Source organism: Vanellus vanellus, assembly GCF_965231255.1.
Source record: "Vanellus vanellus genome assembly, chromosome: 3".
Taxonomy (NCBI): Eukaryota; Metazoa; Chordata; class Aves; order Charadriiformes; family Charadriidae; genus Vanellus; species Vanellus vanellus.
The window spans coordinates 92047003-92119091 of NC_138907.1; the positions used below are offsets into that span (position 1 = coordinate 92047003).

The 72089-nt window shown below is 41.5% G+C and overlaps 1 protein-coding gene across 1 annotated transcript; it reads left to right on the forward strand.

Moving 5' to 3' along the window:
* The first annotated feature begins 15008 nt into the window (after positions 1–15008).
* ELOVL4 (ELOVL fatty acid elongase 4) lies at positions 15009–46019 on the forward strand. Its single transcript, XM_082481643.1, has 6 exons — positions 15009–15286; positions 32542–32729; positions 35960–36040; positions 42662–42833; positions 44991–45118; positions 45631–46019. Exons 1-6 carry the CDS (start codon positions 15187–15189, stop codon positions 45904–45906), a joined length of 945 nt encoding a protein of 314 aa, XP_082337769.1. The 5' UTR covers positions 15009–15186; the 3' UTR covers positions 45907–46019.
* The last annotated feature ends 26070 nt before the right edge of the window (positions 46020–72089 follow it).

Here is a 72089-nt window from a genome sequence, read left to right on the forward strand (position 1 = left end):
AAACTAGAACAGGTTGCTTAGAGCCCCGTCCAACCTGACCTTGAATGTTTCCAGGGATGGGGCATCTACCACCTCTCTGGGCAACCTGCTCCAGTGTTTCACCACCCTCATTGTAAAAAATTTCTTCCTTATGGTTATTATGACACTGTGCTGTTAGTATACAGACACAACACAGAAGAATCACCTGGAGACTCCCAAGTCCTGCAGGCATAAGCTCAGGTTTCTTCACTGAACGCACAGCAAGCCCTAACCACAGAAATCGAATACACAGCAAGAATCTATTTAAACTTAACATCAAAGCTGAGCTCATGTTTGGAAAAAGGAAAGGAGTAGGAAGAGGTGAAGGAGGTGGAATCACCTCAGGTACCTATTTAAACAGCAGTAAGATCAGTGAATCATTATCATAGGTCATTATACCTATACAGGAATATTTTCTTGGCAGTCTCTACCCATAACATGGACCAGATGCCATTTTCCCTAGCCTACCCTCCCATAGCCAAAGCATTTTTCATGCAAGCATGTCAGAGTGTTTTGAAACGGCCAATATCTAGCTTACCTATAAGATATTTTTATCCAAGCCTATGTTGCAAGGCTTTTATGGTAAGGGCTGTGTCCTTGCTGTAGGTGTGATTTCTAGCATACAAGTTCCAGAGTTTCTCGTTGCTTTGGCATTACAGATAAACACTTATTATTTGAAACTAATAGGATATTTTTTAAAACTCCTATAATCCATAGTTGTTATACACTGGATGTGTTCCACTCATGGATAAAATTCCCTTCGTACATGCACTAGACATACAAAATACTCACTATTCTGACATTAATATTGTCATGAAAGAAAAAAAACACCTATACATTCATAGGGAATCTGAACCCAAGTGGCAATAAAAGTTACTCTATATGCTGTATATGGTTTAGTGTTTGATTCTCTAAATAAAGCAGTCTTGCAAACACTCCTGTGATAACCACAAGGGATATTCTGGCTGTATTGTTACTACTCTTATTATTAATCACAGTCTTGCAATTCCTATACAGTAGCATATTTGTGATTATTTTCACACCTGTACATTCACAAATATTCCTTTACATTATGTCTTATCTGCATCATTCGCGAATGTGAGCAAATTTGACATTATTATCATTAACAGATCATAAATCCTGTATGGTGTAACATGAGATAGCATATATTGGAAGTATAGCTCAGGACACGTCACATTGTAACCTCTGTTCTAGGATACTTTTGCATATATCAGAAAAAAAAGACAAAATACAGCTAGGAATAGATTTCATTTTTAGTTGTCATACAAAACCTTTTCTGTCATTTCTGACACATTAAATGCAATACACACGGAACAGAGTACCATTTGCATCCCACCTAGCCACTTCACAAGTCACTACTGGAAGTAATATTATAATTAATTGGACACAGATCTTTAATTTTATTAGTAATATTTTTTAAAAAAACATAGGAATGGAAAACTCACTGTCCAAGAGTGTTAAAGTAGTCGGTCAAATAACTCTCTAAACTATTAAAGTTGATTTTTCTCTGATCTTGAAACACTCATGAATTTCAAGTGCATTACAGAAAACATGTCCAAGTGTTAAATTGGTTGATTTCACATACTTGTAACTCATTAACATCACATGGATTCAGGACTCAATTAAAAAGGCAGAAGTAGGATGCCATGAGAAAGAAAATAAAATGTGTAGGCAATTAATGTCCATCAACCTGGTATTATGAAATACAGATTTTTGCTATTTGAAGGTCAAAAGTCTGACTGTACTAGTAGTGCTGGTACTACTATATAAGATAAAGCTTCTGTAGGCACCTGAATTTCATGAGTTTCTGAAAAAAGAAAAAAAAGACATGCAAAATTTGCTTTTTTTTAAATTATATGGATTAACAAGTAGTTAAGTGACAGAACCGAAAGGGTAACTGCAAGTGGAACCATTAGCTGTAAGTAGTAAGACCATTTCTGAGACACTGTGGAAAGATCTAACATTAACATTTCTAAAAAAATACTGAAAACTTGCAAAAACTCTGGTGAATGGTATAACATTTGGAATATATGCCTAACAATAACAGTCAAAATAAAACTAATTTGGCTTGCAATCCAATAAAAAATTAAGAGGTTACTAAAGAAAACATATGAATACCTACATAGAATCATAGAATCATGAAACCATAGAATGGTTTAGGTTGGAAGGGACCTTAAAGATCATCGAGTTCCAACCCCCCTGCCACGGACAGGGACACCTCCCACTAGACCAGGTTGCTCAAAACCTTGTCCAACCTGGTCTTGAACACGTCCAAGGATGATGCATCCACAACTTCTCTGGACAGCCTGTTCCAGTGCCTCACCACCCTCGTTGTGAAAATGTTTTTCCTAATATCTGTTCTAAATCTACCCTCTTCCAGTTTAAAGCCATTACCCTTCGTCCTATCACTACGTGCCCTAGTAAAAAGGCCCCCTTCAGATACTGGAAAGCTGCTATAAGGTGTCCCTGGAGTCTTCTCTTCTCCAGGCTGAACAACCCCAACTCTCTCAGCCTGTCCTCATAAGAGAGGTGTTCCAGCCCTCTGATCATATTTGCGGCCCTCCTCTGGACCTGCTCCAACAGGTCCATGTTGGGGGCTCCAGAGCTGGACGCAATATTCCAGGTGGGGTCTCACGAGAGTGGAGTAGAGGGGCAGAATCACCTCCCTCAACCTGCTGGCCACACTTTTTCTGATGCAGCCCAGGATATGGTTCACCTTCTGGGCTGCAAGTGCACATTGCTGGCTCATGTTGAGTTTCTCATCAACCAACAACCCCGAGTCCTTCTCCTCTGGGCTGCTCTCAATCCACTCTCCACCCAGCCTGCATTTGTGTATGGGATTGCCCTGGCCCACATGCAGGACCTTGCAATTGGCCTTGTTGAACTTCATGAGGTTCACACAGGCCCACTTCTCAAGCCTGTCCAGGTCTCTCTGGATGGCATCCCTTCCCTCCAATGTGTTGACTGTTCCACACAGCTTGGTGGTGTTGGCAAACTTGCTGAGGGTGCACTCAATCCCAACATCCATGTCACCAACAAATATGTCAAACAGCACCAGTCCCAGTACCATCCCCTGAGGAACACCACGTGTCACTGCTCGCCACTTGGACAGCCGTTGACCACAAGTCTCTGAGTACAACCATCCACCAAGTTCCTTATCCAGCAAGTGGTCCATTGGTCAAATCCATGTCTCTCCAATTCAGAGACCGGGATGTCGTGTGGAACGGTGTCAAATGCTTTGCACAAGTCCAGGTAGATGATGTCAGTTCCTCTTCCCTTATCCACCAATGCTGTAATACCGTTGTAGAAGGCCACCAAATTTGTCAGGCACAATTTGCCTTCGGTGAAACCATGTTGGCTGCCACCAATCACCTCCTTATTTTCCATGAGCCTTAGCAGAGTTTCCAGGAGGATCTGCCTCATGATCTTGCTGGGCACAGAGGTGAGACTGACCGGCCTGTAGTTCCCCGGGTCTTCTTTTTTACCCTTTTTAAGAGTGAAAAACAGAGAAGAGATTACTGACAGTAGACTGATCTATACAATAGGGCAGAGAAAGTGTAGCAGGTAGTTTAAAGCTGCAGTGGGACATTCAGACAAGAAAAAATGATGGTAAGCAACACCTCAGAAGTACTTCAAAATAGACGAGAAATGGAAACCCTTGTATGCCACAGAGATAAAATATACAACTTTCCTTTTGCTTTGCTGCAGGAAGTTAAATGGAGGTTATTTGATAGGCAGCCAGTCTGGGCTGAAAAGAGAGCGGAGGTGGTGACAGCAACCAAGATGAATGTTACAGCTGCTTCTTGACACAATAACCAGCAGGTCTGAGGACCACGTCCTCTGTGCTGCAGCCATTGACCAGTTCTGGGCTGGCACTGGGTTATGCATGGACCTGCACGTCGGCAGAATTATCTGGTGTGCTCCTTTACCCCTGCATCAGCAAAAGAGAGGGGCATTGTTATTTACGTACCAATATTGTCTTGCATAAAACTGTAAAAAAATTTAGAAGTATGATTTCCTTTCTGTAGCTAAATAGCCTCTGTGGAGTACACCCCTGGAGCTAACCCTGTGCCTACAGATACCCTTTCAAGAGCATGCTGCTATAATGGATGCTACTATATACAGTATGTACATCTATTAACTTTTGGCTGTATGATAGACATTTTCATGTTCAGAGTTAACTGTTCATTATTACTTTATTTTTCCTTACCCAGTGTCTGATGTATGTTGTTATATTACATTAAAGCAACTTCTTTTTTTCTTTAATACATTTTAACAACTGATCTTTTTAAAGGATTGTGGGAAATACAGGTAAACTGAGTCTTCCATAGTTTCTCTGACATACTAAAAAAATTATTTGCATAGCAAAGAAATTATTTTTCTTCCCCAGAAAGTTATGCTACCGTGTAGCTACAGTCTTAACATATTCCATGCTTTTTTAAATTCCCCTTTTAATGTTTCAGACAGGGTTCTTTGGTGCTGAAAGAAGGCTGATGATTCTTCTATTGTTTAAGGATGCCCATAAAACTAATTTCAAAGATAGATCAATTAGTCACAGATTGCTAACAGCTAGGAAAATCTATTGGAGAATTACCGTTCACTGGCTTCTCCTGTTGTTATTTTCTATTCTGCTGTTGATTTCTACCAGGCACAGCCTACCTTTGCTTGGACATTTTTACATTCCTACAATAAGTACAATGTTTACTCTTGTTCCAGGAGCTAGAGATTCTAGTCCCTTTCATTAGTTGTCAACTTAAATGAGATGTACAGACATCTTATTCTCAACGGAATAGAATAGCATAGCATAGCATAGCATAGCATAGCATAGCATAGCATAGAATATGTTTCAGTTGGATTGTTCAGTTGGAACAAAGATCATCTAGTCCAACTGCCAGATTCCTGTCCAGCGTGAACAGCCCTGTGGTTGTGATCATTTCAGCTGCTGCCACATGGAGTGTGGAAACTTAGAAAATGAAAGTGAAACCAATGAGGCATAGACAAAAAGAATAAAACTGCTACATAGTAGCAAGAGTGTGCTTACATTTACTTCATAGTAATATCATCATGCATTACCTAGCACTTCCTTGGACTATGTTCTTAAGAGCAAGTTTTAAAGTTTTAACAACGTATACAGAAAGTTGTACAAGTCTATGCAAGGGATGATGCGAGAAAGGGTACCAACCTCAGCTCACCACCACTCTACTCGGATTGGAGTGCTGAAGTTTACTAAAAGTGATAAAAATTAACATCTGGAGTTAAGGGAGGAAGATTTCACTTCTGGAGTTGAAGTTGAATCTCAGAATTTAGGTTGGAAGGGATCTCAAGATCATTTTGTCCAGTCCTCTGCTCAAACCTTGGACAGCATTGAAGTCAGAGAAGATTGGTCAGGCCCTTTGGTTGGGTTCTGAACATCTTTTTTTCCGGCTGCAACTTCTGCCCATTGCCTCTAATCCCTCCTCTGTGCACCTCTGAGGAGCATCTGGCTCTCTGTCCTCTCTGCACTTTCCCAGAAGGTAGCTGTAGACCAGCAATAAGTTCTTCCCGAAGCCATCTCTTCTCTGGGCTGAGCAAACCCAGCAGCCTCAGTCTTTCCTTCTATATCACATGCTCTAGCACTTGACCACCTTGGGGGTCCTCCAATGGGCTCAGTATGTTCAAGTCTTTCTTGTACTAAGGCACCCAAAACTGTACACATCATTGCAGATGCTGTCCCATAAGTGCCAAACAGAGGGAAGAAGCACCTCCCTTGTCCTGCTGGCTACACTCTTGCTACTGCAGCCCAGTATGTGGTTGACCACCTTTGCTGCAAAGTCACACTGCTGACTCATGTTCCGCTTGTTGTCTAGAAGGACCCCCAGGTCTTTTTCTGCGAAGTTGCTTTCTGGCTCAGTCCCCACCCTGCAATACTGTATGGTGTTATTCCATCCCGCATGCAGGACTGCATTTTCCCTTGTTGAATATCACAAAATGTCAGCCCGTTTCTCCAGCTTGTCAATGTACCTCCAGTGGCAGCTGTGAATGGAGATGTTAAAGACTACCAGTCCCAATATAAATGCCCAAGGAATACCACTTATAAATAGCCACCACTTCACTTTCAGCCTGTTGCTCCAGCTGTTCTTTACTAGCTTTGTAATTCACCCAGATAGACCATATATCTCTATTTTAGCTCCAAAGATGCTGCAAGAGACTAAGTCAAAAGGTTGCCAAAGTGAAGGTAACTGACATCTACTGCTCTGCCTTCATCTTCAAATCCAGTCATTACATTGAAGAAGGCAATTAGATTGGTCAAGCACAATTTGCACTTGGGAAATCTATGCTGTTTTTTCACAGTCACTTTCTTCTCCTTTGTGTGCCTGGACATGGCTTACAGACAATTTGCTCGATAACCTTCACAAGGACTGAAGTAAAGCCAATTGGCTCCAGCTCTTAGCAGCCCTGCCAAGAAGGACTTGAGGGTACTGGGGGATGAAAAGCTGGACATGAGCTGACAATGTCCGCTTGCAGCCCAGAAGGCAAACCATATCCTGGGCTGCATCAAAAGCAGCGTGGCCAGAGGGTCGAGGGAGGTGATTCTGCCCCTCTGCTCCGCTCTCAAGAGACCCCACATGGAGTACTGCATCCAGCTCAGGAGCCCTCAGCACAGGAAAGACATGGAGTGGGTCTAGAGGAGGGCCACTATAATAATGGGAGGCTTAGATGATCCGAGGGCTGGAGGACCTCTCCTATGAAGACAGGCTGAGAGAGTTGGGGTTGTTCAGCCTGGAGAAGAGAAGGCTCTGGGGAGACCTTATTGTGGCATTTCAGTACTTAAAGGAGGCTTATAAAAAAGATGGGGACAAACATTTTAGCAGGGCCTGTTGTAATAGGACAAGGGGTAATGGCTTTAAAGTAAAAGAGGGTAAATTCAGACTAGATAGAAGGAAGAAATTTTTTACAATGAGGGTAGTGAAACAGGTTTCCCAGAGAGGTGGCAGATGCCCCATCCCTGGAAACATTCAAGGCCAAGTTGGACGGGGCTCTGAGCAACCTGATCTAGCTGAAGATGTCCCTGCTTGTTGCAGGGGGCATGGACTAGATGGCATTTAAAGGTCCCTTCCAACCCAAACTGTTCTATGATTCTCTGATTCACGTCCTTCACCAGTTTTTACTCTGGCTAAATTTTGGCTTTTCTAATTCAATCTCTGCATGCTTGGTCATTCCTTCCTTATTCGTCCCGAGAAGTCCATTCCTGCTTCTATCTCCTGTAGGCTTCCTTTTTCCATCTAAGCCCAGTCAGGAGTTCCCCGTTCAGCTAATATGGCCCCCTCACACCTGCATCGTGTCTTGCAGACAGAAGTGGATGTTTCTCGTGCTTTGAGGAGATTGTCCCTGAATATCAACCTGCTCTTCTGGGCTCCATTGTCTTTCAAAGCAGCAGCCCCTGGGAACTAACCCACCAGGAATCTTTCTGAAGTCCCCTCTATTGAAGTTCAGAGTCATTATTGCTACTTGCCTCTTTTGCTTTCCATCTTCAAATCCTGGGGCTTACTAGTAGTAGATCAAACAAGCCCAGTTCTTTTGTTATTAGAATCAGCTAGGAAGCTATAAAAACAAATTTTATTATTCAACAAGTTTATTTAAAAAAATTAAGATTTTTTCATGTTGGCATGTATTAAACAAATTGATCTTCAGAATATGTCAATATAATTATAACCATTTTATTGTGCTCTTTTAGTGTAGCATCTTTGACTTCCCTCACATTTTCAGTTGCCAGTTTCTCAATAAAAAGGCAAGTATTATATTTTTAGTGGTGCTTCTGCCTGTAAATGACATGAAATAGGTGACCATAATACTGAAGTCCAGAGAGTCCTGTTTGTTTGTACAAGCTGAGTCCAACTGTTGCTTCATGAATTCTTGAGGTAATTCAGATACAGAACTATTCTTCTGTGTCGATGAGCACCTCCATTCCTATGATTTTGGGGCAGGTATTGCAGTATCTGGTTGGTCTTTGTCATTTGAGCATACTTTAATATTGCCTCTAACAGACAGACTCTTTTCCAGTATCAGGCTTCTCAGGTTTTGATTTTAAGCATCGTGCTCCATTACATAAATAAGACCTAAATTTTGCGACAAGACCTTAGGCAAAATAAAGGTTTGTAAGTAGATGCGGGGTTGATGAAATGTGCACAGCAGATAAAATGCACATATTTTGTGCACCTGCTCATATGCAATAGCTGCCTTTTAAAAAGCACAACAGTTTAGGGTCCCACCTTCCTTTCCGAAAGTCCGTTTAGGCGGCCATGTAGATTTGCGGCTCTTACCTTGGGGATAGGTGACTTCATTACCACCAGAGCTTTATAATCCTGGCAAAGTCTTCCTGAGTATTTTCTGCCTCTTGCACTAAGAATGGATGGCTCACAGGCTAACACCGAGCCCAGCGCCACAACACCTTGCAACGGGCAGCGCAAACCCCATTGGGAAGCATGGTGCGCCTGCCCAGCAGCCCTCCCTGGGATTTTCCCTGCCTATCCCCAGGCTGGAGAGATGGACAAATGGCAGCTTGGGCTGAGTGTGGACAGGAGCTTGTAGAAGACAGTTGCAAGGTCCTTTACAAGGTAACAGCTATTTTTCTGATTTCAACAACTAAATATTCTTATGTTGTATTATCTTTTTCTGCTCTCGTTTTGTTCTCTTAAAACACCACTGTGTTATACACACACACACAGCTACTAAAAAAGTTTCATTTGAGAACCCTGCCAACTAAAAAGCTTTAGAGCAGCCACTGCACGAACATGTATAAGAAAACTCTTAAACATTTTGTGCGAAGTCTGGAATTTCACTATACAGCGGAGGAAATGGTCTGTCTTATATATGTCCATCTTGCCTACAACTACCAAGTGGTTCTTCAGGTGCTTTCAAAGTGGGGTCCTGGGGCTCAAGACCTAACTGATCATGCCTGAATATGGTGCTGGAAAGATCAGAGAACCAAGGGCTTATACCAGTGAGTGGACAAAACTTAGCTAACTTAAAGGAGATCCCAACATTTTTGCTTTATTCCATTCCAAAGAGCTGGAACTGGCATTGCTTTTCTCTAGGCTTGATTTCACCATACATAAAATTAAGTTAGTAATACCCACTTATCTCAGCAGGCTGTTATATGGCTAACCTGCTGTTTCTAAAATGCAGCAAATGCTCCCACACAATCTTCTGGGGCTAGGACCACAGGAGCCTCTATGGTGGGCAGGCATTTGGGCTGTCCATCAAGAGTGTACAGATGTACAGAATATCCCCCTGGCAGAGCGAAAGGAGGAGTGTGCGCCAGGTCGCACCGGTCCAGAGGCCCAGGGGCTGACACACCCTTTATGTCATTCCTTTACCATGGTTTTGTCCTCCACACACCACTCACGTAGAGGGTATGCCCAGCACCATCCTTACCACCTGTACTCACACAGTTACAGCCGGAGACGGCACACAGCTTACATAATCAACACCCCTCCACCTAACTATATTGCTCTAAGTGGCTTCTGCAGGGGACTGTGCCCTATATTTCAGGCCATTACCAGTGCAGAAGCAAAGGTGCAAAATCATCCCTACCAACAGCTACATGCCTTCAGGAGGCTGACACACCCAGCGAAGTGGGTGCAGTAGCAGTGACACACACCTATGGAAAAGGCTGGATTTGGTAGTTAGCGAGGTGCTGCAGATCTGACTATACATGTTGCTGTCGTTTCAACATAGTGCCCTCAAAACATCAGCTGATAGTTTGGCATAGCCGTTCTCCAGTGTGTACACATATGAAGCCCTCATTGCACAAGCGTGCTTGCCACACCTCACAAATGATAGATGCTGCGACAGATATCGCCGCAGTTAAAAATCTGAGCTGTGTAAAAGTATGAGAAACCATAGAAGAAAGTATCAGTAGGGCAGAACGAGATATTACACATACAGGTTTTTATCATCCTTCTGTCCATGAAACAGAGATTTTTAAAGGAAACCAAAATACAGCTAAAGCCATGAACGTGTATCTGCTGAGTATACAACACAACTCATACGCTATCTTATCTACACATTGCTTCTTGGTTAGGGTGAAGTCTCCCACAGAGGAATTAATTATAAATAAATCCCTCAGAATGGGGCTGGGAAGTACTGGACTAATGGCTCTTCTGGACCCATACAGAACAGCAGCAGTTTTAAGCTGGATGCAGCAGAGCACTGCAGGTCAACACTTCCAGTCACTGTCCAGATTTGCAGTAAATGGGATTAGAGCTACAGTTTAAAAGCTGTAAACATAATGGAGACAAAACACAGTTATATTTACTTAGGAATAAAACCTGATGTGGCTTGGAGAAAACTATCCCCACTTCCCTGGTCTTGTTCTCAGGAACAATTTTGGGGGTAGAAAGATAGAGAAGAAATGTCAATATATATATACGCACTCCTGTGGAAAACAAAAGTTGTATTTACTTCACCAGGACTTCTCTCTGTTGGATCTGACCCTTGAGCATTTAATCCAGGTTATTAAACATATTATAATTCTGATATTTCAGATAGAGCCACAGCAAAAATGGCCGATGTTCAAAACATGAAGTTGATACAGACCAGAAATCGAATTGAGCGCTGGTGCTGGCAGATGCAAGTGAGGTGGAACCTAGTGGGATCTTACATCAAAGGTGAGTTTTGGCCAACGCCTGCACTGAGTATTAACATCTCTGGATACTTTCTGATGCATCGTTCCAATTTATTTGGTTTGGAAAAAGGTTTTTTGATGCAGTTAAGTGTATGATAGGACAGATGGCATCTAGCAGACGGTTTAGAAGACAAAAGAGCTGGATATGTTTCAGATCCAAAGAGTCCCTGTGCAAAAGCTGTGTAATCCCTGAGTGCCTGAGTTACCCCACCTCAAATTATGGAGTTAACAACATGTTACGTAATAAACAAAAAAAATTAATTAGTGCTGAAAGATACATTGTTGGTTTTAATGTTATTATTTTTTAAAAATGATGGTTGTTTTAAAATGGCCTCTTTTAAGAATGTATAGTATAAAGCTCCCTTAAACCATCCTCTGTATTAAAGCAGAGAGCAGTTTTACTATTTCATATGCATACACTTAAGGCTGTACTTGTTAGTTCAAAGACCAGACAAGCTTTTTCACCACAGCTAGCAGTCTTTATAAGGCATATCAGCTAGAAAGCTTCAGTGCAAGGAGTGTATAAAGTTGACAGGCTCTGCAAGAAAATCCCATGCACTGGAAATTGATGTGCTAATTTATTTCATCATTTTCCCTCTTAAAACCCTGATGGAATCAAATGAAAAAAAAATATGATAGTTTAATAGTTAATTAAAACATGTTTTTAAAGTTAAGGTGTTTTGAACAATTTAAATTTGGTCAAGCTTAATGCGTATAATACTTTGTATGCCTTCTTTACTGGTAAGTGAGTAGGTTATCCCTTACCACATGGTGTAACATTTAGATCTTCTGTCAGATGCATTGATTCAAGCACTTTTATGGTTTCCCACCAGGAAAGTTCCTGGTTGTTGTGATTCTCTTTGTAGCAGGGCAAAGCTGTTTTACTGATGTTTTTGTCTTTTGGTGAGCTGCCTGGAGGGATTACTGGTGGCAACATACAAAGTTCTGACTGCTTTCTTCCTACTACACTTCAAAAACATTATCCAATATATCTGTATTTCACTTTCCCCTTACAACAATCACATTGCTAACCTGAAGCAAAACTGGAGTGGGAATACTTTCAAGTAGTGCAGAAGTATCTGCTCAAACATTACAGTAGAATATGCTTCACTGAAATTCATGAATAAATGCTTTTTCACATGCATTACTAAATACACAGATCATCTGGACTTTGTAACATTTCTGTGTCTATTTATTTGTGTCATAAAGTAGCAGAAAATAGCTTGAAATAGTTCTGAAATGAGGTCTCATTGGGTTTTTTTTTACAAAAAGGCCTGGAAGGAATACAAACAGTTTGTATCTTGAATGGGAACTGGGAGGAGACCTTCCTTGGAGCTGGTTGTCCCACAACTTCCTGTTACCTTCTGCACCTTTCCTGAAGCACACAGGCTTGCCTGCTGCCAGCGCTGGCACCCTGGAGCACTGGGCAAATGGCTGGAGCACACCTGGAAATTTGTGTGTTCCTCTGGGGTCAGCTGCCACAGGCTTGCCTTTTCCGAGCGGAAATTTGCCCATCTGAGATGTCCAGCTTTTAGGAACATGTAGATTACCAAGTAGAAGATGACAACACTGGCTAATTATTGATATTTAAAAAAATTGCCTTTTTCTGACTACTATGCTGCAGATTTCCTTGGAGGCTGCTTCAGTACTAGGGTGTTGGATGCCTTCCTCCTCCTGCTCTCTTTAAGAAGAAGGCATTGCTCTCAGCTTTCTTAGAACCAGTGCATCCTGCTGGGTGCACGAACGTAGGAAACTAGCTGGAATGTGTTTGGAAGTCCTCAGACACAGACCTAATTTTAAAAGCTTGTCAACGTACTTGCAGACTGTAAGTTAAACTAATGAGAATAGTTTGTAATAAACTTCATCACGTATTTAAAGCCAAAGTCAAAGCACAAAATAAGTTACTGTGGTTAGATTGTTCATCTTCTCCCAGTTCTCCAAGCTCTGCAGCTCTGTTGCAGCTCTTCTGAAGGCTTAATTGCTCTGTAAAATTATCTATGTCCAATCATATTGCCAATATAAAGGAATTAATTGCAATCAGGAAAAGTTATCTAATCTGAAATAGATGAAACAATAAACTGGATCATATAAATATTTTATAAACAGTAATTATTGGTGTCACTTGTGCAAAAAACACTTCCACAGAATGAATAAATAATCATTTTAATAAAGAAGTAAACATATCTAGGCTATAATATAAATAATTATTATGATGAATATGTATTAATATTGCTAATGTATCTTGTTCTTTTTTGTTCTTTGGTAGACTGTGGATCTTTACTCCTTGTGGTGGTAGCACTCTGGTTAGTCCACATCTTGCCTGACATCAGGGATGGCAGGGGAGCGCAATCCTTTATCATGTTGATTAATTCAGTAGCCCAATCTGTTTCAAACATGTGGCCAAGGCAAATGGCCATATACCAATCTGAGGATTATGACTCATTCTTCTGGTTTCCTTTGGATTTAAATGATAATGTTTAAAAAAGTTCTGAAACCATGCTTTAGACAAACCACGACATCAACCACACATCGGGTTTCTAACTGCCCAACAATACACTGCAGTGGTTTCACCTGAAGGAGGCACAGAAACCACAGCTAACACTACACTGTTTGCCTGCAACTTGGGAAGCAGGTTCATGTTCACCATGCTCTACCCAGTGACAGATCCATTTCAGAGCTCTCACCGGACCTCCTGCCATGATCACTGCCATCAAAATAAAATGTAATTCAAGTCAATGCAATTAATGCAGAGTTTTGATTGATGCTTCTCACGTGAGAGAAGTAGTAGCTGTCCATACATCAGCATGTGGCAACCTTGCTTCGGCTCCGACTTTTAGGCAGCATTGGGATAAGCTGGACTTCCATGTCCACCTAGACCTGCAGGGGTTGACATAGCTCCTCTTCCTTTTCCCAGTGCAGGTGAACCCCACTCCCAAACACCTGCTGGTTTCCAAGCTCCAGGCGCAGCGGCTCTGCTCGCAGTCGAGTAACTAGCGATGGCCAGTGCGCTTCTCCCATCACAGCAGCAGGGTTGGGATCACAGCAGCCAGGGCGGTCCAGGATCTCAGCGGAGGGTGATTCAACAAGGAGGAGGAGTGCGAGCTGTGCTCACCAAGACCAAGTGACAACGAGTGACACAGGTGCTGGTGCACTGGGGGAGGGAGAGGTAGATACCATCTGATCTGCTGTCTGCCAGGAGGAAGCCCTGCAACTCGGGTGGAGCAGCTCCCCTCCTGTACCTCGGTGGGGAAACTGAACCCAAAGGTGTCATGCAGCCATCCACACTGTGCGGACCGTGGGAGAGGGAGGGTGAGAGACAAGCTGGCAGGAAGAGATAAGAGGCGATGGGTGTGAGGAGCAGCTGGTGCACCCACAGCGGCCAGAGGGTTTGTTGGGGTTGAAACGTAGGGTGCAGAAGGGACGAACCAGGACTGCACCCATGGCCTTGCTGGCCTTTGCCACGGCGGCTCCTTCTCCTGCAGCTCCCAGCAACAGTCCAGGCGGGCAAACCTCTCAGTGCCATGACACGACCGTAAAGGCTTTGGTCCAGGAGATGGAGGGGAGGGCGCGAAAGGCTCCTGGAGGAGGCTGGGCGAGTTGCTGGTCAGGGAAATGCCAAGCCCTGCTGGTGAGGCAGGAATATAGGGAGATCCCGTTGCAATTGCTGGTTTTATCAGTGCTGGGAGGGGAAGGGATTTTAGCGGCGGCTTGTCGGGGCAGCCGAAACCTCAGTACCAAGAGCCTGAGGTAAAGCGAGTGCTGCTTCTGCAGGTGCCTCGGCCTGCCTGCCAAGGGGGGTGAGACGGGAAGGAGAGAAGAAGAAAAATCCAAACTACTAAACAGAGAAAAGGAAGAGAGGAAATAAAAGTTGACTGAAATATTTATTCCCCCCGTTGGGCAAAACCATTTGAAAATGAAAGGCAAATTATGATAATAAGCACCTCTTTTCCACCCCGGGAGCCCACGGAGGGAGGATGGGGGGGAGGTCCCCCAAGGGAGCGCCGGGGGCCGCCCAAGCCGCCCTGCACCTGCTCCCGCCCCCGCCGCGCTCCCCTCAGCCGGCGGCCGCTCGGGCTCCCGCAGTGCGCCTGCGCGGCCGGGCCGAGCCGGGCCACCGCACACCCCGCGGGCAACGGCCGGCGGGCAGCGGGCCGGCGGTCACGTGACGTGAGCGCATCGCACCGCACCGCACCGCACCGGGCGCTGCGGACAGGGCTGCGGGAGCCGCCGCCGCGCTGCCCCCCCTCCCCTTCCCTTCCTCCCGGCCCGCCTCCGCCTCCTCGCCCTCCTCCCTGCCCGCGGGGCACGGGAGCCGGTGACGGGAGCGAGGCGGAGTCTGGAGGGAAGATACCGAGAGATAGAGATTTAAATCACATCCCCGGCTGTAGAAGGGCAGCAGCAGCAGCAGCCCCGGCGCAGAGGCACGGACGCACGCGCCGAGACAGGTCTGCCCGGCTCCGCCGCTGCTGCTGCTGCTCACCATGGGTGCCGCCGCCGCCGAGCCCCCCCGCGCCATGGGCCTGGTGTCCAGCGTGGTGAACGACACCCTCGAGTTCTACCGCTGGACCTGGAGCATCCGAGGTAACGCGCCAGGGCGGCCCCGCCGGTAACCGCCATCGCCGTGACCGGCGCCCACCCCTCACCCCCCACCCCCGCCCGCTGTCACTGAGGCGCAGCGTTTCAAAATGGCTCCGTCTCCCGGGAGACGCGGCGCGCGCCGAGGGGGCTGAGGGGAGGCGGGCGGGCCTGGGCCGGGGTCCCCGGGCCTGCCACCGCGGCGGGGATGGGGATGGGGAGGGGGGGCAGGCCCTTCTGCGCCCCCTTCTTCTCCTCCTCGTCCTCTTGGGTATGCTTGGGTGCTCTTGTTTGTTTATCTGTCTTAATCCCGTGTAACGGCGCGGGGTGCGCGGGGCATCTCTTGGTGGCAGGGTGAGGGTGTTCCCCGGGCGCCTGCGGGCTGGACGTGGGGAAATCCGCTTGCCGGAGCCGCCGTTCCTCTTGGTTCCCTCTCCACCTTAGCGTGCCTTGGGGTGGTCGTACGGGAATCTGACGTCGGAGGTAAGCGAGGCCCTCCGGTGATGCGTGCCACGGCACTCAGGCGGCTTCTGCGGCAGGGGGGAGCCCTGTGGCAGCATCGCGTGGAGTTCAGCGAACTAAACGAGGAAATGATTGTCACCATCAATGCAGAAGCTTTTCATTTTGTATTAAGTGCCTTTGGGTCGGTTCTGCAGTTTTCCGTGTGCTCCATTTTTGTATTGGCACCCCATGATGGCAACGTGGAAGATGCTGCAGGAAGAGAAAATGCCTCGGAATATGGACAAATGTGAAAAGCAGCTTTCAGTGCTGTGACAGCAAATGAGGTGGTAACTTGCTACAGTGACCAGTAGCTCTGGAAGTATTGGTCAGCGTGAATGGCTCGCTCTCGGTGGTCAAATGACACGAGCAGGGTAGAGTTGCAGCTTTCATAGTTGCTATTGTGAGTAGACTGGGGCAGTTGACAGAAGGATCACTTCTCTGGATGTTTTCTTCATTTTTCAGTTGTCCACACAGTGCTGAGGTCTAGGCTATTTTGATTTAAACCTAGAAATACATGGATCAAAACTCTGGAGTGAATGCGAATATGGATGTATTTTGTGGCAGTATGATAAGTGAGAATGTGGGGCCTTCATTACAGATGGAAAGCTCACTACTGCATTCAGCAATCTTTTCTTTTCCGCCCCCCTCTTTTCTGCCATCTGTCAGATAATAAATTAATCTTACGTTATAGATGGAGGGAGCTCACTTTTTTCCCACAAATTGCCTTCCTAGCCTATCTTCTGGGTTTTGTCATATTTTAAAAATTAAGCCTGCATGCATATTTTTTTTTCTTCTGTATTTAAAACCTTCCAGAATATGAGATCAAATAAAAATGCTTGCAGCAGCACAGCATTGTAATCTGCCAGTGTTTGCTTTCTTTCTCTGCCTCTTGCAACATACAGTTGTTCATAGACTGCCAGGTAATGCATGAAAGAGATGCTGTTCTAGCTAATTAATCGCATTTTCAGATGGATATAAAAATAGATGTGGGTACAAAGTTGATATCCTTATAGATTACTTGATTTGTTTGGAAAAAGACTTAAAGTTCTGATACGTTTTCTGAACTTCAGACATGTTATTTAAGTCTGTAAACGGACCATGTTTGTTGTAAGCGAAAATGATCGGAGGCAAAAAAAACAGAGGAATGAAAAGGCAAGTTTATGTAAGGAATGTAAAGATAAGTAACTTACATTAATACTACATACAGAGCAAACTTTTATTTCTTCCTCATGCTTCTTTGGAGAATCCTAAGCAGTAGTAGGATGACATTGTGATGGCATCTAAAATATGCTTCAGTCTTTTAATAATTTACTAACGCAAAATTTTAAATTGTTGCTCTCAGTTCAGTAGTGTTGCTGTTATAACGGGATTCCACTGTTATTAAATACATCAGTTGCATTTTGCGTAAAAGGTGGAGAATTTCTTGTTCAGGTTCTGGATTTCCGTGAGTCCCTGCAAGGATAGTTTTGGATCGAACCTAAGTCACATCAAAAACATGTTACTGTTCTTGTTTATACTCAGTGGTATGTAAAACGAGGTTTTCCTGTAGTTTTTACAGTAAAGTATGGATATGCAAAATGTAGTATCACACAATGTAGTTACAAGGTAGCTCTGGATAAGAAAGTGGCATTTATGAGGCATTGCTATATAATGAAATCGTAACTTAATGCCCTAAGTTCTGCTTAAATACCTGCTCTGTTTGCTGTTTTTCTGCATGTGTCTTCGTTCAGGAAAAAAATAATTGTCACCATTTGCCATCTCTAAGGGAATATATGTTAAAATCATGAATTTAGCACTCTTACAAGAATTCATGCCATTCACCTTTGTGTAAAGAACTATAGCAGTGAAGTTGCTCAACAGAAAACACAAATTATGGCATGCAAGAGCATTGCCTAACATTCAATATCATTAAATAAAAAACTATACCACGCAGCAAAGTTGCTCAACAAATGATGCCATGCAATAGCATTACACAATAAATCATACTGAAACACTACTACACAGCAAAATTACACAATAAAATGTGAAGAAATTTTATTCCCACTACTACTCCTACACAAAGATGTCTCATTCATATAAAACCAAATTTACTTATTCTCTCTAATTCTTGCTTCCATTTTTTTATTGGACATCCAAGTCTGTCTTTAGCAATGTTCTCAGGATTCATCGGGATACACCTGCCAGCAGGTGTTTTCTAATGCTACCCTGGACTCGTGTGATGGTACTTGGGTAGAACTGTGCCAGGACGTCCCACTGAGTCTTGTGCTGCTTTATTTTTGTCCTGTAAAGGTTTGGTCATTTTCCTCCCCTGCTTTGTGCTATTTAAAAAGCAACTGACCTTTTCTGAGGAAAAAACAGGAACCCCAAAAGACCGAGTATATGATGACCCTAACTGGATATTTTTTTCAATTATGTCACAATTTTTTTAGCATTACATTTTTTTTCTAAAGCTGTTCTATTTGTGCGGGTTTTGTTTGTTTGGTTTGTTTGTAAACCTTGCTTTTGGGAATAATAACAGTATTTGTGACTTTTTCCCCATGTATATTATCAAATACATTTTCAGCCTTGGCTTAATATGTTTTTGCATGTTAATTTGTTGGAAATCTATTCTTGTTCCTCTCCTGCCTTGACTATCTTTTTAGACGTCTTTCATGAAAGCCCAAAATCCATTGTAATCATATATTCACCTGAAAAGGCTGAAGGAGATAATTTAGAAAGCCATAAACTTCAAGGAGAGGTAGAAGGGACAAAAACTTGGTCATCAGGAAAAAAAAAAAAGGTGGTCGGGAAAACAGTTCCTATCAGGAAAGATGATCTAGGAATGCCATGCCATTATTTCTATAAGGGCATGGGACCAGTAACATGTAATAGGTAGGGCAGGGCTTCCTTCTTTCTCTCTGCTCAGGTAGCTGGTTGGGGTTAGATGTGCCAGGAAGGATTAAGGGTATGATTAGATGACTGAGCAAGTGACTTAAAGGGAGGTTCCAGGCTGAGTCCAGGAGAACTATTAAGATGAATAACTCAGGATACAATCCAGGAAAGAAGAATGTGGAAATCTCAAAACATGGGTGAAATTGGCAGTTGTGGAGGGGAGTAGGAGACTGTGGCTGGAAAATCAGATTTGTTAAACTCTGTATCAAAAAGATTTATTTTAGAGGAACTAGTTAATTTGAATGTATTGAGCTAAAGAACAGAAGGATTTACTGACTTTGGGTAAGAATGATTGTTCTTGGAGCTCAAAGTTAAAAGGAGGCAGGGCCATCCCAGGTCATGTGGGATTGCTTTGGAACAGCAACTATTTACAGCTGTTGCAGTTAATAAGATTACAGACTTTTTCCACCACGAGGAAAGGAGAGAGGAGAAAGATGCAAACTTTCACTTTAGTGGTAGGATAGTCTTCTAAGTAGCACCCTGTTCAGGAGCACTATCAATCGTAGCTTTTATCAGTTGGGTCAGAAATGTAAGGCAATGAGGATGGGAAACACAGGAAACTCACAGCTGCATGCCTTAAAAGTGATCAGACCAAGCAGGTTCCATGGGAACTCAAATTGCCATAAAAACTTTTGCCAGGAAGATCTTGGGACTAAGTTAAGAATGCAGGAAATCCAGGTTCAGTTTCTTTTTCAGTCCATGGAACAGAACTGGAAGAAAATGCCTTTCTTCCTCTTCTTCTCTCGTTCTTTTCCTCATGTAGAAACCAAGTATGGCTAAAGGATCCTGAATGTTTATGCTTGAGGAAAGTTCATTGAGGTGGTCAGCAGAGCAGTGGGATTGTCCAAGTGCGAGTAGTACCTTGTTGTATTTAAGGATTTGTGCCAAAGCTGGAGGCAAGAAGAATCTCAATGAACGTTCTTCACAGGGTGACAATGGAGTGAGAGAATGAAGAGCAAGACCAAGTTCATGAATCCTGTCTTGCAGAAACAAAGAATGTGTTCTTAAGCTTTTGGAGGGCTGGCTGAGCATCAGACTTGGTGATTTGGCATGATACTTGTCTTGCAGATACAATTTGCTTTTCAAGGGGACAGTTTTTTCAATTTGTGGCTGTATAAAACACAAGGATTAGACAGGAAGAAATACCAGAAACTGGAGAAGCTAGTGTAATTTGGCTTGGCTGTCTTGTGGCAGAAACACAAAGAAAAATCTGTGGCAGAAGCAGCGCTTGGAGAAGTTGATTACAGAAGTAAAGAATTTTAAAAGCTAGATTATGTGAGTCTACTGTCAATCAAACTGAGCAATAGGAGCATTCCAGTTTACTTGATTCATTTCATTAAGCATTACATTTAACTGCCTGTCAGTGGAGGGAGAGACTTCATTAGTGAAGAAAAAACAGCTGTCGGTATTGAAGACAATTTTCTGGGTGTTTGAGGGAAATTCCATCCGTGTTTCATCACCAGGAGATTTTATCAGATTGTGGAACTCAAAAGACAGATAATCAGAATAAAACAGATACCAAGCGCCTTTGGAAATAGAAGCATCACTCAGAAAAGCACGTTACTGAAATGGAAATGTCTGCTTAGAGATTTTGAATCGCCAAGCTTCAAGAACTTGAGCCTGAGGGAGTAGCCTGAAGCAAAGCTGACACCATGGACAAGGAGCTGAGTTGTGAGTGGAAGACTTCTCTTATGCTAAAATGAAGGAGGAGGACTTGTAGGTGATCACCTGCAACTGTCAACTCCGGCAAAGGGATGAAACAGAAAAAAGCCTTCAAAGAGCACCAGCAAGAATGTGCTATGAACTTCTGTTTGAACACTCATTGGCACATTGCAGAAGCAAAAGGAAACGTTTGGACAAAATGGCAAGAACATAACTGGACTTTGGAAAGTTCCTTTCAAAGCTGTGTAGATATAATGCCTTGAAATCTATGGAGGAAATAAGATGTTATGAATACTCTTAAAGCAGATTCCATGGAAAAAGGTTGTGAAACTGCTTTTTACAGAATTTAACCAAGCTTATTGCATGACCTTGGGACCCAGTGCAGAAGTCCAAATGACTGGATGTTTGCAGTTGTAGCACACTGTAAATTGTTGTTGTGGAGTGCTTGGCAGATCATGTTTCTCAGCTAAGGCTGCATGCCATTAGTGAAGTGCAAATCGACATGTGGTCCTGGAGCCACATACTGCAACGAGAGGTGAAGAATTCTTGAGTAGTTGAAATATCTGTGGCATGGAGCAGATGCATTCATCCTGGGGACTGCACTAGTTACAACAATTGATTGAGCATAGTGGTTGAACTGTTGTTTGTAGGTATCTGTCTCTAGTTGGAGAAAGTTGACTAGAAGTTGATCGTGGTAGTCGTTCTGTATTTATGCTATGCTTGGGGTGAAGAGGCATATAGTGGGGCTATGGTTATAGCTGTGGAAGACCAGAAGAGGTTGTATTCAAGGCAGCTATGCTATACTGTCTTGTGCAACCAGGAAAGATTTTCAAAGGCTGCATAAGGACAATTAGTAGAGGAAGGTGTAGGAAACATAGGTTGTAGTTCCTTTTAAGGTCTTGTAGATCAGGAGCCATGAGGAGTAGGTGAGGCAAGACTCCATTTTTTCTTCCATTTGCCAGTCCAGACAGGTTTTTGGAGTTACGTGATTCACATGGAAAGGATTAAGGGAGCACTTAGATGAAAGACTTCAAGCGGACATGGAGAGAACTTTGGGAGGAAGAATTTGCTAGGATGCAAGACTGGGGGTGGGGGTGAAGCTGTGGTGTGTACTGAAGAGTTTTTTGAGGTAAGGCAAATGGGGCTAAATATGAATGGCCTGAAAAACTGGAGCTAAATGAGAGTTCATTTAGCTAAAAAGAATTGGCCATAAAAAGACCGAGAGCTTCGACTTCTAAAGAGAGTTGATATGAGTGGAGTGTGCCTGGAGCACAGAAGTTGGGACAGTGTGTTTTTAAGGGCAAATCTGACCCACAAAGTAGGACTGCTCTGACAAGTAAACTGTTATATGACAGGGCTTTGCTTTTGAAAATGAAGTGGAAGCTACCATTGGATTTCATAAGGAACTCTTGTGTGGGGGACTTTCTGACTGACATCTCCTTTAGGAAGATGTAGATGGAGGGATACATAGTTTCTGTATCTTGTTTAGGTGGCAAGTGAGTACAACCATCCTCAATTTTGTCAAGAATTAAGTGCTTCTGAGCATGTGGACTTCAAGGTCATACGGCATATAGGGCATAGGGCCTGCTGAGACTCAGGTGTCAGCTCTGGGTATTTTCAGGCCAGCACCCTAGATTGTAGGTTGTAAAGCAATAAGTAGCTCCAAGGCAAGCCTAGAGATGAATTGAGTGCAACATGCTTTGTATTAACTCCCATTGTGTGTGCTTGGATCTCAAGATAAACATGAGCTAGTTTACCTTTCTCTCATGGAAGGTGAGGGGGAATAAGCTACCTCAATTTGGCTTGTATTTGATGCAAGATAATGGCATGCCTGTGGGCATTAACTGCTCTTGGTTGTGTCAGGTTAACTCGCTTATGTGCCTGCAACTCAACTCCTTTCTTTATGTACTTGAATAATTTCAGTGTTTTGATCCTTAACTCCTGCCCTGGAGTGTTCTCTCCCTCTGTGGCATTGTGTCTGCTTGTACCATGAGATTCTTTCCTAGTTTCACTCTGTCCATCCACCTCCCACATATATGCCTCTGTTTCAGCATAATCGTAGACTCTTGGCTATTTGGTTTGTTTCCATCATATTTTCCTATTCCTCTTCTCTCTTACTTCAGTCTCTCAGAAGTGTCTTCTTCCTGCTCTTGTATATGATATGCATCAGTTTGCATGCTTGACCACAGTGCTTTTCTATCGTTTTTCTTTTTTCTCTGCTTATAGATATAATTTCTTGTTTCCCTCTCCCAGTTATAGTAAGTATAAGAGATTGTTTTATTGCTTTCTAAATGCTCACAGAATGTTGCTGGAAGAAGGGAATTTATAATCCATGTCTTTCACTGTTTCTGTTGAGCCAGTAAATCTTATCTCCCTAGACAAGATTTTATGTCCTATTTCTAGAGCATCATTTAACACCTTGTTTTCAAATGGTTTAAGATACTCTAAAGGGAAAAAAAATAGGAAAGACAGGTGCTGAATTGAATAGCTGGGCTGTAAATAGGTGACTTCATAACCATGTTTTCTGGGTTTGCATTTAATATTTAGTGGTTTACCAGGACAGATATGACCAGTAAAAATATTTACACATAGAGTACCCCAAAGTACTTTCACATTTAGGTCAGATTTTCTTCTACTCCGTCTAATCTCAGTTTCAGTGATCCATGAATTTTTGAACAAGAGTGAGAAAGTATTGCAGAAACTGTTAGAGAAGCTTAGATTTGGGGGCCATATGTTACCATGAAAGGTAACATAACTGTAGAAGTAAAGGGATTTAGTTGTAGCAGTCATTTAGGTATGGCATTATCTAGCTGCCAGGCTATATATATCAAGCTGATGATTTTGCTACTGTATACTTAGTGAGTGAAAGATTCAGACACTGATCATGCTTCTGCTCATCTTTGGGTACAAGAACATTTTCTTACTAAGTTCACATTTTGAAAATCAGCATTTCAAAATTAGTCTCTTTTTTTGGTTTCAGGGTAGGGTTTTTTTCCCCCCTCCTTCCACTAGATTTGTCATTTTTGCTGATTTCAAGGGCATGTAGAGGAAATAAGTTCTAAATGTTTTGTAGCGTTATTTTTCTTTGGAAGCTTTGACTGATGTACTTGTGTTAAGCTAACAGAAGACCTAATGTACCTCACAACTTTAATTTTACTTCTGCCCCTGAACTTTGAAGATAAGAGCTAATATATTTCAATAACTCCTTGTTCAGTTTTTACTCAAAACAGAATTCCCACCTCATTCATCCCTCCGTAAACCAAATTGATTACCGTCATCCTCGTGCTGATGCAAACAGAAAAAACAGGTAGTTTATCAAAGAGATTTCTGTGCAGCTCCTTGCAAATGTTGTCCTGTAGCTTTCTGGTATTATTTTTAGGTAGATTTCACTTGCCATTGGTTTTCATGCATGTTTAATCACTGCATCTATGAGTCTCTAAATGTTCATCTGCAACACAAAATTACTCTGTGTTATGAGAGCAACATTAGTTGTTTACGTTTGCTGTGTAGTTAAGCATCAGTATTCTTCTGCTGTGTTAGCACGTTAGCAGACATACATCAGTGCTGAATTTACTATCCCATGTATGCTGAGTATGTAACACATGTCTCTCTACAGTGGATAAGGCCTTATGGAGTTATTATTAAACTGTTATTAATAATCCTTCACATTTTTCAAGGATGTTAGCTTCTAACTGAGAGAATCCGATAAAACTGTCTATGGAGAAGATTTATTCTGTGATCATCCCCTTCAGTGTTATAAAACACTGAATCATGCTAGATGGGCCAATAGTCTGATCTGTTATTGCAACATCAAAAGCGCATGAATCCTGTGTTTGTATTACTGTTTACTGATACCCCTACAACTATTTTCATAATACCAAAACCCACCACTTTTGTGTGAAGTAATGACGTGCAGTCTGAGCTTTCAGAAATACAGTTTTGGCTCGGCCCAGAGAAGTCTGAATAAAAGTTTCAATAAAGAAAACACTGTAGAAGGAAAATTTGTTGAAGTATGTTTTGTGCAGCACTTTTATTTCTTTAGAAATACAGAGATATGGGCTGGATCATAGGGTTCTGCAACTAGTTCATAAATTCGCATCCAGTGGGTTGGTTCGGGTTTTTTTTGTTGGTGTTTTTTTCATCTGTTTACTCCATAACTTGTAACATTTATTAAAAGGCATGCAGGTATCTCTGCACTGGGAATACATCTTGCTTTTGTGATGTTCAGGAAAGTAAGCTTTGACAAACAGAAGAATGCTACGTGCCTCAAGGGCTTACTATCTTGCAAATCTTGTGTAAGCTTCAATGAGGATTATATTTTTATTATTCCTTGAAGCAGTGTTTACACTGTCCTCATGAATAATCATAGTCAATGGAGGAGGTAAATCAAAAAGAATTTGAACAAGGCAGTCTCTTAGACTTGAAAATCCTAAGATTTGATGTTGAATTGATATGGCTCCTGATCTTCATAATAATTCCGTTACACTTGTTTCAAGACAAGGATAGTATCCTGTAATTGCTGTGTACAGACACAAAGAAAATGTGGTATTAGTGATTGAATGATGGGAGTTCCAAGAAGACTTGAATGCTAGTTAGAATAATGGGAATACTAGTTAAAATACATCTGACCTTTTAACAACAAATTGGGATTAAGCATTCCTGTTACTTTAATGGAAGTTTATGAAACACATACATATTACACAGGTGTTCGTTAGCTGCAGGAGATGTTCTTCTTAGTTGTGTGGTATTTTGATTTTATGTTGCTGTATATAGCTTTAAAGAAGACTAAACAGTCAATTATAAAGCCCTGACATTTAAAACGAAGCCACAGATGATTATAGGCAGTACCTGTTAGTCTTGTCTGTAGTCCTTTTAGTTTTGGGGCAGGCATCTCTCATTTCTGAGTGCAACAGGATTTGTACAGCTTTGTCTGTAAACTTAACATCTGTGAGGTTTGTTGGTTTGTTTTTCAGAGTATATGCTTTCATTATTCATTGTCCTTGAGACTGAATATTTTTATTCTTGCATCTTAACTTGATGTTTCACGGCTTGTTAAGACAGCAGAGCTTTGCCACAAAATTTTGGTGTCTCTTGTTCTCTGTCCAAACAAATTAGTTTGTTCTTAGCTAGATGAAGCTTAAGGATAGACCATAATACTTAATTTCGATATTTCTGTTCATTCTTGAAGATCAAAGTAAGCATATTTTCTCTGTGCTGTTCTGTATTTAAAAAAAAAAAAAAATCACCTAGGCCAGTTGTACTTTTTTTGTGCCAGGTTTTGGGAACCTTTGTCCATATAGTGTCATGCGCATGTCATCCTTAGTTTTACCAGTAACATACTCACCCCCCCTTTTTTTTTTTTTTCCTCTCAATCATAACCACCATTGATGCTATGATATTATCGTGATAATTCTTCTGTGAGGGAAAGTGGCAGGGACTTGATTGGTATAGTTAATTTTCTCTGTCAAGCAGGTGCAAGGCAGATTTAAATATTTGTAGAGTATCCAGAGAAGAGCTATGAAAATGATTAAGGGATTGGAAAATATGGCTTCAGGTGAATTAAATAAGGTGTTTCTTTAAATGAAATTTAAAAAAAAAAAAAAAAGGCAGCTAGTAAGTGACCTGGTAGTTGCTTATATCTACCCAAATGAGGAGGAAAAAAAATTGATAAAAGATGGGTCTTCAGTCTAGCAGAGAAAGGTATCACAAATTGGGTTTAATCCTAATTCCTTTGGATGTGAGGAGCAAATTTATGTAGTGGGCCTAGTTAACATTTTATGGCAAGCTGTTATGTGTTCTGCTGGGTTCTCTGACTCTGAAACAACCTATCCTATGGTAAAATGGGAAATTCTTCTAAGGAAGTTCTTTTAGCTAAAACGTGCATTAAAGGAAGTTTCATGGTCTTTTTTTTTGTAGATTATACTAGATTGCAATGTTCCTGAGTTAGGTAAAGGTATCTTTCACCATGTCAGACTCAGAAGTACCTGTAGTGCCAGAAGACTGCAGACGTTACCAAGTATGATAGGTGAGATAAAGGTGAGAAAGAAGCATAAACTGGATATCCCTTGTGTCCCGATCCTTTTTCTTTCCTGCAGCAATCTGTCAGCACAATCCCTTCTAGGAGGACATAGACTTTTTTTCTTATTGAAACAGGAATGAGGCAATAGGCACATTATTTTAGTTCGTGCACTAGCTTCAATCCTCTGTCATAGGATTTCTCATAAAGAAACTTGATAAACTGAGAAAATTCAGGATTAGAACGCAATATGTGCAATGACTAATCGATATCACAGCAGACAAGTTAATTCAAGCACTGGAAACCTTTGAAAGAATCATTCATTTTGGGCCATATAAACTTCTCTAGTAAAATTGTAATAAATAAGTGAATAGAAAATATTAACTTCTGTAGGTATTCAGTCCAAAGATACATGGCCTCTCAGTTTTGGCTCTGCAATGATGCTTCTCTAACAGTCTTCAGTCTCAAGTTGTGCAGCCTTAGTTACTCGTGTACTGTTTTAAAGGCTGAGTTTGTAGCTTCAGCTGTTGTTCCATTCGTAGGTTCTGAGGTTTTAGTTAGTCAAAGACTTGAGTTTTTTTTTCTTGGAATCTCTACAAACTGGTAACAGTAAATGTACTTTCAAGTGATTCTGATTCATTATTCCCTTTAGTTTAAAAGGCTAGGGTCTGATCATGTAGATGCTTATTCGAGTTTACTTTCAACTGAGCCAGTCTGCAGTGGTTGTATAGCCACAGTGGACCTTCTATTCACTTGTAAATATTTACAGGACTGAGCCGGTATTTCTCATACAAATGCAGAAAGACAAGTATGTTGTATAGAATGGTAATCCATAACCAGAAAGAAAAGGAAGAGAGGGGGAGCACTAAAATACTGCAAAGGAATTTGCTGTGAAAGCTTTGTAAATGTTTTAAGGTGCACAAAGTTATGTTTCTCACATGTTTACAAAATGAAAACACATACCATATAAGAAATATCCTTCAATTATAGTGCATCAGAGCTAATAAGATGCGTGGAATTCGTAGATAATTAAAACAGCATCGTTCATAGAACAATACTCCAGATAATACTGGTTTGCCTTCCTTATATTGTGGAATTAAAATTTAACTCATTTAAGGAAATCTTTCTTAAACTTGAGATTGGGCCTTGAGAGGACTTCTTGTGAAAATAAATGTGATATGCAGAGAGCTGTCACTGTTAAGAACCTCTTTTGAACAGTCACCATCATTTCTGCAGTGTCTTTAGAAATGTAATTGGACAGATGGATGTGCTGGATTGGCACTGTAAGTGTCTTTGCGCTGAGAATAGTATCAATAGCTATTAATAACTTTGAAAGACTCTCCAGATAAATTAGTGAGTAGTGACCTTATAGCTAAGGAATACATATGTTGTTAAAGTAAAAATAAAGACTTACTAGGTATTGATTTTGAATCTAATATGAATGCAGGGAATTTCAAAAATCATGTACTTTAGTTAGGTAATATTTTCTGTAATATTAAAAGCAGAGATAGTCACTGTTGTACTGTTTCAGCATTTCTCCTGGTGAATGTAGGAGCATCTTTGCTATGTATTTTTTTTGCTTCTTTTAAATTTTGTACTTCTTGAGGAAAGAAAAAAAAATTGATCATAGGATCAGTAATATGCAGTAAATTTAACCATCTAAAATCTTTTCTATCAGAAAGGAAATGCTGCACCACATTTAACAGAAGTATTTGCATACTCAAACACTTAACAGTATGTTTCACAGAAGATTGTGATTTTTAACTCTAGATCACCATCAGTGCAGCCTTACTTACTGAAGTTCATCTTCATTTGTCTTCCGTATTTCGATATAGGTTAATTATGTCCTCTTTGGACGTTACTGGGTAGGATATTCAGTACTTTTCACTGGTCTTGCTCTTGATCTTGCTTTGGAGGAAGAAATCAGAGAGTTTTAAGTGTGTATTTCCTGTTAATTGCCCAACATAAAGAATTAAATCCTGCAAGGGTAGGTGCCCTAGGGCAATTTCAATTATTTTATATATATATAAAATATATATGTTCTTCTATTTCTTGTCTTATCTTTGCAATGTGAAACTTTAAAATGTTTATACGCAAAATGACAGGAAAACCTTGTGTCTATCAATATTTCATATTCTTTCCTTACATAACAGTAATTTTCTATCAGGAGTACGTTGGCAGATGCCTTATTTTACTCTGGATTCACCTTTACGATTGAGTGCAACTTTAAATGTTTGTTCTGAAACTTCTCCCACCTTACAAAAAAAGCATTGTACTATATGCTGGGCCTTCACAACAGACATTTTATTTGTGATGGAATTAGAATCTGGGTCTTAGGATTTGAAAGACAAATGCATTAATCCCCTGAAAGATTCAGTCAGTCTCTGTCAATTCTAATCAGGTAAAGGCATTGGTCATTTTGCTTCAAAGCAGTTGGAGGGATTTTTTAATTCAGGGAGCTAGTCTTTTTCTTTCAAGTTTATTTCATCTTTCAGGTAATAATGTACCTATTGTGTGTGAAGTACCGCGGGATTTAATACACTCATATATCCCTTTAAGCTATCTCAGTTCTCTGTAATTTGCAGAAATCATTTGTGGTCATCAGCACCAGCTAGTAAGTAGGACACAAAATTATACTGGTTTTGCTGAAACGGGGTGGGGGGTGGGAGGGAGGAGAGTGTTGGAGCAGCTTGGGAGGTTTGTGACTGAAGCAGATGACTTAAGACAGTGAATTCATCTTGGTTTGAAAGAGGGTATCTGAAAAGAAGTTTGGAACAAGGGTGTACATGTAACTGTGTTTTCTGTGTAGAACACGGACAAGCAGGCTTGCCTGGTAAACTGAAATTAAATCGGTTTTGTAATACATTCTGTGCAACAAGAATGGTGCGTGGAGCTGATTTAAAACTGAACAAGTTACTTTGCATTATCCAGACAAGATTTTGTGATGAACAAGTTTCTAAATCTAGCAAGTTCTGGGATGAATAGTAGCATGTTTTCTGATGCCACAGTATTAGTAAAAAAAAAAAAAATAATCATATGCAGTGTCTCCTAAGTGCCCTTAAAATAAATGCAAGTTGGTGTTCTTAGTTAGCACAATAGGAAGTAGAATAAACTTTTTGACTGTTGATATGCTTCTGTTTTGGCCAGGATGTACTGCAGAACTGAATTGCTTACTGTATTACTGTATTATACAGGCATTTTGTGGCCAAAGGGTAATTAATTGTCCTAGGAGAGGTCAGGCTCCCAAAATCCAAATCAGATAGATTCACTGGGCAGTGTGTTAATGCAGTCTGTATCAGCAAGCTATGCTTTTCTTGCAAATACTTTAAGACTTTTTTTTTGAGATGTGGTGGCTCACTGTCCAAAATCCCTGTGCAGAGGGAAACAGGCTGAAAACATAATAAAGGTATGGGAGTATAATGGCAGCTGCCCAGGTGCTCTTATGTTGTTGTCAAAGTTAATTGAATGTATCTTTTGGTTTTCTCCAGTTAAGTTCTTCAATTTGTAGTATTTGTGGAAAGTAGGTGAAGGAATTTACGGTGCTGATGAAGCGTGGGGGAAAGCCTGCTTGGAGCTGGGTTTTCATAAAAGTTGTCCATTTGTCTTTCCTTTCACCCTCTAGTGAACCCTCATTCTTCCCTCTAGAAATCTTTGTCTCCTTCCACAAAAAGAAATATGGAATAAGTTATGGTTTCCTATTTTCAGTAGTGGGTGGTAACGTTCAGCTCCTGGGTAAAATTCAAATCCTCTTCCTTTTTCATGTTTTTCGTATTGCCACTTTAGCGTTCAGGATACCATGAAACTCTGGGTTAGAAAATGGAAGACAGAGTCTCCAATATGCCCTTGCCTCTTTGTATTGCTTAGTGTGAGAAGGCTGGGAAAGCAACTGGGTCTCTTGCCTCACCTGCTCTTAACTCTTTGCACACTACAGTGTCTGAAATGAGATGTGAATTTGATTAAAGCATGTCACGCCTAGGCTGTTCCCAGAGCTGTCTCTTAATTAAGAAGTGACACCTTTCTTCTTGTTTGGTGGAGACGAGTCTTTGCCCATTACTCCGTATCAGGTGGATGATGAGGTTCTTCATTTCTCTTGTCTTTTAAATGGTGTTCTCTTTTATTTTTAAATTCAGATTGGTAGAGCAATTGCTAAAAGCAAGCAGGAACTGAAGTGTAAGGGCGATAGCGGTGCGACACAGTGGTGTGATTTCAGCTTCAATAGGTAGCATTCTGTGAGGTCTAGAAAATGGGCCTGTTCCTTTACATCCCAAGACACTATACTGTACTATAAAGCAATCGTTCTCATGTTTTACAGAGAGTATATTATATTGTAATAGAAGTCTCTGTTCCAGGGACTTGCTGAAAAGTAAGAGGTAACTAACTAACTTCTCTCACTTTCTTCAGTTCTGTTTCACTGCCTGTGTTTCTACAGCCAATCTATCTGATTTTTTTTGCCACGCCTCCCTGTACTCCTTGCCCTGTCTTGCCCTTAGCTTCTGTTGGTGGCTGTGGTCACAAGGCTGACTCCTGTCATTCTGGCAGCGTCAGCCTTGCTGGAGATTGCTGTGCATTAGGATGACTTCTCTCTTCTGGGATTAACAGCTATAGTGGAAGCAGCTATGCTGGTTTCTCTCTCTTCTTTTCCACTTCTTTTTAGGCCTCCTAGCATCTTACTTGCAATGTGCAGATCAAGTACTGTTAAACCAACAAGAAGCAAGAAGAGTCAGTGCTATGCACACTGCCTTTCTGCAGATCACAATATGTGTTGTTTATTAGAAATAGAATTAGAACTAGAAATAGAATTAGAAATCTGCTCCTAAAATGAGGTTCTAATTTACAATCTTAAGGGCAACCAAGGAAATGAGAAAGATGTGGAGGAGCAGTAATGGCAGTGCTGTTCTGTACTTTCCTCATTGCATCAGAGTTCCTCATTTTGTAGATAAGAAGGGTTTTCTAATTTACCTGTTAGTATGCCTAGGATCAAGAATTAATTTATGTTATAGAGTTGGGTTTTTTCACTGTCTCATGAAGAAAAACAGTTCTCTGTTGAAACTTGTCCTTTAGGTAAGTCTGTGGGCAACTGCATTGCTATTTGTGAGTTTGCCCACAAATGACTGAAGGCAGGTGTTTTAGATGTCTGAGCTTCCCAAGGAGCCCTGTGGTGTGATTTCCAGCTGGCCTAAACATCTGGAAAATAATCCAGTTAGTATCGTAGAGCTGTGCAGTATCTGAAGTATTGAAAGTTATGGAATAGTTACCTTTTATTCTTGCTATAACTAGAGATTAGCCTTCCGGGGGTGGGGGTGCGTGGGGGGAGTAACATGGAGTAAGGAGGTGTCACTGTAGTCTCTCTCTTCCCTCCTCTGTAGTAGAGCCGTCTTCTAATCCTAGATGTCACTGGTTCATCAGGCTAAGAGTGCTTTTTTGATACAGATCCAGAACTTAATATAGTATATTCTGGGCCCTAGAGTATGTGTACTCTGGATCTTATGAGTGGCTGAAGGACACTGTAAATAAAACCTTTGTCTCCCATATGGCAGCACAGATTACTGTGCTAGAACCATCCCTTTAAACTCTTTTTTATTTAGTTGGTTTTCCAGTAACTTTGTTAGTATTCTGTCTGAAACATATGAGATTGACCTACATCAAATATCAAAGGTACTTGATTAGCATCATGCAACCTGTATAAAATTAATTGCAGGCTCTTTATTGCCCAATTTTTAACTGATAAAGGTTATTAATTTTATCAGTATTTTGCCAAATTTGTGTATCTTTCATTTGCAGTGGTGTTGAATGTTTGGTTATGTTGCCGCTGCGGTCCCTCTTCTTCATAAGCAAAATTGTTTTTTGGGGGGATTAGTGGGCTGGGTTTGGGCTCATGTGATTCTGTTTGCTTTATTGTTTTGGACTGTAGAACTGGACAATAGAACTTGCATGACATAATGAGCCTCTGTGTGAGGCAATGTGATATAGTGGGTTTTCTAAAACTATTTTCTTTAACCTTCCTAGGAAGAATGAGTGTATTGTGTTTCTACTATCTGATGCAGCTATTCCAGGAGAGAATAATACTTAACAAATGCAGTGCTTAAAATGATGATGAAATATATTTTGTTCAGACCTTGTTGACTCCTTCTGTTTGCTTCACCCCCCCTAGACAAACGTGTTGATGATTGGCCCTTGATGCAGTCTCCATTTCCAACACTGACTATAAGCACTATTTATCTCCTCACTGTCTGGCTGGGCCCCAAATGGATGAAGACAAGAGAGCCCTTCCAGTTACGTTTCCTGTTGGTTGTTTACAACTTTGGAATGGTTCTACTCAACTTCTTCATTTTCAAAGAGGTGTGTATGCCCTCTCGCAGGCGGGAATTCCTATTTAAGTTTGAGGGTGTCTACAGATTGCAAAATGAAAATGTTCTTACATATTTGTGATGTCTATAGAGGGTGAATGTTTTTCACAAACTTTTAAAGCTGAGTTTGCCTTTGTGACTCTTTCGGTAGCTAGGTACGTTCTGTTTGGGAATAAATGCACTAAATGAGTCTATAGAGAGAATTTGTGTATTAGCTATTCCAAGTTCTAGATTTAGTGGACACATTAACTAAAATCCATAGAGATTTAACACTTGTAACTGATTTTATTTTTTTTTTTTTAATAATCCTGAAGTGTGTCAGAATGTGTCTTGTTAGAAATTGAGCTGTTAGTTGGTGCCTTCAATGTGTTTATCATTTTTAGAAATTCAGATGTCTATTGTCTGTAGTGAGAAAAAATATCTTGTCTGTAAGGTATCTTTTAGAATAAGAATAAAAATGAAGTGAGTTATATCTTTAAATAAAAATAAAAGGATACAGTCTTTTAATATTTGGTTTGAAACATTCTGAGTGTATTAATGTTAATCAATTTCAGTGTTGCTGCATTCTCCTTTGTTAGGTTTTCTGTACAGAGGAAATGACTAGTAACAAAGCAGTGGATCAGCTCTTTAGCAGTAGCTAAGTGGGATTACTTAACAGTTTGGTAATCATTATTGAAGGATAGCTGTCCAGAATATAGCTGATGCTAAGGAGTAGTTTATGCTACTGTGGCTTTGCTCATGTGGATTGAGAGTCTTCTTCCTGGAAGATCTCGGATCATGAATTTGCAAAATCTGTTTCCAGACGTAAGCAAATAAACAGAGCAGTTAAAATCACAGCATTGCAGAATACTTTCTCGCTGGTCTGTAATTTGCCAGGAAAGCAGTGCATATCTGATGATGATTTGCATATGGACCCTTCCCCAGAGCTTTTATAATAAAATTGTTAACTGATTTCAGCCTTTTTTTAATGCATGGTTCAGTAAAATTTTAGTCATCACAACTCAGTCATCATTTTATCTAAATTGTTTCCTTGTGCTATTCAACTAAGTAATAAAATACTACAGGTACAATAGAATTTAATGCTGACACCAAGTGTAGTTTGGGAATGGATGAAATCCAGTCATCTTGGCAGGTTAAAACTGAAACTTTTCTAAAATGAATCCTGCAGTGGTTTTGCCATGTCTTTTTCATTTATTCTTTTAAATTGGTTTGTTTTATCCATAAATTCAGTTATACCAGACTTGTGCTTAATTAATTTTCAAACCTATGTTGCTTATAGAATAAAACATGTGTTTGCGTGGCATTTCCAAGTCACTGAATTTACATAAAATTGAATGGGACTGTAAATACATATTTGCTGCTGATTGGCTGAAAGCTCATAATTTTAGACACAGACAGAGGTTCTAATTTACTGCTATTTCAAATGATAGGTTGTTATTCAATGGATGTTAAGGCTATGGATACAATATTTACAGGAAGTATCTTTTATTCATCTTGGAAACCGATAGGAGGAAGGTGTTGAAGTTTCAACTGTTCCCTTTCACCAGGCAACTCCTGCTTCGGTCTATGTGAGGTTTACAATACCAGTGTGCCACTGTTGTAATTTGCATGAGTAGTGTAATTGTTATGGGTAAAATGATACAATTTGTATTTTGTGAATGACTAAAGTTTCCAGGTATTGCTGAGAACAGAAATTGAATGTGAAATGGCTTTAAATGTTATTTAAATAGTCATCTTGATGGCAAGCTGTATTGTTCATCTGTGATGACTTATGTTAAAATGGTAAGTCCATAAAGCACTGCTAGGTTGTCTAGTTCAAGACTCACGTTGAATTTGGGTTCAGATTCAAATTAGGAGCAAATTTTGCTTAGAAGATGCAGAAGTCCCAGACATGTTGCCCCTATTTTGCCATAGAATCTTTTATTTCTTATTCTGCTTTGAGGCAGTCTGGTGAAGTCAATCTACTGCCTTTTGCCAAGTGAACCTTGGTTAAATTACCCAGTAGGTCGCAGTAGCGATTGGTTAGTTTCTGTACAGTATGGACTAAACTATTCCCTGCTGTTCTCTGATATTATCAGATGTGCTTGTGCCTGTGGGGGACCACACTGGAAAGCAGTAGTATTACAGCAGTTTGTAAATTGACTTGGATGATGCAGAAGTAGTTCAATTACTTAGGATCATTTCTGTGGACAGTTCTTTCTTTCACTTCCCTCCTTAACAGGCATGTGTGGCAAATAAGTCCAGAGTTTCAAAAAGTTTTGTAAGTTGATTTTATCTGGATAACATTTGTCTCTGCATCTGTCTGCAGTCTTAGTGCTGTGTGCAAGTTGAGATACCAAAGTGAACTCGAGTTTAATCTAAATGAGATGGAAGTCAGGTTAGCGGTAAGAATAGTTGGTGCCTACCCGTGTTTCTTTTGGAGACCTTTTTGTATCACCCTTCTTTACTTTTACAGCTCACAATTTACAGGTTATGTCTGCTCCACTGCTGTCTTTTTTGATCCTTACCAGGGTGGGATTACCTGGATTTAAACAATCTTGGATCGTAACATTTATGAATGTCAAGATTAGAAGTGTTACTTGACCATTGTAGAGCTCTAGGCAAGTGTTCTTCTTTCCAATGGGAACTTGCTCAAATGTCAAGTTTATCTTCTCCTGTTCAGGTTATTACAACATGCTTTGTTTGGAGTGGCCCTACAGGAGCACTTCATGTGCTTTAGGCTGTTTCCGTTGGCACAAAACAGGGAACTTTTCTTCATCCAGTTTTTCTCAATATGTTTTATAGGTGCTTGGCATTGGCTGTTTTTTCCTGGATTTTGATTGGAATACTGTTTTAAGAACAGTAGGTATTAGAATATTTAAGAATAGTAGGTATTGCTGTCTCTGAAGCTAGAGCTGTCAGAGGGAATACTTACGTTTGAATAGCTTAAGGTTATACAAGAATTCTTACTAATTTGTACAGGGCTCTAATTATCTGGGCAGATATACGCAGGGCAAAAATTAGTATTTTCTTTTTAATTTACAAGAAAAAAATAGGTATTGTGTAACCACAGGTTGTTAGAACTAAATATTGGCTTTCTTCAATAGTATTCTCAGGATTGATAAGGATATTTTAAATATTTCTGTTCAGGTAAGTTTGATGCAGCAAGAAATCTACTGATGATTGTTATGAACGTGTTTTATGTAGCATCTTTCCCCTCATGTATAACTTTAATATTTTCAGCTGTTTTTGTCATCAAGAGCTCGAGGGTACAGCTATGTCTGCCAGACTGTGGATTATTCAGATAATGTTTATGAAGTTAGGGTGAGTATTTCTTCTTTGTATTTGTATATGAATGTATGTAAGCACTACACAATGGTTTAAGTCCTGTCTGAAAATAGTGTTTCCAAAGTTCTGCTGTCAGCCATGACTGTATCCCGTTATATTCTCACAGATCGCTTCAGGTTTGACTACATTGCACATAGCAGGTTTAATCAAAGTGCATCAGTGTATTTGCATTAACTTTGTTCTGACCGCGACAACTAAGGGTAGTCTTAAAGATACTATCCTTGGCTTCATCTGCGGTTGTACAATCCAGGATAAACTTTGTATACACACTTTGGTTCCTAGACCTTGCTGAAGTTTATGATACCAGGGTAACCGCAGTAAAGGTGTAGTGTTCTACCTAGATCAAAGCAAGATTTGTCAGCATATACTGTGGTTGCCTTTCACTCATACTGGTGAGGCAACTTTTTGTCTCCTTTACCCACGTTTGGCTTCATGAGGTCTTGCTGGCTTCTGGCAAATGTATTATCAGTACATTTCATTGTAGAAGCTTAGATTTCAAATATGTGTTTTTTGGAAAGCATTTGAATTAAAGTCAAAGTGCAGATGCTTGTTAATTTCTGTAACATTGTTGATTAGCTCATATACTAAACCTTATCTTCTGGCAGAGCTGAAACTTGAGAATCTCTCAGCTGTTCTTGCAAGTTTCACCTACAGATTAGAACATGTTCCTGAAAATGTAATGTAATAAGTGTGTTAGAGTCTAAATACATTTAATATTTATAACACATTTCAAAAAATTTCTGTTTACATGGTGGCTGTTCATAGGTAGCATTGCTCAAAAGCTTGTGCACGTGGCAGGGGTGGTAGTGAGAAGGATAGGTTTGAGTCTCATACCTTATGTATAATAGCTGATACTGCAGAACAACTCTGTGTGTAGATGTTTATTGGTATTAGAGTAGTAGCCTATCTTTCACCTTTGCCAATACTGTGCACTCACTATTTCAGTCACTAGAATATTTCTGTTAATGATTCTTTTAAAAAAACAAAATTTAGCCAGGTATAACAAATGCTTGACAGTGTGGTTTTTTTTTTTTCAATAGATATGCAAAATAGAATGCCCTTGTACTCAGCTGGATGACACTGAGGACTGGTATGGCATATATTGAAGGAATTTTTGTATTAGCTAAGTACAAGAAGTAATGACTTCTACTATGCAAGAATTCTGGTTCTTAGCTTCACTTTTAGGTGCACTTATTTGCAGGAGGCTGTGGAGGGGTCAGACCTGCTCAAAAGAGTTGTCTTCTGCTTTGTTCATTATGTCAAACAAAGCATTATTATACGTAAAGGCAAAATGACCTGCACAATTTATTTATTGCATATGATATGTCCAGAAAAGAAAAGTTGCTCTAGCAATATCTACTCTTTAGATTTCCTGACTTTTTGAGTTTTTTGCAAACTTGTGGACTTGCATAAACTTTATTTCTGAAGTTTTAAGTTGCGACATGTTCAGTTTGCAACTGAGAGAGTTGAGGAAGCAAGGAAAATTGAGTTCTCTCAAGCTGTGGTAGCAACTGTGTAGTATGTTATCAATCACGACCCTTATCTTGATTATTATCTGGTAGTTCTTTGCAATGAATTTTCAATTTAGGTAAATAGAAGTCGTGCAAGTGTACTATCTAACTAGAGTCTGGGATACATTTCTGGACTGCTTTACAGTGTATCGTGGTCTGCATTTAGAAGTTATGTTGGTTTTTTTTACACTGTAGGACAAAAAACATGCCCAAAACCTCTTCAAGATTCCTTTCACCATCACTTTTCATAATATAAACCTGAAAAAGCAATTTTAAAATATAAGTAAGTGTGGGCTTCTTTTGCAGTTTTGAGTTTAGAATTGATAAACCTCGTAGCACATCTCTCATGCCCTTTTAATAGATCTAGATACGAAATGTCTAGTATCTATTGGTAAAGGGTTTTCTCTGAAGAGGAATGCTGCACTGCAACAGTAGAATTAATTACAAATGCAGTAGCTTTACTTGTAACACAATGAGCAAATAAGTCCTGTATTAGTCAGATAAAGGAGACTGGGACTAACTCAAACGGAAACAGCACTGAGTCCAGAAAGTGTTATGGAACATGCTCCGGAAAGAAACAGATAGCTTCATATATGGCTTTATTGTGGGGCTTAGAAAGCTGGAACAAATATTGAGAAATGGGAAACTAATTGCATATGGTGGTCTAAAAGGCAATGTAGAACCCTGGTATCACCTCTGTTTTTGTCTTTTGGGGAATGTGCCACTATGATGTTGTCGTGTAGTGGCCTCTTTTGACCAAAGCTCTTGCTCTAAACGAGAGGTCAAGAAATCATCCTTTATTCCTCAAGGGAGTACAGAGAGCTGGTAAACAGTTCCAAAAAATGAATTTGGCTATCCTCGGTGCCAGCAAATGTCTTTCCTCTCCAATCCATGTCATGTATCAAGACAGACCAATGGTGATTTGAAGAGAACAGCGTAAGGGCACGTGGTGGCAATTCCTCTGTATAGTGTAGCAACACCAGCGATCGGTAGATTGCAGACCTCTTAAGTCAGACACAGTCACTTTGTTTTGCCAGTTTTTAAGGGGCATTTTTCCATTAATTTGTTTCTACGTTTTCTTCAACTTTGTCAAGCTTCTGGCTTTCACTGACAGTTACTTCTGGAGGTAGTTTACACACAGTATGAATAAGTTGGTCTTCGTACTTACTGCTTTGAACCTACCTACACCTGTTCATCTCATCCAGGCTCCCCTGGCTGTTGTTCTACAAGAGTCAATGGACAACTGGAGCAAGCAGGGATGGAAATTAGATTCCACAGTTGCAGGGTATGGAAACTAGATTCCACAGTTGCAGAAATAAACTCATTTTTAAGGACTTATTTTCTGGGTGTAGTACATAGCCACCTTACTGACTGCTGGCAGGAAGTTGAGGAGTGTGTTTTTTAATTGGCTATATATAAAAAAAATAAAATGTTCATAGTAGACAAGAAAAGGGGGAAGAAATCCCCAAGAAAGGATTTTGAAGGAGCTGCAGCTGCATCTGGAAAGAACTTTTTTTGGTTATAGCTTAGGAGACAAAATAATAAATGCAAAGGGCCAAGGTATTAAATCCATGCTTCGTAGTACTCCTTTGGAAGCTCCAGTGTTTGGAGCGAACAATTTCCTAACACTGTCTAACTTAAGGCACGTTAGTGTCTGTGAGTAGTCACTTTCCCCCTCTGCTTACATTTGTGTATTGGTGTTTCTCAGGTTCATCTATTTTATTAACATTCTTGAAGAGCTGAGAATTAGGAATCTGGAGCTGTGTGAGTGACTTAGTTCCTACTTCTAAGTATGCTGATTCTAATGATAAAGCTGAGCTATGGTTGTCTTCTGTATTGTAATTATAAACCTCATTGTTTGTATTTATGTCTAGAATTTGAGTAGTCTCCTCTTATGAAATAAATACAATAATAATTTACTTTAAACATCTGTGAGAAGGGAACTTGACTTAACAAAATATACTCCATGGTCCTGTAAACAAAATTCTGTAACTGAAGCAGCGAAAAGAGTTCTCTTTAAAAGCCACTTTAATTTTTCATATTGCTGTTACCTTCTAAGAAGTGCTTGTCCCTTCAGATAACTGGATAACTGACTCCAACCTGAACTGAGGAAGGAGAGTGAAGGAACGGAGTCCCATGTTAAAACAGCCCTTTGTTCAAAAACCCTGCAGCAGGCAGAGGTCGTGGTATTGGACTTCTTGTTGACCCCCTTAATCCTAGGTTGTAATGTGCCATCTGGTGTTTTAACAGACTTAGATTGGTGCATATGAAAATTGACAGAAAAGGTATGGTTGTGTCTAGTATTCATTTCAGAAATATGCCTTTTTAATGCATATTTTCTCTAAAGCTAAATCTTTCTTTCATGCTGTGTCCAAAGAAAGGCTACAGGTTAGGTCCTAACTTCTGATGCTTTGCAGAAGTTTCAGAGTAGCCATCTGCTCCTGTCATAGCTTATGTACTGGTGTATTGTTCTACTTTATTTCTGCCCTCTGTCACTGATTGCATGCGTGGTCTCGGGCAAATGACTTAACATCTGTTTCATTTTTTTCTGCATCTATAAGCTAATGATTGAAAGACCTGCATGAAGTCATTGGGAGCAATGAAATAGATCAGTACATGAGAGCTCTCAGGTTTGAGAATAAATGGCAGTAAAATTTTATAATAGGAAGAGAGCAAAAGAGCTGTCAGGAAAAAAAAATCACCAGGAATGGAAAAATTAGCAGGTATAATCCTGCAAAGAAATGGAGGCTATTTTTGTTCTTAAGTGATGGGAAGCATTTTGATCAAAAGTTCAGCTGATTTTAATCCTCGGTCTGTAATTGCTTGCTGTGAGAGGCAAGTGGAATTCAAAAGCAGAGGAATGAGATGTGTTAAATGACTTGTCCAGGCACATATAGTGAACCTGTGGTATCTTGGGCATAAAACATAAGTGTTTTTTTTTTTCTCCACTTACATTTTGCTCTATGCTTATTGACTATTTGGCTTATTGTTCCACTGTTTCTTTAACAAAATGCACATCGGCTTTATAAGACATTTTATGGCAGTTTGCTTGTAACTGAGCTATTGATTCTTTAAAAGTTCCTCGGAAGGAAGGACCTCCAAAGAGCTTGAGTATTGTAGTGCTGGCTTGTCATTTTATGGATACAGTCCCAAGTGTTTATTGTTAAGTCATGAGATGAAAAGATGCTTATCTTAATTTATTTAAGAGATGCAGCTTTAGCAAAGATCTGTAAAAGTTGCTGGACTGTTATGCTAATCCATGGGTGTGAGACAAAGCCTTGATGTGGGTGTTATTAAACACCTGACTACCTATCCCAGAGGCAGAACTGTACTGGATATTGAGCAACACATATATACATATAGATAGATATAGGTGGTTCTCGCAGCTTGCCGATGTGTCTGGGAACTCCAAGATCTGTGGGAGTGACTTTGCTGTCATTAAGCCTCTCTCCAGCTTTGACAGATAGTAGTATCTTTTCATATAAAATGACAAAATCTGCCTCCTCTTCCTGAGACCTGAAGTAGGCTAAATCATGTCCAGAGAGTGAGAGGGGTGTTCAGTAATGGATACATAAAAGTCTGCAGTTTGGCAACAGTAAGTTCTGCAGTCCCTTTGGGAAACTGCAGAGTCTGCAATGCAGATCTGCAGCGTCTTTTTGCTCCCGTGCTGCTTTTTTCTTTTTTTTTTGCTTCTGCTGTAAAAGCTCCTAAAATGTTCACCAGTCCAATTACGGCTGTGACCAACTTAGTCTGAGGAGACATGCGTTCCTTTTCCGCTAGTTTGGAGAGGTGGAGGAAAACACCATGCAGGGCTGTAGCATTGCTCTGTACTGTTTGTTCTCCTGATTCCTCTTTCTCTCTCTTGCCTAACAGTATGTGTGTATTTGGGAAGGGAAGCTACTGCTGTCTTAACTTTTTCTCTTCTGCTTCCCCTGGGGACGGAGGGGATGGTAGGGTTATTTCACACCATGTTAAAGTAAGAAAGTCTGATTTGCCATCAGATGAGTCTGGAAATACTAGGCGAATTTCTTACAAATAGGTGTGTTGTGATATTTGCCTGCTGTCCTTGCTGGTGCTACCATTTCCAACTCTTCTTTTTTTTTTCTTTTTTTTTTTTTTTTTTCTTCATTCTCTGTGTGAGTCACCATCTGGTCCCACCCTTGCATAACAAGCTAGATGACTTACAATGCCAGGAACTAGACTTGTTGCTATGCTTTGGGATCTGGAAGGGAGTCCCCATCACCACCATACCCCCATATCATAGTATTAGCAAATTGCTATGCAGAGCTTCTGGGCTTTTACCTTGTACAACAATATCCTGATTTCAGCAGGAAGCCATGTTTATGTTGCATATTGAGCAAGACTCACTATGATGGGTGGATTGGAAAAAGAATTTTGGGTGTGTAGCACTGCCCTGTTGGGTGGCTGTGTTATATCTCTGCAGCTTGTGTCTCCCGTGGTCTTGTTTCTTCAATTCCCTGAATGGCACAGAGCCACTGTGGGGAATGCTGCTTTCCAGAGGGGGTTACTGAGCAGGCCAGAAGAAGCTGAGGGGAATATTGCTCTAAGGGATGTGAAATCTGTACTGCACCTAGCTTGTAAAAGTGATTTGGTATCTTCCCACCCATATGCCTGTGGTACTGAAAGAATTTCAGTCTTTGCAACTTCATTTTATCATAATGTTTCTGCCTCGTTGTTCTGACCACATCAAAGTGTTGCCTCATTAGTACAGGAAGCCCTGTGGTAGTCTTCTCCTGGAAAGCTTAGGGTAGAGAATGAGGACACAGACTTCCAATTTTTAACTGGTGAACTGTTCAGAGATGGCAAAGCTTTTAATTACATTAGCTCTTTTTTACAGGTGTGATTTGTGAGCAGTAGATTCAGAATAATACTTCCGTGGCCAGAACAGATGAATGGAGTCTTGGTTTTATTGCATACTGTTAGATGTTTGATGATTTCAACATTTACCAGGATTTGAAGAAGGAAGAGCTATCCTTCTCTTCCAGCAGATAGGTGGAGAGAACTGTTATTCCATTCAGCTTGGAATCACTAAAACTTGTGTTGTCTTTTTTTTTTTTCATTGCAGATAGCTGCTGCTTTATGGTGGTATTATGTCTCTAAAGGAATTGAATATTTGGATACAGTATTCTTCATCCTGAGGAAGAAATTTAACCAAATTAGTTTCCTTCATGTCTATCACCATTTCACCATGTTCACCTTGTGGTGGATTGGTATTAAGTGGGTTGCAGGTGGACAAGGTGAGTTCCCTTCCTCCCATACCCTTTATACTGGACACAAGGGAGAATTATTATTGCTTGGGAGCAATAGAAAAAAGGGGTTTTATACTTATCTTTATAATATACAAGACTTTAAATAGCACTGAAGCAGTGCAGTAGCTTTAATGCATACAGTCTTCCTCTGTGGGAAACGTGGGGGAGGAAAAGATAACAGGGCAATAATCTAATGAATTGCAAAACTTTTTTTTTTTTTTTCCTCATGGGCATGAATTGCAAGCCTGAAATTCTGTCTTCAAAATTATCCATGTTCTGTATGAAATAGAAAGATGAATGTGTCTTGCCTAACTTTAATTTTTGCAGATACAGAGAACTGCAAAATCTAATTACAGGCCACAATCTGTGTGCAAATGTAATGAAGTTAATGGAGACGTTATTTTGGCATTGTATCTGAGTTTGAGGTTTGCTTTCTTTTTTATAAAGAGGCATGTGTAAAATTCTGAAACCTTCCCTTGAAGGTGAGCCAATAAATCTGTCAATTAACTTTTAAAAGCTATTCATAATGACACAAGCCTATAATTCATTATCAGCCTTTTTTTTCTTACTTCCTTTCTAAAGCCCCCATCAAAGAATTTTATTCCATTGTACTTGCCACATCCTCCCTTGCCTGCATTGTACCCTTGTTCCTGTTGTTTTGCCTTGTGTCTCTCAAATTATAAACTCTACAGAGCTGAGGGTTCAGGGAAAATAACCTGTTTTGTTTGTAATGTGCTTTGTAGGCTTAAGACACTGAAAATAACATATAGACACCATACCAAAGTTAATATTTTGGGGTTTTTGTCAAACTGTATTAATACTTACTGCATGGGAGTTTTATGCTCTTGGTTACAAGAAGTATCTTGCACTGAGTGGTTACTTATATTCAAAAGAAGAAATAGTTAAAATTAGTATCTTTGACTATCCTTGAGTTTCTCCCAAGTAATCTGCAGGATGCAGGTACTCAACCAGACATTTAGTGATCTTTATTGGCTACTGCACCCATAAAATAAGTTTATTGGAGACTGTGTGCTTACTTGCAGTCTTACTTAGAAATTCCCTGGATATCTCAATGTGCCCTCTCCCTTGTTGCCTTTTCAGACTTTTCATACTAAGTATCAGCAGTTTTCAATATAACACTTGCAACTATTTCCAACTTTATTTCAAGTTTTGGGGTTCTTGCACTACCTCTTAGTTTCTAGCCCCTGCAAAAGGAAAAGCAACAGTTGCTCTTCTGCATTTATGTAGCACTACTGCATAAATGTGGATAGATCTGTGTTCTTCTGTTTTCTAGTTGATAGCACATTGCCTACATAGACAGATCTATTATAAACTAGACCCTATTATAATTCACAGGGTCTAGACCACATGGACATCTGAGCTGTTTGATGTCAGCAGCTATTGTCTGTTTTGCCTTATACATTACAGTCTTTTTTAGCCTATCTGGCAGTGTAAATATACCTGAACAAGATATAATTTGTTTCTATTAAATGGCTGCTAAACTTGACAGAGCAGAGTTTTTAACACAAGTAAGAACTGTTGTCTTTGTTTCCCGCATGGATCATTCTGGAAAAAGTTCTACTATACATTTATATATTTAAGTCATAAATAAGGAAACTAAAAATGAGCAATTTAGACAAACTCACTTGGCAATGCCCTTAAACGTCTTGTAACCACAAGTCTTGGTTAATTCTTGGGCCTCTTTTAATCAGACTTCCACGTGAGTTTCTTGACTTCTTACTGAAAAGTGAACCTTGTGCATTTAGATATTGTTTAAAAGTTTTAAGTTCAGAACCTGATACTTTGCATTGTCAGATACTGCTTCTAAAAATCCTTTAGCAAAATTATTGCACTTGTACGACAATAATGTGGAATCCATGTGATTTATGTTTGTTCAACAAAAATCTTATGAAAAGCTTTTTCATAAGTAGGTCCATGGAAGATGTGACATACTAATTGCACGAACAGCTATTTGTGTCAGCACATGTTGGCAGTCAAGTGTATACTATACTATTGAATATTTCAAACATGGAAGGCTGGTATATGCTGTGCTTTATAATTTTTACTATCACATGAAAAATACTAGAAAAGTCTTCTTTCTTTTTTCAAAATTACATGACAATCTTCCCTTCTGTTCTGGGACAGCTTTTTTTGGAGCTCAGATGAATGCGTTTATTCATGTCATTATGTACATGTATTATGGATTAGCTGCCTGTGGACCTAAATTTCAGAAATACCTGTGGTGGAAACGATACTTGACCATACTGCAATTGGTAAGTAAAATTTCTCCCTTTATCTCAGAAGGCCATTGCCTCCGAGTGGATTTGCATTTGCAGAGCTTTGGAACAGATGCTGCTCCTTCCAAAAGTTCTTAGCTGTCTGATACTCACAGCTCAAGTTAGAATACTACCTGGAGATGGCATTCTTTAGTTCATTTCTCAGAAAATTCACAGCATAGATAAGAGTTGTGTGAGTAAAGTCTAATACTACTTTACTGGTTGTTTCAACTGAATTGCAAAAACATTTTCAAAAGGTAGAGAAAATCCAGATTTCTTAATGTCTTCTCATTTTTCTATTTCTGAAAACTGGTGCCAGTTACTGCAATAAACTTGATGTCCCTGATCAAGCATATGTGCGCATGCATAATGTGACAGCCAATACAGCTTCCCTACTGCCTCCCAATTTAGCAGTTTTCATGATGGTATACATATACCATATACTTTGGTGCAGTCAGACCTACACAATATATCAAGACCTTTTTGATTCTATATTTTCTGTCTTTCAGGTGCAGTTCCATGTGACTATTGGACACACAGCCTTGTCTATTTATATTGATTGTCCTTTCCCTAAATGGATGCACTGGGGTGTAATTTTCTATGCTGTCACCTTCATTTTCTTGTTTGGTAACTTCTACTATCGGACATATAAGCTGCCCAAGGAACCTGTAAAGAATGGCAAAATAGCAAATGGTGCTGTTGCAAATGGAGTAATCAAATCAGAAAATAATGCAGTGGTGGAAAATGGAAAAAAGCAGAAAAAGGGAAAAGCAAAAGGAGAGTAACTTGATCCAGGCCTTAACCGTTGTTGGCAGTGAGGAACCTCCAGTTTGGTTTATAAAAGGAAGAAAAAAACCACTATCTGTACCAATTAACCTTAGGTTACTGAAGAGCTAGAACACAGGTATTTTCGTTATTTATGAAGATTGTTTTAAGAACAATACTAAAGTTGAATTTCTATTGTAATTATGTAATTATCATGCATATGGTCTCTGTGTAAACTTGTAGACTGCTGGTGTTGGTGAAAGTAAGGAAGAATTGCAGTTGATTCCATGTTTAGCAGTCCAAAAACTTAATACTACCATTGATACAGGCAGTTTTGTTGGCACCCACATTTCTTTGGGGAAGGAAGTAGCATTTGGATACTTGTGTTTTCTTTCCAGAAAATTATTAAATTTCAAATTATGATGTATTATCTAATCAGAATGCGCAACTTTTCTTGTCCTCCTTGGAGAGTATCTTCAGACACATTATGTTTATGTGCTGTCAGAACAGTGTTTGACTTTTCAGACATTACTTGATTTAACTGTCTGTTATGGTTTGTTTTTTGTTTTTTTTTTTTCTTGTGTGGAAATATACCTACCTCTTCATCTGCTGAAAAGAATATTGAGCATTAAATATCTGGTTTCTGAAATATGGAGTCCTCTAATATAAATATCCGTTAACAATTATTCAGGAGAAAATATTATTTCCTGTGGGAATAAAAGGTATTTTTTGGTCAAATCCTCAATAACCTTTTTCAATGTAAACTTAAATTTTGGAGTGGTACTTTTAGTATGGCTAAGTGAACAAAACATTTTAAGAATGTATAAACATGAAACAATACACTGTTTGAAGCAAGAAGTAAAAGTAGGCCTGTTGCTTGTTGCCTGTGACCTGCATTAAACCCATGGTGCTGACTGGTAACGAAAATGGTGAGATAATATTATGGTGGAGAGAAAACAACAATATGTAATTCCATTTAGAAATGCTGTGTTTATGGGTAGTCACGCTAACTACAAGACAGTTACTTTGCTGGGAGAGAGAATTTGGTTAAAAGGTACTAAATATAGCAAACAAAATGTTGAAAATGCTGCTACTGCTTGATAGACGTCAAAACTATTTGTTTAGACACTTGCAGACAAAGTATTGCTAGTAGTCAGGCCACCATTTTAATGTGAATGTCAGAGATGGGCTTCTGAAAGTCCATTTCCAAAATATTCTCAGCTCTTTTCAACCTAGTTGACAAAGTGATTCTGCTAATATTTTTTTAGTCAAAACTGCTTAAATAAGTAGAAGCCTTTTAGATGGCTTTTCATCTTACGTGGTACATTAATGGACTTCTTATTGCTCCTTTTGTGAAGAAAATATGGAAAGCGTTATTCTCCTTCCAAATAATGTGATTACAAAGAGAGACGTTTTGAGCTGCTCAGCATGCAAAGAGTATAAGACAGGTGGAATTAGAAACCATATCCTGAACTCCCATGTTCCTTGCTTATCACTGCAAGAGCTGTGTTGTTGCTGTCTAAATGCATTCCTCTCAGCTCTGGTCAAAAACATATTCATCATTAGTGACAAACTTGCATCTGGGAAGTGATGCCATTGTTGAAGGAAAAAGTACATGGAGCTGTAGGTGTAAAGTGTGACACATTTAATAATGTTTGCATCTTGGTTATCCATTTGTCTGTTTATAGTATGCGAACAAGTCGTGTCTTATGTGTCTCAGGTTTGTCTCTTGTCTCTGTACTGAAAACTGTTTAAACCCAAAAAAACAGGCCCTAGGAAAAAAAGGGTTGGATATAGTCTGTTGTATTCAGAAATAATTACTTATACTGGTGTTCATTCAGCTGGAAGGTAGTTCATCCATAATCTCGACCACTGTGGATTTTATGGCAGGATATAGGATTGTGAAAGAATGTCTCTGAGCTGTCATGCATGTGACCATTAAGTTTCCTATCTGCTGTGTCTTGTGCTTCTTCCAGCCTTTGTACCGATGCTTTTTACATTTGCATAACTATACGTGTTTATGTAGTATAGCACGGGGAAGAGGGACAGTGGTCTACCCTTCCTTCTTGGACAAATGCCACTACCCTTAACCAAGCCAAAATGCTGGCTGACTGGGTAACTTTGGAATGGCTAAAGGAGTAAATAACTACAAAGCAAGCTATCAGATTTACAGCACACCTGCTACTCCAAGATAATGGCTAGTGTGAATACACTTACCCTACTGTAAATTCAAGGTAGCTTACCCCACTTTGAATAAAGAGTAGCTTCTTTCTATTTGCCATGGGACGTGGGCAGCTAACTTGTAAATCTGTGTCATTCCTTGTATTGTGTTAAATTGGTTGTTTTCTCTGTCTTTCAGTAAGCCAGATCAAATAAACTGATACTCTTAATGTGATCTGGCTCTTAAAGAGCATACTGAGAAGTATTCCAGTACTGGTTCAGTTGTGTCTTTGCTACACTTTCACTTTGTAAAGTAAGAAGTATATCTTGCCTGTTGGCAAATATTTGAATAACTGAAAGTCAAATCTTCTCTCCCCTCATCATGCATGGAACCTGCTTAAAGTTGATAACAGCTTGAACCTTACTGGCAGAACTTGAGTAGAATCCTACCCTCAAACACTGAGGCACTTGGTAACTTTTAAGAAAAAATAAAGCAATGCATTGTGAGAATGCATGCATACATATACATAGTGTTGTCTGGTCCTGAGGGTAAAACCAGTTTGAGAGATCGGCATTTCATGGAAAAAAATAATCAGTTATTAAATTGGTGGAACGCTGCTGTTTTGAGTCCATCTTCTGCAATATGGCTTTCCTGGGTCTGTTTATGATATACTTGACTGTTCATGTGACTTGAGTCCCATTATGATCTTGAATATAATGGCCTTATTAAATGTGCATTTTTGTAGGCATGGTCTTGAGTGCAGTACTTCTGTTTCTGACTATGCAGCCACACTCACAGAATACAGGGCTGAGCTTGTACAGCTTTTTCTTTTTCAAAATTTGAGGCAATGATGCACATGTGAGATACTATGAGATTCATTGAAGTCATCATTGAGTCCAAGGCACCTCAGAATTTTGCCATGAAAGTAATAGAACATATGTATAAATGTGTGTTTGCTATACACAGAACTGAAATTTAAATTACAAAATCTACTTTGCATGGTATTTTTTTTATTTTCTTTTTTTCTAAATGCTTCCAATTATTTAAAAGAGAAGTTCAAACCATTTGGAACTTTTCTTTTTTGCCAATGAAAGATACTTTTTTTGTTAACAGTTCTGAAACTCTTGGGCCAGATTTTCATAATTATTTGATGCCATATAAGTGATACTATTTAATTTAGCCTCTAACAGTGACAGTTGTTGGATTATTTTAGCACTTTGTCAGTGTAAAATAAATACAAATTATCTATATATGTGTGTATATGTATGTGTACACATACATAGTGTATGTGGGGGGGGTTCTTAGCAGGTTCTTTCTATATATGAAGTAAATTATATTTCTGTAATGTGAAGTTGGCAGGAGTTGTAGAACGGTTCCTACAGCTCGAGCAGTAAAATGAAGCAGTTTTCATTGATCCATAGATCCAATATCAGTCTTGCAGACATAAATAGTATTTGTCAGTTGTTTTAGACATAGGATGGCAGACAAGCCAGAGCCATTTCTCCCAGTGTAATAAATATTTTGAGGCCTCAGTTATAGATTCTGAGGGGAGGGACCTCAACTCAGAGGAGCTGAGGAATTATGCTGTTTTATAGTAGGGATTGTTTTAGGAAACAGTAAGAGTAATTTGCTCCAGGTAAGTCTTTGAAGTCATTACAATCAAATTCTCTGTTTAACAAAACACCTTTTTAATAAATAAATAAATAAATAACTGTTTCGCTAGAGGTTCAAATGCATGGCCTATTTGATTATATGACCATTAACTACTTTCAGCTCCAGATCAGGAGAAAAAGATGAAGGGGAAATAAAAATGTTGCACGCTTTTTTTCAGGTTAACCTTAGGGCATGTTTCTTCAGAGTAAGTACTGAACCTCCATGTTCTGGGGAGGCAGGTAAGAAAAGGAGTAAATTGCTATTGTGCTGAAAGGTCTCACTCCTAATATAGCTTATGAGCACACTTGCAGTCTCTTTAAAACTTGAGTAAAATTGTTCATGGTGCATAAAGTTAAACCTTGCATGAAGTTAGTATGGGATGAGAGTCGTAATGTTTAAACAGGTATTTAAAATTAGATCTGATTCGGTTAAAATTAAAGAGAATGGGGAGCTTGTTAAGTATCTTGGTAGTGTATTCATCTTGGTTAGAAGCACAGACTAAGCCAATTTGGCACCTAGAGCAAGTCACCCATGTGACATCTCATTGTGTTGTGGTCTGATGAGTTGGCCCCTTTGCTAATGTAAGCAGTCGGAGCTTCGTGGAAATCGGTGGAGTGTTTCCCATTTACCTCAGCAGAGTGTGTTTAATCCTAAAGAACAGAGAAAATACTTGCTTTCTGCCAATATCCCAGGAGGATAAGGGAAACATATGGTTCAGGATGCTGCTTCTGCGTAAGGTGTTCATGCTTTTGTAAACAATAAAAATAAAAACTACTTTTTTCATGCTGTTTGAGTTTGTTTTTATGCATTCCGTAGAATGTTCTTCTGTGTTCCATCTTGCTTCAAGATGCTTGCTAATTTTGTAGTGTTGCACAGGTAGTTGTATGTAGCCCAGAAGTTTGAGAGAAACACTTGTGGCACATCCTCCCATTTTAAAATGTAGGGGATTTTCTAATTTTGGATATTGCCCCAAAATGATAGTCTAGTGGCTTTGAAGTCACCCTTAGGGAACTGACTGAAAATAGGATGTCCACTTAAACAAAAAACAAGTCTCCTGGAATGTATTCTGGCTGTGCAGCACATATATCGGCATCACATTTGGTCCAAACGTCATCTTAAGGCTGGGAGAAACTGAAAGTGTCAGATGGAGTTGGCCTTTGCTTCTCTGACAGTATTGCTTGTGCCTTGGATATGCAGGAGAGGGAGGGAAGGATCAGCAAAGTGAAAAATGGATTTAATGCCTGAATATAATGGTTCTAGCTAAGAAACCTTCGCAATCTTCTATTTTGAGAAGGTGTTGGTAAGAGAATCTGCACACTGTAGTCAAGGTTCCAGATTGTTTGATCTTGGAAATACTAACAATTAGGAGTACAATTAGCCACATGGTTTAGCTTTTTACTAGACACCGTATTTTGTTAATGTGATATCTCTCATTCCAGAGAATCTGGAGCACTCTTGGCAGCAGGTGTAATTCACAATTACATGTTGCTGTGTACAGTAAGTTCCTTCATGGCTCGTCCACAATGTATGATCTCTGTAATCAACCTTATAATACTGAGTTGTGCCCACGTTGCACTCCTAGCACCTGAGTGCAAATAGCTACTCCAGGTGTCAGGTAGCAGTGACTCCAGTCTGCCATCATAGCAAAATATGGTGTGGTCAATTATCTCTTGCATAATTCGCAGCTGTTGCTTCAATTCATTGCTTACACCCTCTCTGAAATCAGAAAATGCACAAAGTGTTCCGAGCAGAATTTGTCCCTTAGGTGTTTAACATATGCTGGTGGTAGACACTCTGTCCAGGCATCTTTTCCATAATACTTATTCCCCACCAGTAATCAAAAATAAGCACACATGATCAAGTTACATTCATCAGATGATTGGATAGAACAGACTGGATCGCTTGTTTTTCATGTTTCATTTTCTTTATTGTATCACTCACTCCTTAACATCTAGGAAATTGGGGTTGGGGGAAGGGTTTTACTACCTGTTTGCTTGCTCAGCTCAGAGCACTGGAGTTAAACCACAAGAGAGTGGGTGAACGCACACTGTACTCTTAGACGCAAATGAAGCATGTACTCAAAGACAGTTTTGAAGGCAGTACTTTCTATGGACTAGTGCCTTTCGATGTCTTTGCTTGAGACTTCTAGGTAGTCTAATGAATGCGCACATACTTTTCTATTGATTGCCTGATCCTTCAGTGACGTCGCATTTGACTTAATTACAAAGATGCTTATTGATGGGCAAGATTATGGCTCTTTTGATCATTGTGGTGCCACTTGTCCAGGGCCTGATTAGTACGTGCTGGTCTGATAGTATTAAACCAGTACCAGTAGCTTCTGCCAAAGCACCATACAGTCAGTACAGCTTTGAGGGGAAAAAGCTATTTGCATTTGGATTCAACGTGTGGGAATTGATATGAGCTTGTATGGCATCACTGCTATCTGTCAAATCATTATCAGGTAGGTTTTAGTCTGCAAAATGAGAAGAAACCTTTGATTCTTGAAATGATACAAAGATAAATGTTGTCTGTCCTTATCTATAGATTGAGAAGTGTTATTCTTGCAGTGGTATTGTCTTAACTTGTTTCGTGAGAAAACCACCTTTACGCTGGTATCTTTTGTTGGAGTGTGTTTGTAAGAGAAAACTAGAAAAATACAAGAAATAACTTGGACTGAAAGCTAGAGAACATTGGGGTGGTTGCTCCTCTAGTTTTTGCCCTTGCCTCTAGATTTTGCAGGAGTTTAATGACTACTCTATGACTGTTACTGCTGTGTATGTATTATTTATAGATGCTGTAACAGTATATAAGTACTGCACTTGTGCATAAGTACATTCTGAAGTACATAAAAATTGCTTTGTCTTAAATTACAATAAAGAGAGCTATTTATCTAACCACAAACGCTTGTAGTGGAAGTAATGACAAACGTCATGGTCCTGCATTGGCAGGACTCACATATAATTAATATTTACTCTATATTTTCTGATTAATAATCTTTTTTGGACCTTCTGAGGAGCTTCTTGCCGTAACACAAAGCTCTGTGAAGATGAAAATTGCTATAGAACTGCTAAATACCTATTTTGCAGAGCTTCTATTATTGCTTTGTTTCTTTCTTTGAAGATGTCTCCAGGTGAGGTGCTTGATTACTAAATTATTCTGGAGTGAGATGTACTTCATAGAAAGATCTTGTAGGAGTTGCATGTGAATAAAATGTTAAAATGGACTCTGGGGTGTTGTACAGTGAAGGGTTTCCAGTCCCTGTCATTGCCTGGTCTGCTGCCTTAGTCTCAAACGCTGTTCTTGGGCACAAGTAACAGCAATCTGGGCCCACCCAGCCCATTATGAATTTCTTTTACTGGACAGAAGATTCTTCCCTGGGATTTGGTGTCTGACCTGGTTTCCACTCATTTGGCAGAAGGGGAGAAGTTCTTGGGGCAAAGATGAATTTTTTTTTTTTTTTTTTTTTTTGCAGTTGGCCCTACTCTCAATACACTGAACTTGGCTGGGGGTGTTTGAACGTTTTCTGCTGACAGCCTGAAGTAGAGGGTTTGAGGAAAGTCTGGTTCTGGAGTCAGTATTCGTAGAGATCCTAGCATGCTTTGAAGTTCTTCTTAGTGGCTTGACATAAACCAATTGTGCTAGAAATACTCCAGTTAAATAGTTGGGGGGAGGGTGGGGAAGCTTTTAGGATTTCTTAAATAAGGGTTTATGTAGTAGCTAGCTTTTTACTGGAAACTTCCCCATTTTTCCCCTTGCTGTCTTTAACCACTGTGCATGCCTTTCTGCTCTTCCGCTCTGCAAGGGTGGCTGGGTGGATGAAGATTGCTATGTGTGTTCAGGAAATAATTTACTGCTGTGATTTGTCACTGGGACATTTGAAGTGACTTCTCTGACAGTCTGACATACTTAATAGCAGCCGCGCAGTCTGAGCAGGTTGACTGGTAACACTACTTCGCATGTAATGGTCTCAAAACATCATTACAAAACTGGGTGTTTAAGGATCAGCTTTTATTAAATTTATGTCTTCCTTCTTAACAAATATGGGGCTACAATGGCAAACTCCAGTTTTGTATTCTATGATACGAAGGTGTATTGTACACTCCTCATAACCAGAGCTCGTGGCTGCGAGAGATGGAGAGTTTTCTGTGTTATAAAAACACTTTGTTAGAGATTTTATACTGAGCTATTCTCTTCTGTGATCAGAGTTTAATAAAAGATGGATTTTTATATAAATCTGACTTTCGTTTTTTATTTCAAAGTCAGGTAATGAGTACGAATATTTTCTTGCACAGGTAAAAAGTCTCATCCTGACTTTTTGATGCTTTTTGGTGCTCTCTAGGTGAAGTTTCACTTATTTCAGTGAGAATTTTCAACAGCTAAGGACACTGTGATGCTAACAGAATTCGTAAGAGCTCACTTAGCGTCCAGACCTCACCTCACATTGCACGCTAAGAAGTTCAGATAATAATAGGAAAATAAGTATTAAAACCTTTTATTTTTTTCTTCCTATTTAAATTTTTTTAAAGCCTTTACAATGATGGTATAATTACTTCAGTAAAATACTAGGACAAGTGGTGGCTTGTCCTAGTAAGGGCTCAGGTGTGAGATTGTATGAGCAACACCTGTAGCTCAAATTCTTTTGAACGCCTCTGGTTGCAGCAGCACGACAGAATACACCTGTAGTGCCCTAGCGAGGAGCAGTCAGTATAAGTTGTCTGTCTCGCAGCTCTGTAAATCTCTTGGATGTGGAAGGTATTGTCTAAGATGTACTGATTTACTAAAATCCTTGACCCATTAGTATGACTTTGAATTCTAAATTATGCAAGGTTGCATTTTTTTCTTTCATACTTACATGTTACCGTGCAAAAGTATGGTTCAGCTCACTTTTGGCACCTGTTTGAGGCAATTTCTCATTCTTTCAGCATGTTGAGTCTTTGGGTTTATGAGCCTCTGGTCCTGCCAGCAGCTACCAGGGAGCAGCACTGGGCACTCAGGGGTTCATTGCAGGTGTTGGAATTTGACTGCTCAGCAACTCTGGTAGGTGATGCGCTAAATAGAAGGAATTCATTTACTTGTCTGTAATGTGTTTTGTTTGGATTTTTAACGACTGACTGGGGCCTACGGTAGGTATTTTAGCTTGACCAAAATATTCTTAGTATTTTTTTCACGTCATATCTCGGTGCATGCTTTTCATGGGGGGTAGGAACATATGCTGGGTTACAGAGGATGCACAAAGCGTTAGTGGTTTGCTTGCTTTTGAATTGCAAGGATGCTGAAAGTAACGCGTTGTTGTAGGCAGACAAGTGTTTTTTGGGCTCTGTTCTCAATTTAAATTTTGCCGTAGCAATTTTGGCAGCATAACACCTTGAGGCAATGGGGTTCATTTTTGCTGTTTGTTAGAACAGGCACAGAACGCTGTACTCCTTCACTGAGCAAAACTCCCTTTGTAAGCACAATGCTAGACATCAAGATTAGCTATCAGCATTATTATGACCTGGTGAGCAGTGTATTCTGGATCTGAATTACAAATTTAAAAAACCAAATCCATAATATGCCAGAAAGTAGATATAGTCAACGGCTCTTTTCCAGCACCGTGGTGAGACCAGGATATAGAGATATGTGCCATTATTAGCTGCAAAAGCTATGTTTAGGAACCAGTAATTCAGAAAAAAATCCACAACTTTTTTTGTGTGTGTGTCCTAAATCCCTGATTTAAATAAATAAATAATTTTTAAAAGTTATTGCATTCAGCATAACTTCATCATCTCTTTCTTCAGCATTGAGGGGTAAGGTAAAGGAGAAAAATCCCTGAAGTGTGCTCACTGAGGTTATTACTTAGGGTCCTTTTTGTGCCCTCTGCTATTTTAGTAGCAGAAGCAGCCAAATTAAGAAGTGTCCTCATTATTGCTTACTAATACTATTTATTTTAAGAAAATCAGTATCTCAGGTTTTAAAGCCCCAGCTGGAACCTGTTTCTCTTTGTTGCTTGGATAAAGTAGCCTTTATGGTGAAGAATGAGTATATAGCTAATCTCTTTTCTAAAGCAATTGGGGGGGGGGGGGGTAATTGTATTTTTTTATTTCTTTTTTTTCAGCTGTTATAATGCAGTCTGAACGTTTGAGCCAGAATTTCAGTTCCTGAAGCTGGAAATTCTGGAGCAGAAGCATCCTCTTCTGTTAGCAAGGAGGAATCCATACAAGCCCAGCAGGGTGGCCCTGGCGTCCCGTAGGAGGTGAAAGAATTAAAAATCGTAGGAATATTTGGCCCTGACCCCCTTGTATAATTACAACATTCTCATCTCTGGTCATTCCTATTTCTTGGGATTGGTTTACCTTTGGGGACTTCCTGGATTGACCAAACAGCAATTTAAATAAGTAAATAAATAAAAATAACAGGAGCTGAATTTCTGCTCCAGGCCAATTTAGTGGGGAAGGTGAAAATTCCCATAGCTGGAAACTACATCCACTTGCGGAACATTTTTTAGGTGGCACTTGGATTTAGCAGGTTTCGCACAACCTGCAAGCTGTTACCAGATTACGCTGCATTGGGAGGGGTACCGGTGAGCGGTGGGGAAGGCACAGCCAGCCGGATGACGCATTTCACCACAGTGTTTCCTTAGGAAAACTTGGAGCCTTTCCTAACTGCTGATGTTTTCCAAGGAAGAGCTAAATAATGTTCTGGCATCAAGAGGTAGGGCGTTTCTGCAGCTCCACCTCCTTAGCTCTAAAAACTTAACTGATGGGCAGTCTTAAAGTGGCTTTTCTGGTGTCCACCTACCACCACAAGCAAAAGCTGTTCTTTCAGGAGTTTCTTGACGTCAGTAAAAGACCACTTTCAGGTGTTTAGCTTTGGGGTATTTTTTACCTTAGCAGGGAAAGGAGGCCAAAGGAGACCTATAGTTTACCTGGAAATGCTACCGTGCTGTTTCACTGCGGGAGGTTTGTATGTTTTCCAGTGGCTACAGGCAAGGATGAGAAGAGGACTGAACAAGTTTTGAGCAGACACCCTTTCTGCAGCGCAGTGTCATGCCTTAACAGCAGTGTTATCCCTCCTGGCAGCACCGTAAAGTAAGGGGATTATTTATTCAACAATAAAAAGTGGGGTAGGTAATTTGGGTTAGTGCTAGCCCTTTGTTAATAGTCTTTTTTCCAATTAAAAAAAAAAAAAGGCAAAAAAAAAAAAAAGGCATTCACAAAGTGGTTGGAATACTTGGGTAAACAACCAGAAAGAAGACTTGCATGAACTTGGGTGGTGATGACTCTCTCCTTTGATCCTGTTCCTTCCGCAGCCGTGGCAGGCTGACACGAGGCGGCCGCTGTGGCTGCAAGCTCTGTACAGGACTTGTCACACTGAGGGGCTGGAAACAAGGTCCCCCGGGGCACTGCTGCCTCCTTGGGCACGGCCATACAGGGAGCTGGCAGAGCTTTTGCTCTCCTGCCCCGTCCCCACAGCAGCCTGAATCTTCTCGCGCAAGGACTACCCTGCACCGCGCCGTTTGCGCCATCGCAACTTTTGCAGCGTCTGGTCTGGGATAAGAGGCCCAAATTAGTTTGCACAGCATTAAGTAGGAATCTCGCTGAACGCTGAAAGCGAACGCCAAATCCCACTATCTCCTTCATTAATAATAAAATCTTTTTAATTCGGGATGTAATTAGCTTACGTCATGAAAGTTTTCTAGATAAGCCTTTTCTAACAAACAGCTGAAAAGCATTAGTATGGAAATGTTCATAATTGCATGAAACAAAGCTCAAATTATTTGGCTTTAAAAGTGTCTTAACACAACTGTAGTTGCTTTAACCATAAAATCAGAAAGTGTTTTGCTACGTGTGTCTGGATATACACACCCAGACACCCCCATTATTGAAATTATGATGTTTCAGGTTTCACTTTTGTCAATCCTGTTCCCAAGCTGTGTGAATCATCTCTTGTGCTGAGTCTATACAGGCTATTTTCCATATTTCTAATGTTAAAATGAAACTGATCTGCTGTTGCTGCATTTTTCTGCAACTCTTGCAAAGTAAACGGTACAAACCCCCAACATCTTCCTGGTGTCACTAAGGAGCAGTCCCTGATACATCAGTTTAGCTGCCTCTGTGCAAGCCCTAAAGCCTTTTGTCAGCCACACAAGGACAGCTCTTCGTTAGTTTTGATGATCTCTGAGCCACAATAGGGAGATTATTTTTTTTTTCTTTAATAATGCCACAGAACTGCTTTGTCTTGCGACTCCAGAGCTCGTAAAGCACAGTGTTGGTGACCAGCTGGTTTTACCATGGTTTTTACATGAGTATTTTATCACCTTCTAATGAAGACTAATGATGTGACTGTACCACAGCTGGCAACGAAAAACAAAAATGCTATGAATAGAAACCAGCCCAAGGTTTGAAATGCCAGCAGCAGCAGCGTGGGGACGAGGCTGGTGGCTCCCCCCGAAAGTGGGGTCTGACCCTCTTCCCCTGGCCTGGAGGGCAGGAGTCCCCATAGGGGTGGTGGCCCGTCTCCCTTCTCCGCTCCACCCCTTCTGTTTGTTTCCCCGTTCCCAGCCGAACCCTCTGCTCCTGCCCGTCGCTTGTGGAAAGGATTGACCAATCTAGCTCCCGCTGCAGAAGCGCTGGGTAAGGCAGGAAAACCTGCCAAGACCTCACCAAGCCAAGGAGGAAACACCATGAGCAGGTTCGGTCTTGGTGTGGCCCAGGCTACCGCTGCCGAGCGCCGGCTGTGCGAGGCGGGCTGACAGCCCCGCATTATCTCCCCTGCCATCCTTCCCATCGCCTAATTTCGCTCGGCTCTGCCAGTGACTCAGTCTATTAAATGGGCGTCATATTTTATTACAAACCTGAGCTGATTAATTACATGCTGTTAGGCAAAAAGAAAAAAAAAAATAATGCAGGGCAGCCGGGGGGGGGGGGGGGGGAGTTGTGTGTGTGTGATGCAATGGAGGTGCAAACAGACAAGTTCTTGCTTTTGGAAAGGGAGAGAAAAAGGATTAAGGAGCTGAACATAACCAGAAGAGCCTCTTTGCCAAGTGGGTCAGTCACTGGAGGCATTGGGAGAGCATCGCTGAGAGCGGTGCCCACCCGCCATTCCTGTGGCTCCCCTTGCAAGGGCTGGAGAGATGCAGAGCTCCTTGTTCCTCTTAAAAAGTAGTTACTGCCATCTATGCTAATTAGGAAAAAAAAAAAAAAAGGTTATGATGCTTTTTTTTTTTAGGAAAGATTCTGAAGGTTCTTTGAAACGGTGAGTGAGTGGGCTGGCGCAGGGCGGGGATCCCGCACAAGGAAGAGGGGGGTATGGAAGCAGGATTCTCCTGCAGCCCCCAGTGCTCCTCCACCCAGCAAGAGAGGAGGAGGTGCCTGCGTGTCCTGGCTTTCCATTCGGATCAGCACCGTAACTGTGCAGACTGACTGCACATCAACACTACAACTTTGCAGCCTAATCGGAAAAGGGCACGACAGCCCTTGCTGGGGAGAGACGGAGAGTTCCCGGCGGCTCGGTGGCTCAACTCTCGCCTGTGGGGAGGGAGGACAGAGCTCCATCCCTTCATAGGGAGCAGTTGTGGGGGAAAGCAAGTGTGAGCGAGGTAAGGCAGGGAAGGAGGGCGATGTCCCGCTGCCAGCCCTGCCTCTCTGTTTGTAGGCTGGGAATGCTACTTTCAAAAGAAGGCTCCATGAACCCCCCCAAAAAAACAACACAGCCCTTTCTAAAACCTTTTGAAAGCTTTGGGTCCAAGGCAAAGAGCGAGCGGTGCGGTTTTAGGAAGCCGGGAACATCAGCAGATGAGCGTGTGAGTCACTCCATCGGCCCTGTGCAGAAGGGAAGGCAGGAGGTACCGCACTGGAATTACCATGGGTGGCAGCTCACACCCTCCCAAGCGCTGGCTAAGCCAAGTTATTTTCTGCTATACGTGTTTGTTGCTTCTGCCTTGAAATCACGCGGAAACGAACACTTCTGCTTGCTCTGTAAAACAGACTGTCTCTTCGGTGCCCGAGCTGGCACGTCCCTGTGTGGTGGGTTGGCCCGGGCTGGATGAAGGGTGCCCGCCAAGCCGCTGTGTCACTCCTCTCTTCAACTGGATGGGAGGCGAAGAAAATAGACGAAAGGCTCGTGGGTCGAGATAAGGACAGGGAGGTCACTCAGTGATTACTGTCACAGGCAATACAGACTCGACTTGGGAAAATTTAGTTTCTTGCCAATTAACGCCAGCATAGGATAATGACAAATAAAACCAAATCTAAAAACATGTTCCCCCCACCCCTGCCTTCTTCACAGGTTCAACTTCACTCCCTCTTTCTCTACCTCCTCCCCCCGAGCAGCGCAGTGGGATGGAGAACAGGGGTTGCAGTCAGTTCATCACACGTTGCCTCTGCTGCTCCTTCTTCCTCGTGTTCTTCCCCTGCTCTAACATGGGGTCCCTCCCACAGGAGACAGCCCTCCACAAACTTTTCCAACGTGAGTCCTTCCCACGGGCTGCAGTTCTTCATGAACTGCTCCAGCGTGGGTCCCTTCCACAGGGTGCAGCCCTTCAGGAACAGACCATTCCAGCGTGGGTCCCCCCCACAGGGTCACAAGTCCTGCCAGCAAACCTGCTCCAGTGTGGGCTCCTCTCCACGGGTCCTGCCAGGAGCCTGCTCCAGCATGGGCTTCCCACAGGGTCACAGCCTCCTTCAGCCATCCATGTGCTGCAGCGTGGGGTCCTCCATGGACTGCAGGTGGATATCTGCTCCACCGTTAACCTCCATGGGCTGCAGGGGCACAGCCTGCCTCACCATGGTCTTCACCACAGGCTACAGGGGAATCTCTGCTCCAGTGCCTGGAGCACCTCCTCCCCTTCTTTCTTCAATGACCATGGTGTCTGCAGAGTTGTTGCTCTCTCATATTCCCACTCCTCTCTCTGGCTACAGATGCACAGCAACTTTTTCCCCTTCTTAAACATGTTCTCACAGAGGCTCTACCACTCTCACTGATGGGCTTGGCCTTGGCCAGCAGCTCCAGTCTTGGAGCCAGCTGGCATTGGCTCTATCAGACATGTGGACAGCTTCGGACATCTCCTCATGGAAGCAACCCCTGTAGCTCACCCGCTACCAAAACGTTGCCACGCAAACCCAACACACCCTGTTTTCCAGTGCCATAGCCTTACTCTCTGAAGCCCGAAGCCCATAGCCTTACTCTCTGAAGCCCGAAGCCTTACTCCGAAGCCTGTTGAGTAAGTCAAAAGGGGAAAATAAAAATCCGCTCTTATCCACCACTGAGCTCTCAAAGCCAAACCCATGGACTCGCTGACTCTGGAGAGGCTGCACAAGCCTCCTACATGGTAGGTGGACACTCGTGGAGCATGTCTGAAAAGCCAAGGCTGTGTGCACCATGGGGGCTGGCTCATTAGAAAACCACTTTTAGCATTTGCTGATGCTGGTTAACTTCTTCCTTCAGTCCCGTGCTCTCTGGTAGGTGTCTCAGAGCCCTGGCTAAAACACAGCCAGAAATTATACAGATTTTGAACGTTATTAGTAAACCGAGGTGACTCATTGCTTTCAAAACAGCAGTACTATCTCTGCCTCGTTCACCAGGGAGCACAGGTTCTTCGTAACAGAGGAGCCAGCAAGGAAAATGTACATCATCAGGGTGTTGGGTACATCCCTGGGCGGTAGCACCACAGCCTGGTATCGGTGGAAAAGCTTCAAAGCAATTAGAAAATCATCGGATTAGGGAATATAAAACTAAAAAATGGTTACACGGTTTCCGGAGACTTTTACTTCAAGAAATCAAGTTTTAAAAAGTACTGAATTTTTTTTCATAATGTAATTAAGTTGTCTCGTACCTCATCCTGTAGCCCACCCTTGCCTCTTTTTAATACTTTCACTTATCTTACCTCTTGACATAAAATATTTTTACATAGACATATAGAACAAATTAGCTTGGGAGATGTCTCTGGGGGCCTTCTGGTCCAAACCCTCGCTCAGGTCAAGGGCCTATTTCCAACAACTGAGAAGCTCCTCATATAACCCCTGCCTGTTGTTGAAAATGTGTCCTCACAAAACAGTCATCTTTTGGAAACCTCGATGAACCCAGGGATGGGGCAGAGAGGGGTTGGAGGTTTCTTGTGCCGTTAGTGGAAAGGGTGGACTATGGAGTATCCAAAGCAGGAGGTCAGAGAGAGGGTTTGGGGCTCAACTGGCCCTTCTTTTACCTATCTGTATATAGAGAAAATCTGTTTTTCTGTTAAATTATGACAAATGAATAGTCAGCTACTTCCTGGAAATAATGGTGATTCCCAGCAAAAGCAAAACTCCGCCCATCAGGGTGGCTCAGAAATAGAAGCTTCAACAGTGACCAGTGTGTGGCATAAGAAAGGCGCATCAGATCCAGCTTCAGTAGCCACGGCCAAAAGCTCCGCAACAAAAGACATTAAAAACTGAGGTGAACAACCAACATACAACCAGGAGGGGTCCAGAAGCCTTTTAAGCCAACAGAGGTACTGTATTTTTCATGAAATATCCAGCAGACCAGCACAGAGCTTGTGCACCTGGAGAGAAATGAGACATGCAAAGGGCAAAGTCTGATGGATGTCCCTGAAAAACAGCAGGAAGCAGCTGTGGGAACTTCCTTACTGAAGAGATGGGGGAGAAGAGGTAAAGCCAGATAAATATTTCTATTATGCGTTTAGAAAGAAGCAGGTTGGTATATTCAAGCAAACTCAGAGAAGTCGTATTTTTTTAACTGCTAAAAAAATCTGTATTAGACATAGGATTAAGTCTTGCTATGTGTTCAGGAGGCCTGGAAGATCTATCTAGGAGATAATTGGCCTACTCATCTTCATTGTGAGTATATCCGGGTGTACCAGGGAAATTCCTGAAGCCTTACAGAGTATTAGCATTAAGCCACTGTTAAAAAGGCATAAAGATGAGCCTGGTAATTGTATGACATTTAGTCTGACATCAACCCAAGGTGAACTGATGAGACTGCTGACAGAGGGATTGCACTGGTAGATGACAGGAACAGAAACTAATGCTGCTCACTGTGGTGAAGAGGAGAAAGGCATGAAGGTTTTTTTCTGCATGGAGACCATTTGCCCGCACTCTATGTAGGTAGATATTTGGGTTTCTGTGAATCTTTTGGTTCAGTACCGTACAACATCAGTGAAAACGCTGTCGGTAAGTTGTATCAGAAAGGGCAGAAAATGCTGGATGGGCAGAGGAGGAAGGGAAAAGTGAGAAAGAGCAGAGAGGACACCAAGGTCGGAGGAGAAGTAAGAACGGAGCAGGGGAGAAGGTACTCCAGGAGCTGGAGCAGATATCCATCACACTGCTGAGGACCCGTGCTGGAGCAGGTTTATCCTGAAGAACTGCAGCCCATGGAGGACCCCACACTGCAGCAGGGGAAAAGCATGAAGAGGAAGGAGCAGCAGAGAGGAGCTGTTTTGGATGGACCCCAGCTCCCATTCCCCATCCTCCCGTGCAACCTGGGGGGAGGAGGAGGTAGAGGAGTTGAGAACGCAGCTGAGCCTGGGAAAAGGGGGAGAAGAAAGGTATCATTTTAATGTTTGTCTTTGTTTGCCACTACCTGAATCTATTTTAATTGGTAAGAAAACAAAATGTGTTTCCCCCAATCAAGTCTGGTTAGCCTGTGATGATAACTGGCGCGTGAGCTCCCTGTCCTTACCTTGACACAAGACCTTTTTCAGCCCATTTTCTGAGGGGCGGGAGTGAGTTGAGCGGCTGGGTGGGAGTTTGGCTGTTTGCGAAGGCGAACCTACAACACACAGTTCACAGGAAGCAAAGAGCAAATGCAGTAGCTAATTTTAAAAACAGGGTGATTAATAAAGCTAATAAATAAAGGGTTAGGAGGCCAATCATGGGAATATATCCTTGCTCCGCCCAGGAGCTCCCAGCCATAATTTCCAGCCTGTCCTTGGATGCCGTAAGTCGGGGGCCCGATGCCATCCCAGGCTATTCCAAAGACTGAAAATGAGTGCTACCGGCAGACTGATTTTTCCCTACAGGTATTTTTGCCCTTGTACGCATCTACTAGTTCAAAAAACTCAAGCAGTTTCTCACTGAAGTACTGATTTTTAATCTTGTTTGCCCTTCATGTTTTATTTAGCTGAAGAGAAGGAGCTCGTGTAAGAGTTTGCAGCTGTTCGCGTGTGCTGGACTTACTGTAATCCATCCCCCGCGTATCTTAACTATAAACACAGGGCTTTCCACAGAGCTGCTGCTAAATCTCCAGAGACCAATAAAGAGCTGAGCTATATTTTCCAAAAATATCCACTAGAGGGTACTCAATGACCTTCCAGCGAAGGCAGGTTGGCAATCCAGCGACTGGGAGAGGAAAGCCGAAAAGAAAATGTCACTGAGAGTTACGTTAACAATAGCAGAGCACAATACAGGACCAGAAAGCAAAGTAAGGAGGATTTTAGGGAAAGGAAATGTTGGACTAGCTTAAATCCAGCAGGAACATCTCTGTACCACAGCTCCCAGCTGCCAGATGGAAACGAGGCAACGGGAAATGGGGGTTTGGTGGCCCTTTGCCAAGGAGCAGAGCAGGGAACGTGATCCCGCATTGGGCCCGGCTGTGGGACGGGAGTGCGGGGCTGGCCGGGAGCCAGATTCCCACCCCCATGACAGCACACCACTGTTTTTTATTTTTCCTTTTTTTTCCCCCTGCTTTTGTTGTCCAACCTGCAAGGAGAGAAGCTTTGGGGGTGACCACCGTGCTAGCTGGTTTGACACAGCCAAGGTTTTCTGGAAAACATGCTTTCTTTTTATACCTCTGGCCATTAGAAGAATTGATCTTAGAGACCGAGGTATAAAAAAAATCTTGTAAAACCACAGTGGTTGCTGTTCCACAGCAATTTATTTTTATTGCGCTAATCACTCATGATCATTTTAACTGGGCAGCAAATGACAGTCCTTTGTAGGCAGGCTAGAAAATGAGATGACTTTACCATGCAGATAAGTCACAAAACACTCACAGAGTCTTTATAAACCGGGTGAATCCCCTAGCCACAAATTTCTGCTCTTATTATTATTCCAGGCTTTTATTTCCCCATTAAATGCTGCAAAGGGCATGTAAAATGCTAGGCATGGGCTCAGAAAGGCTGGCCCTGCAAGGATCCGCCATTCATCTTTTGCCTTCTGCTTTCAAAAAATCAATAATAAGCATCTTATTTCAGGGTTGAAAGAGAAGATTTTTACTATCCAGCAGGACGTCTGAGTTATTGACCTTGAACGCTAATCAGTATGTTTGAATGTTCTCACCAGGTTTAGAGCCGAGGCTAAAAAAAATCTAATTAAATCAGCAGGGGGCATGATTTCTTCAAAATATCACAGGATTACCCAGCCATGTGCCGGGTTTTCTTTCTATTACACAGCGCAGGGCTGCCCACCAATACTGTTTTTAAAGATCTAAAGCATGGAGGTTTTTTTCCCAGTTAACCTGTTCAGCCCCTGAGCTGCCCCACAGGGAATCCTCAGGTGCTATCGACATAGTTTGGGGTCCCTCCACTCCATCAGTGGGTCGGTCCTGCAGGGCGTATCTTTAATCATCCTGGAGTCCTTATTTCTTCTTTTCCTGGATGTCCCAATTTCTTGGGGGCAGCCCAAACCTCAGCTTCTTTGCCATTCACCTGCAATATGCCAAAGAAGAAGTGCTGAATAACGTCTGCCCATAGCCGTGGGTCACGGGCACCAAGCCCGAAGGTCCTGGTGATGTTGCCTGCACCCCTGAAAACCTTCTTAGCAGTAAGCAAACAGGAGGGCAAAACTGAGATGAACGTAGACCAATATGCAACACCTAGGAGAGCAGGTGCCACTTTTGGAGGTGGCAAGAAGAAAATCTGGGGGTTATTACACCAACATAGGACTTGCCACACCACAGGAGACCCTAGAAAAGACCAGAGAAAGGTCCACCCAGCTCAGTGCCCTGGCTCTACCAGGAGACCGTACATATGTAGGGAAGGTGTATAAAAAGAGGGCACGTTTAAGGTATCCGTCCTCTCCTTCCAGAAACCAGTCAGTAACATCGGGATTTCCTGAGGCTGGATCCAGTCGATGGTGCCTTATGACCACCAGTGGCTTTAGTCAGGGAAAGGCTGTAGTGGGGAGGCAAGCAAACATTTTGGGTCACCGTCCTCCCAGTTGAGTCTCGTTATAGCTTTCTATTTCATACCAGATTTCGAATCTTGAGAAGCTCAGGTTCTTGGTCCTGTTTTTTCCTCTGAAAGCTTATCTTTAAAGGTGAGGTACTTAAGCTGTCTGGCTTTACAAGCGAAAAAGAGGGATGAATTCCTGAAAAAAATTTACTCTTCCCATTTTTAATCAAAACCCCCCAGTTAATAGCTATGAGTAGCTTTAGGTGTGTGTTTTGTTTCCTTCACAGACATACTCATGAAATGACTTTACCTGTTCCCAGTATGTGTGCTACATCTCTGTCAGAGCCTCCTCTGAGGAATACACCAGTGGGGAGAGTACCTGAGAGGGCTGGACGTAATGGTGGCAAAAAACCCCAGTGCTGGTTATGAGCATGGCTGAGAGCACTGTAAGCACTTTCTTGAGGAAAGCTTTTAAATGCTAAAATGCTGACGGTGAAGATCCTCCAGTGGCTTCTCTGGGAATATTTTTCCCCCCATATTTATCTTGTTTCCAATTGTGTCCCATTGCATATGCTCTGCTTAAATACACCCACAGACTGGATTCAAAACTCAAGGACAAAGTAAAGATATAGTCAAGGGAAACTGTAGGTGAATAAATTTTATCCACTTTTAGTTCGGGATAAATGCCAGCTGGGTGAACTTGCCATTTCTTTACCAGTTACACCACCAACTGCTTTTCATTGTTTTCCCCTGCAGAAGGGGCAGGACAAAAGCAACAAAGGTGCAGAAGGTGGCCGGTGGGATGGTGTTCTGAGATGGAAAGCAGTCAGGTCTGAGTGCTCACAGTGTTACGGGCAGAAGAGAAAAGAAGAGGAGATAACGTCCTTCATTTTTAGTATATCATCTTGGATATCTGATCCAAAGGCTCATGCCATTTTCATTATGAATTCTTATTCAAACTCCACCGTAGGTTCTTGGAAAGTTCATCTTCAGTCTTTGATCACCAGAGAAGGGGATTTTCTCCTTGGCATCAATCATGGCATGTAGCTTTGGGGGCTCAGACTGACTGTGCTTGTTTTGTCTTGCTATAAAAGTTGGCAATTAAGACATAACTGAGTGAGTAAATCAAAGTTCAGAATACAGCATCACCCTAAATATGTGGTTCATCATTGTTTATAAAGCAACGTTAGTTATTTTAACAATTACACAGTGTAATTTTGTTTCATCCAAATGCCCTGCCTTCGCTTCAGCACACTTATCTAGGTCTCTAATTAGGTTTCTTTGAGCCACTAGTAACTTTCCATATGCATCTCCCCCATCCTGGCTTTTTGATACCTGGGAAAATAAGACAGGGCCAGTGAGAGGTCTGTTTGGGCTTCGTTTCATGAGGCTGAGTGAGAGTTTCTACTAATATGCCGTCAGGAGGAGATCTGCGTGCTAAGGCAGACTTTCCAGAAGATGAAGTACTTCAGCTTTACTGCTTCCCCGGTGAATATGCAGGTGTGGATTCAGGGCCACCCACCTTCTTCTGATCTCGGGGATAAATCATGCACTCTGAAGCGGGCGCATGTTACTAAGACTGCCAGTTGCTAGAAAACCTTGTTGATGCATTTAAAAAGAGCTATTAAATGATGAGAACAAAATAAAATAAACAAACAACTGGTTTCCACTTGAGAAATATTTAATGAAAAGGTAGAGGTGGTAGGAGCCAGGCTGCAAAAAGCCAGTAATTCTTGTTCTCCCCAGTCCCCCCAACCAATGCACATGCAACTCACATTCTGCACACACACGTGCCAAGGACAACCTTGGCCTGGACATGTAGGTGTCTATGCAACCTGCCTGCAGTCAAGACCTGCAGACTAGGGAGAAGGTCTTATGCTTGCCCATAGCCCCTCGGAGACCTTGTTGTAGACGTGTGTCAAAAGGGTTGACTGGGATGGATTGCTCAGAAACGTGGTGTGAGCCAACTGAAGAAGCAGTGGCCACAGGAAGAGTTAATGGTCCCATCACCCAACCTTGCCAACTTACTGCCTGGGTATTCCCAAGAGAGGGAAAAAGAAGGGGACATACACAAATAAAAACTGACTTTGTAGCTTCATGGCTAAGGAAAGGAGCAGATGTTCCACCTTCACTCACCAAAAAATCCATTCATCGCAACAAAAGGATATAACATAAGGAATAGTTAGGTGTCCTTGGTAGCTTCTGGACAGTTCCTCATAGCCAGGGCATTGCACTTTCTCCTCTGAGCTCATTTCTACCAGTGCACAATCTTGCCAAAGGATGCACAAGCAAAACCTTGCTGTCCCTCGCGATGGCAGCTGGCTGCTCTGCGTTGGTGTCTCTTTTAGCAGGCTGCTTAGGGGAGGACGTACCTCTGCAAAGGTGGATGGTTGGTCAGTTTGTGATTTGCAGTCCTCCATGACATAGAACAAGTGTCGAAAGCCAAATTGCTCATTTGAGACTAATAGAAAGCCTTCAGCTACCTCCACCTCGAGGTGTAAGTGCGAAGGGCTTTTCCCGGTGTTCACTTGTTTGCTGACCCCTCTCTGGAGCCCAACAGTTTCAGCCTCGTGTTCTTTAAGGTGATGTGGCCAAAACTGGCTAAAACATTTTGAAATGCAGGAGAACCACTGATTTGTTAATGGCATTTTCTCGCTTCTCTATCCCAGTCCTTTCTGTGTTTTGCTGAGGGCACCTAGATCAGGACCTGCTGTTGGATTATAGCCCCAAAGGTTGTCTAAGTCTTCTCCAAAATGGTCGTATTTAAACGAGACATAACAAGGGGACAGGACAGCTCAACTTATTTCTTTTAAGGCATATTATCTCATACTGACAGTAGTATATTTTCTCTGTCACGTTGCTTCCTAGATGCCTTTTTTTTTCCCCACTTCCTTATGGAGTTTCCCTAGTCCAGGGAAGACCAATTTACCTTAAAAAATTGCTGTCCTCTGCAAATAGTTACCTCTTTGGGCTGTAATTGTAAGGTCTCTAAATGTGTTTTTAAATGGTTGCTAGGTTTGCTTTTTTCCAATCTTTCATTTCAGTGTCTGCTTGTACTAAGAGTTTGCTCTTTTTGATATTTTGGGCGGGTTTGGTTTTCCCCTTGCAAAGACCTGAAGAAATCTCCTCTATGTAGCCCCTGCTTTTTAGCCAAACATAACTGATGCGTGTGTGGGGGGCTGGATGTATACACTCTTGAAAGTCTCTGTGACTTATTATTTATTTAGCAAAATTTAGTGGCATTATTTGGTTTTCAGTGTGTCGGCGTGGTTCCAGGTAAGTGCTATGTACAAGGTGATCATCGTGTAAAATATTCGTGAATTTAGGGACCGGGAGAGAAAGTACACATCTATGCTTGCAAACCTGCCTGGTACCAGTCTTTGGTACAAATATATATATATAGAATCATAGAATCATAGAATCATAGAATTGTCTAGGTTGGAAGAGACCCTTGGGATCATAGAGTCCATCTACCCTACTCTACAAAGTTCTCCCCTACACCATATCCCCCAACACCACATCTAAACGTCTCTTAAACACATCCGGGGATGGTGACTCAACCACCTCCCTGGGCAGTCTATTCCAACGCCCGACCACTCTTTCTGTGAAAAATTCTTTCCTAATGTTCAGTCTAAACCTACCCTGTTGGAGCTTGAAGCCATTCCCTCTTGTTATGTCATTAATTACCTGTGAGAAGAGACCAGCACCAACCCCTCTACAGTGTCCTTTCAAATAGTTGTAGAGAGTGATGAGGTCTCCTCTCAGCCTCCTCCTCCTCCTCAAACTAAACAGTCCCAGCTCCTTGAACCGCTCTTCATATGATATGTTTGCTAGTGTATATATACACAGACATATATAAATATACACTGTATAACCCAGGTACCCTCCGAAAGAGGAATGCTGCATCCAAGCTCTCCATGGGGAGCAGTGCTGCTGGAAGCAACAGGGATTTAGCCAGGCTCCTTCCCATGCCACGTCTGTGCTTGTTGTGGAGACCACACGCTGGCCCAGGCTCCAACAAGCTCATTGAGCTGGAGCAAACCCCAGACTCGCCACCACAGGGCTCACCTTTCTCACACCACTTGCAGGTGTCACCCCTGTCTGCCATTGCTGCAGCTGAGCCACCAATTTGGCAGCTCAGGGCATGAGCTCTGGGAGCTGGAAACCAGAAGGAGAAGCAGCACGGTGGAGAGGGCAATTCGGTGGGCTGAGTCTCACGGGGGGTCCTTTTGGTTTTAGAGCCCTGCAGGAGGACCACATCCCCTCAGATATATTTTGTCCCGTTTTTAAAAACTGAGGCTGTTCAGCTGGCACTCAACTTATCATACATACCCGTTGGGCTAAATTTCTGAAGCAAAACGAGTGATATTACAGCAGAGATGGGTTTCTCGCTTTACTAGATTATGTCGTCATATTGATGTATGGACGCCCAGGAATGCATCTGTCTTGATTTACTCATTGCAAGTGGGCAATGCTCTCTTTGTTTTCCAACTTCTCAGCAATGCAGGCCATTAATTAAAATGTATGGCTCTCTCAAGTGCTATTTTAATTGCATTTCAATTCCAACTTAAAGGGCCGGCAAATAATAAAGCTGGGTATTATGTACACTTCGAAATGCTGAGAGACGTAAGGGGAGCAGACAACTCCTGCAATCAATTTGCTCTCCCACACTGCTCAATTCCTGAGCGTGCCATTTGTTTGATTAATGGATGTTATTTTTTTTCTGTAAAAATCAACAATTTTAATATTGTTTTCCATCAGAAACTATTTGTGCCTTGCTTGTGGATTAAGGAGAAAGTTCTTTAGCATCTCTCCCACATGCTGGCGAAATCATTAATCAGAGCAGCCTCTCCTGGCCTGGAGGGATGGAGTCGTACCGGGCACACTGTACACGCGTGGCTTGGTCGCTCCACCTGCTCGTTTGTGTCCATATTACTCACAGAATCACAGAATAGTCAGGGTTGGAAGGGACCTCTGGAGATCATCTAGTCCAACCCCCTTACCAGAGCAGGGTCACCTACAACAGGTTGCACAGGACAGCGTCCAGGCGGGTTTTGAATATCTCCAGAGTGGGAGACTCCACAACCTCTCTGGGCAGCCTGTTCCAGTGCTCCACTACCCTCAAAGTGAAGAAGTTCCTCCTCATGTTAAGATGGAACTTCCTATGTTCAAGCTTGTGCCCATTACCCCTCGTCCTATCAATGGGCACCACTGAAAAAAGACCCCTCCCATCCCTCCGGCATCCTCCCTTTAAGTATTTGAAAGCATTAATAAGATCCCCCCTCATTCTTCTTTTCTCTAGACTAAAGAGACCCAAGTTCCTCAGCCTTTCCTCATATGAAAGATGTTCTAATCCCCTAATCATCTTAGTAGCCCTTTGCTGGACCCTCTCCAGCAGATCCCTGTCTTTCTTGAACTGGGGAGCCCAGAACTGGACACAATACTCCAGATGCAGCCTCACCAGGGCAGAGTAGAGGGGGAGGATGACCTCCCTCGACCTGCTGGCCACAGTCTTTTTGATGCACCCCAGGATGCCATTGGCCCTCTTGGCCGCCAGGGCACATTGCTGTCTCATGGTCATCCTGTTGTCCACCAGGACTCCCAGGTCCCTTTCCACAGAGCTGCTCTCCAGGAGGTCAGCCCCCAACCTGTACTGATGCGTGGGGTTATTCCTCCCCAGATGTAGTACCCTACATTTACCCTTGTTGAATTTCATAAGGTTCCTCTCTGCCCAACTCTCCAGCCTGTCCAGGTCATGCTGTAAAGCAGCACAGCCTTCTGGCGTGTCAGCCACTCCTCCCAGTTTAGTGTCATCAGCAAACTTGCTGATGGTATACTCTATCCCTTCATCCAGATCATCTATGAATATATTGAACAGGACTGGACCCAGTACTGACCCTTGAGGGACACCACTTGTTACTGACCTCCAACTAGACTCCGCACCACTAACCACAACTCTCTGAGCTCTATCTGTCAGCCAGTTCTCATCCACCCCACTGTCCATTCATCTAGCCCACACTTCCTAAGCTTGCATGTGAGGATGATGTGGGAGACAGTGCCAAAAGCCTTGCCAAAGTCAACATAGACAACATCCACTGCCCTCCCCTCATCCACCCATCTAGTCACTTCATCATAGAATGCTATCAGATTAGTCAGACATGACTTCCCCTTAGTGAATCCATGTTAACTACTTCTGATAACCTTCTTTTCATCCAGGTGCTTTGAGATGATACCCAGCACAAGCTGTTCCATCATCTTTCCAGGGTTGGAGGTGAGGCTGACCGGCCTGTAGTTTCCCGGGTCAT

Coding starts and splice junctions, on each gene's coding strand:
- ELOVL4 (XM_082481643.1), top strand. CDS start 15,187: ATGGGTGCCGCCGCCGCCGAGCCCCCCCGCGCCATGGGCCTGGTGTCC. Junction 36,041..42,661: donor ATAATGTTTATGAAGTTAGG/GTGAGTATTTCT, acceptor TTTTCATTGCAG/ATAGCTGCTGCTTTATGGTG. Junction 45,119..45,630: donor ACTTGACCATACTGCAATTG/GTAAGTAAAATT, acceptor TCTGTCTTTCAG/GTGCAGTTCCATGTGACTAT.